The 72089-nt window shown below is 33.4% G+C and overlaps 1 protein-coding gene across 2 annotated transcripts; it reads right to left on the bottom strand.

Moving 5' to 3' along the window:
• Nucleotides 1-40681: 40681 nt before the first annotated feature.
• LOC149545192 (TMV resistance protein N-like) lies at nucleotides 40682-45631 on the bottom strand. Of its 2 annotated transcripts, XM_089790571.1 has the most exons (6): nucleotides 44607-45631; nucleotides 43331-44417; nucleotides 42887-43231; nucleotides 41966-42679; nucleotides 41462-41881; nucleotides 40682-41388 (listed from the first exon to the last, which is right to left on the bottom strand). In XM_089790571.1, exons 1-6 carry the CDS (start codon nucleotides 45362-45364, stop codon nucleotides 40807-40809), a joined length of 3906 nt encoding a protein of 1301 aa, XP_089646697.1. In that variant the 5' UTR covers nucleotides 45365-45631; the 3' UTR covers nucleotides 40682-40806. The 2 variants fall into 2 exon arrangements, with proteins under 2 accessions (XP_089646697.1, XP_089646696.1); XM_089790570.1 differs by having other exon boundaries at nucleotides 41462-42679.
• Nucleotides 45632-72089: the final 26458 nt, after the last annotated feature.

Below are 72089 nucleotides of genomic sequence, written 5' to 3'. Positions count from 1 at the left end.
TGAACCACGACTGCTAAAAAGAATGTGTATACAAGAAAAGAGAAAAATATTCAATTGAGTATCACATGTACCTTTTGAAATTACTAATTAAAATAATAAATAATGTCAATAGTCCTCAAGAAGAGCTTTTCTAATGCTTCTTTCAAATTAGAAAATGAAGCTAAAATGAGCAAGTTACACCCCTCGAAAGATAGAAAGAATCATTTGACTTTGAGAAAAAAGAATGTATTAAAATAGAAAAATATTCAAAAAATACCTTCACCATTATGTCCACCTTTGAATCATTTTTTTGGTGCTTCTTTTCAATCCAAAAAATGCCTCTGTATGCTCAAGATATCACCAAATAGGGCCTCCATAGCAAGAAAAATAATTTCAAACCTCACACAAATTGAAAAAGGGGCTACAAAAATAGCCCTTGACCCCACCATATGACTGCAGATTGGGTGGGGGAGGTGGAGGTGGTTTAACGATGGTGCATAGGCATAGAAGAAGCATTGGTGGTAGGTTGGACTATAGCAGAAAGTTTTAGCATTGGTGTTACATAGTTATGGTGACCGTGTGTAGTGAAGCTAACCACCAGTAGTTAGGATAACCATAGCAGTGTTTGTCACCATTTTCTAAATTTTAAAGCGCACATGTGTGCCTCAATATGTGTGCTAGAGGTCGTATGGCCCTAGTATGCAATTTTTTTTGCCTCTTCAGTCAACATTGTCCAAAATCAACAAATTTTAGATGAAAATGGGGGTTTTGACTTGTTACAGATCCAATTGTGAGGTCTATTTGGCCTCAAAGTACTCCAAATTTTAGAGACCCCCTTATTTTCACAAAAAAATACCTAAAAAAGGCCAGATCTATTATGTTAAATCATCATTCCTCTTTTTCTACAAATAAAAAAATTTATAGCAAGTCAAGCTCTGATACCATGAAGGATTTGAGCAATACAAATCCACAAAACTTAAAGAACACCTAAATGCAAGAACTTATCACAGAGAAGAAAAGACAAAGAAGAAACAAGGGTTTGGCTCTAAGAATATGAAAATTATATTATCAGGCTGAAAAGATAATTTATAATTGATCAATCCTTATAGAAGGAGATTGAAAAACCTAAAAAGGGAATCCCTAAGAGTAAATGACATTTAACAATTACTAATTAATTATTAAATGGAAATGCAAGTGCATAAAGGTAAATCTTAAGAAGGGAGTAAATGTAATTTAATAAATTAAATTAAATTAACCTTTTACTCTAATAGAAACTAGTTACAAATACAAGTCCTCAATCAATAAATGACCATCCATCATAGCCCAATATGCTTGTATTCCATAGTATAGAAACATTACAAATAAATTAATACTAGTAACAATTGAGCACAAGATGCAACCCAAGAGAAGTAACCAAATACATCATTCTAGGAAAGGGGGAAATAATCATGTCACTGAAAACCACACCAAGCCAAGCTAATAAAGGAGGCAAGCAATAGATGTCTTATAGCTTTAAATAATCAAATAAGGTTACTATAGCAATATTCCCATAACAAAATCAAACTTGAGGGCCCCAGGAGTTGAGAAAAAGAGCCACAACCCATCAAATAGCCGGTCATCATCGGGGAAGACAAAAATGAAAGGAGGAAAGAAAAGGTTCCAAAATCATGAGCAATTGCCACCCAATTGAATGTTATGACATGTTGTGAAAAATGTATGAGAAGCCTATAGAAAAAAAGTTAGTCCCAAAGTTTGCAACAAGATAAAACATAATTAGATATTAGTGGGTTTCCCACCATCCCAATAAAATGTGTCAATATAAAAAATCATGTATCATCCTACAAAAAAAATTATTAGCAAGAAAGAGGTGAGATGTAAGAAAAATAAATATATCTAAAGCCACACGAAGGAAATAATTATCACAAACTATTCACTGCTCATCAAACACACAAGAAACACCAAATGGCATAAGGACATAAAACTTTAATGATCAAGGACCAAGTATAGGAAACCCTATCAAGAAGAAGGTATGCAACACACCATCACTAGTAATTAGTACAAGGATAAACAAAAAATGAAAACTAATGCATAAAAAGCTATGTGATGAAAGATGCACATCTCAAAAGGGAGGAATATTGGAATAGGTGCAAGCCTTAACATTTATTAATCTAAATATTGTAGGATGAAAATTTGGGGAGACAAGATGAGAAGGGAAATTAATAAATTGATCCTCAAAATAAATATTAGCAAGAAAATATGTTAGGCAATTACCTTCTCTATAAACATGTGATAAACAACAATCAAAGAAAGAATCCAAAATGGACCAAATCTCGAAGAGAACACAATGGATATACCAATAATAAGAATGTCTATTAATATAGGTATTAATAATCATAGAAGAATTACCTTCCTCATGAAGGAATTTAATATTTAGATTTTTTGTAGTAGTAAGACCAAAAATCAAAGAGTATGCTTTTGCTAAATTATTAGTCCTAGGAGGGATAGGTTGAGCCACAAAAGAGAGACCAATCCATGGCAATCATGAAGAACAAAACCAACTCCCAATTTACCTAGGTTGCCTTGCAATCAACCATAAAAATTAAGTTTAATAAATCCATGTTGAGGGGGAGTCCATATGATGTTAGATCTAGATTTCTATTTATCCTTAGGGAAAAAAAGGGTAAAGGAGTGAAGGAAAAGTTAAGCCCTTCTGATTTTTTGAAACTAGATTATCCCAAGATGAAAAGACATAATTACCCCTAAACATTTGGGTACATGCATTAGAAACCTCAACAATAAACTTCTCTAATTTTCCCAGGGAAGAGATTATTAGAAATTTAGAGATTAACTAAGAAGGGATAGGCAAATAAGTTAGCACAAAAACAATTCCCTGTCCCTAGATGTCAATTCAATCATTCCACTAATCATGCAACATTTCCTAACTCGGTCAACACTATAATATTACTAGAACTCTATTAACAAATAAATCTTATGATTATTAATCTATTACAACCTTTAGTAACTTAGTTTCAAAAATATAAAGCATGATAAAATAACATGAACATAGGTGACACCAAGATATAACATGGAAACCCAATCTAGGAAAACCATCATGCAACTAGTTACCATATTTTTCCCTCTTATGAAGTGAGTCCTATTAGTAGTCAACCTTGTTAAAAGTTATAATACATACTATTAAGTATGACCATGTTAGAATATTTAAATCACCCTATCAAGAGTGGCCTAGTTAGAGGTCTTAAAATAATTCAATCTTGAAATGTCACCTTGTTAGAGGATTTACAATATGACTATTAAGTCAACTCTATTTAGAGATTTCTTTACTACTACAATGTTTAGAAGGTAACAACAATTTGACTTGATTTATAAAGAAACTATCTTTGCAAATTTAGATCTCTATTCTAGCTTGACTTCTCGATCCTTACTAATTAGATATTTTTTGCATCTTATCTTCCACACTTTCCTACTCTTCTTTTGTCTTTGCTTACAAATTCATCCTATTGCATATTCCACTTCTACATTTTATCCTCACAATTTAACCTTTCTTATGTATCATAAGATTAGACAAGTTAGCTTGAATACCCTTCCAAATAATTAATAAACATCCAAATAGTCATGCTCAATCAATTCAATATTAAAAAAAAGCATTTTGTTGTCACTCGGTCAATACTAGAATTGAATGCTCAATTATCATTGTGAGTCCTTTGATGCCTGACCACTTAGTTAATACTGCGAGCAAGATTCTATTCATTAACCAATTGTTCTATTAATACTAGAAGTTCTTCTTTACCCTAATTTCTCAATCAATACTGAGATATCCAAGGTTAATACTATAAACTCTTCATTGCTTAGTTAATATTGACATTTGTGTAACATCAATGACAACATAAAATTGAAGAATTATTTCCAAAAAAATCCCTTTTTGGTATTGATGGCAACACATCAAACAAAAGTATGAGAAATTGAATAATATCCTTAGTTTTATTCTAATTCTCATCCATACCAACTCCCTCTAAAATTTTGCTTGGACTTGTCTCTGTTGCTTCTCTATCAATACTATGATGTGAAATTCTTTCATTTTCTCCCTCTTTGTTGTGCATTATCTAAATATCTTCCTTCTAAGATACAAAATTCTCCCTGTTTCTCTTTCACACTAAAATTTCCCTCACTCTTTTTTCTTGACACTAAACTCTCCCTCTTTGACATCAAATACCAAAGGGTACAAACTTTGAAGTTACTATGCATCTTTGTACTAATTCATATGCAATATGCTTTGCATTTCACACTTGAAGTGTGATAATTTGCATCAACTTGACAGATCTTCAATAGAACTTGGTTGATGCCTTGCTATCTTTTTCTTTAGTGAGCATCAAATAGGGGAACAACTCCTATTTTACTTCTTAGATACATAAATGCTTCCTTAGGTAAAGACTTAGTAAATATATCTATTATCTTCTCCTTGGTGTTCAAATATTCCAATCTCACCTCTTTGTCTTGAAACAATTCTCTTAGGAAATGATATTTTATCTTGTTTTATCTTTATGTGCATCACTAGATACATTGATTGCACTTGTGTTATCAAAATAGATAACCACCAGTTCCTTGATTTCTTCCTTTAATCCCAACATTAATTGTTTGATCCATATTATGTTAGAAAAATAGACTACTAAAAAAACATACTCTTCCTTTGTTGTAGATTGAGAAATATAATTGTGCTTCTTTCTTTTCTAAGATACTAACCTTTTTCCAAGAAAGAATGCTTCTACACTAGTTCTTTTTTTATCATCAATGCTTCCTACCCAATCCACATTAGTAAAGGCTCTTAACTCAAGATTTCCTCCTTTCTTATACCATAAACCATATTCTTTAGTTCCTTTTAGATACCTAAGAGTTCTTTTTACTGCCATCATGTGATTTTCTTTTGGATTAGCAAAACGCCTTGCAACTATGCCAATTAATAATGGAATATCAAGTCTGGTGTGTACCACATACTGAAGTTTCCCAATAATTGATCTATAATTATTTTGATTTACCTCCTTTGAATCATCATTCTTTGAGAGCTTATTTACAATAGACATAGGTGTTCCAACTAGTTTAGAATCTTCCATTCCAAATACTTTTAATGTTTCCTTGATGTATTTTGATTGAGTGATGTATATGCCATCCCTTGTCTAATGAACTTGAAGACCCACAAAAAATTTAACCTCTCCAAACATAGATATTTTAAATTCTTTCCTCATTTCTTTCAAAAATGATTTGAATAACATCTCATGTCCTCCAAATGATATCATCTACAAATATTTATGCAAGAAATATCTTTTCTTGTGGTCCTTCCTTAATATACAAGTTACTATTATCATTTGTCTTTTCAAAAATAATTCTTAGCAGATATCCATGTGGCCTTTCATACCATGCACTAATAGCTTGCTTATATCCATATAAATATTTGTGAAGTTTACATATGATGTCTCTTTTTTTTGGGTCAATGAAACCTTTAGGTTGTTCAATATAGACTTCTTCTTCCAGGACTCCATTCAAGAAAGCTAATTTAACATAAATCTAATATACTTTGAATTCCTTTTTTCTTGCATATGCTAGAATTATTTTGACTCCTTCAATTCTTACAATAGGGGAAAATGTTTCCCCATAGTCAATACCTTATTCTTAAGAATAACCTTTGCATACTAGCCTTGCCTTGTTCCTTGTTCCTTCTCCTTTCTCATTATGAATATCCATTTTGTACCAATCACATTCTTTTCCTTAGGTAATAGGTATAGGAGACTAGGTTTTTTTCTTTTATATTTGCTCAATTTCTTCATTTATTGCCTCTACCCAACCTTCATTTTCTAATGCATCTTTCTAGATCTAGGCTCAAATTTACTAAACAAACATGTATCTTTTAATTTGTTCCTTGTCACTATGTCTTCTATCTCGCCTCCAATTATTTTTTTAGGTGTATGATGTCTTCTAACATATTTTGCAAGTCTTGGATCTTTCTTTCTTGATCCTGAACTTGGTTCACTTTATTCTCCATGATTTTCTGCCTTTTGATTGGGCTTCTTTGGCTAATCTAGTTGAAACTTGAGTTGAACTATCTATGGCTTGAGTGCCTTTATTTGTGACTCAAGTTGTACTACCAGTGATTTTCTAGGTTCACTTTTCTGCTGATTTGCTCTAATAGTTTGCAGTAAAGTCTCAGGTTCCTCCTCACATAGTAAACAAACTTTTTGTAGTCTTCAGGCTCCTAGCTATTCTATTCTTCACTTCATTATGCAAACTCATCAATCCTCACATGTGCACTTTCTATGACTTTGTGAGTAGCATGATTAAAAAATTTGCATGCCTTACTTTTATTGGAGTACCCTAGGAATATACCTTCATCACTTTTGCATCAAAATTTCCTTTCTGTACATCTTTTAGGATATAGCTTTTTCTTCTAAATACTCTGAGATAACAAACATTAGGCTTGTACCCATACTATAATTCATAAGGTGTTTTTTTTGTACCTTTCTTTAGTTAAACTTGGTTCATTGTATAAACTATTGTGCTGATTGTTTCTCTCTAGTATTTTGGTGCAACATTCTTCTCAGTCATTAGTGTTCTTGCACATTCCATGATGGATCTATCTCTTTTTCTCTGCTATTCCATTTTCTCTAGAGTTCTAGGTGTTGATGCCTATCTTTTGATTCCTCTTTCATTGCAAAACTCATTGAATTCATTTGAGATAAATTCTCCACCTCTATCTGATCTTAGGCATTTTAGATTCTTCCTTATTTCTTTCTCAATGATGTCCAAATACCATTTGAACTTTTGAAAAGCATCACATTTATCTTTCAAAAACATTACAGGCATCATCCTAGAATAATCATCAACAAATAAAATTAAGTATATGTCTCTACAGTAGCTTTAGATACCTATTAGCCTACAAATATTGGTATGAACTAGTTTCAGAACATATTCAAAATTGTGGGATTTACTTCTAAAACTTCTTTTATTTATTTTACCAGTTTGGCTCTATTAGCACATGCCCATCTTAGGTTTCTTCAAATAAGATATTCCTCTAATTCTTTTATTCTTGCTTGTGGTAACTAGGCTATCAAAGTTAACATGACACATTCTTTTATGCTATAGCCAACATTCCTCTATCTAAGCTTAATAACATGTACTTTCAATGAGATCTAGATAAAACAAATCTCCTTTTATGTGATTGCCATTTCCAACTAGGTTTCCTATTTCATCCAATAGTTTAGCTTTGTCATTCATGAACTCTACCTTGTATCCTATATTGCTCAACTAAGCTACACTATGACCTAGTAGGCATTTTCACATTTGATTCCTTTAGTTAATGCTATTATTCCTTTTCCTTTAACATAACATGGTTTATTACTTCCAAATCTAACACGTCCACCATCATAATGTTCTAAATGTTTAAACTTAGTTTTGTCACCAGTCATGTGATGGAAACAACCACTATCTTTGATCCATGTATCATTTTCCCTAACATGAGAGATAAGGTCATTTTTTCATTCTCCTAATTATTAGATTCATCCTTAACAATAATGTAAATCTACTTCTTCTTCATTATCATCACTATTAGAATCTTTAGAAATGTAACAAGATTTCTTACCTTTGATTTTCTAGTCCTTGTAGATTTTGAAGTCTTTCCTTCCTTTGAACTTGTTATTCCTTTTCTCATCTTTATCTTCTTTGCTTGGACATCTTGCAGCAATATGACTAACCTTTTCACATGAGAAACACATGAATCAGATTTTGCCTCTAGATTTTCCTTTCCCTTTTGATACTCTTTTTGCAAGTAAGGCTTCAATAACTTCAAGGTTTTCATTTGAATCATTTTCTTTATCATTTTCAACCTATTTTCTTTTTTTATTTTCCTCCTTTTCTACCAAGAGTTAGTTTGGATTTCAATGTAGATTCAAGATTGATAGAAGTAGGAGCATAGTTATCAAAGTTATCCAACTCAAAACCAATTAAACTTCCCACAAGTACATCCAAGGTTATATAATTTTTTAGATTGCATCTCATCTCTTGAATATTTGAAACTCTAATTACATAAATAGGAAGAAGTGTTCATAGTACCTTGTTGACCACTATCTCATCAGTTATATCTCATCTTGTAGCTCTGATTTCACTCACACTTTCTTTGATTCTTTTACTTTATTTGATAGTGTTCTCACCTTCTTTCATTTTCATTCAATCAAACTTGCCTCTCAAGCTCTATGCCTTGGCTCTTTGCACATTTTTATCACCCCCATATAATTTTTGTAGCTTTTCCCACATATATAATGTAGTAGGACAATCTTTAACATCATTACATTCAGAATAATTCAAAGAGGAAGCTATATCAATCATCATTATATTGTGATCCTTTTCCTCTTTTATCTACTCCATAGTCATAGGTTTAGGTGGTGGTACATATCCATTTTACAAGTAGAACAAACCAATATTACCAATGCTTGATAGGTGCAGCTTCATCAATTCTTGCTTGTTGAGAAGTTGTCTTTGTTAATATTAGGAATCTTATGTCTACAAGACATCTTGATCTTTATCTTAGGTCCTTAAAACCTTTCCTGCATGCACCAAATGCTCTAATACCAATTTTTGGAAATGTAGAGAGTAACTAAGAGGGGAAGGGTGAATTAGTTATCATAAAAAAATTCCTTGTCCCTAGATGTCAATTTAAAGTTTCCACCAATCATGCAATATTTCCCAACTCAGTTAACCCTGTAATATTAATAGCACTTAGTTATCAAAGAGATCTTATGATTATTAATCTGTTATAACCTTTAGTAACTTAGTTGTTGAAATTTAAAGCATAAGAAAATAACATGAACATAGATGATACAAAAATTTAACATGGAAACACAATTTGTGAAAACCACCATGCAACTAGTTACAATATTTTTCACTCTTTTGAAGTGAGCCTTGTTAGGAGCCAACCCTGTTAAAGTTTACAATACATACTATTAAGTATAACCTTGTTAGAGGATTTATATCACCTTGTTAGGAGTGACCTAGTTAGAGGTCTTCAAACACTTCAACTTTGAAATATCACCTTGTTAGAGGATTTACAATATGACTATTTAGCCAACTCTATTAAGAGATTTCTCTACTGGTACAATGGTTAGAAGGTAACAATAATTTGATTTGATTTATAAAGAATTTATCTTTGCAAATTTAAATCTCTATTCTGGCTTGACTTTTGGATCCTTATTGATCAAATGTTCTTTGTAGCTTATCTTCCACACTTTCTTACTCTATCTTTGCCTTTCCTCACATATTCATCTTATTTCATATTCCACTTCTAAATTTTATCCTCACAACTTCACCTTTCTTATATATCACAATATTGGACAAGCCGGCTTGAATAACCTTCTAAATAATTAATACACATCCAAATAGTCCACCTCAATCAATTAAATATTATAAAAATGCATTCTATTTTCACTCGATCAATACTAGGATTGAACGCTCATTTATCACTATGAGTCCTTTGATGCCTGACCACTTAGTTAATACTGCAAGCAGGATTCTCTTCATTTTCTAACTACTCAGTTAATACTGGAAGTTCTTCTTTACCTAGATTGCTCGGTGGATACTAAGATATCTAATGTTAATACTACAAACTCTTCATTGCTCAGTTAATACTAGCATCTGTGTAACATCAACAACAACATACAATTGAAGAATTATTTCAAGGATAGACTAGAGAAGGGGAGAAATTACAAAAAAGATGTTTATTCCTTTCCTACCAAATACACCACAAAACCATTAACAATACACTATTGATTTAGAAAATAAAGTGTTCCACGATTGGAATAAATCCCAAATAGTTTGAGGAAGAGGTACATAAAGATTTGAAACTTTTGCATGATAAAGGTCCAACAATTTTTTGCAAAGGGACAATTTAAAAATAAATGATCAACCGACTCCAATTCTTGATTAAAAAACACATGTTGAAATACATCCATAATATTTAGTCTAACCAACCTATCACTAGTAAGAACTTTTTTTCTTTAAAAAAGTTGAGAAAATAAACCATCTCTAGGTAAGATAGAGCTATGCCAACAAAAATATAAGCACACTTCTTAGATAAGTTATCATGTTGTGATTGAGCTACCTTATACTCAACCTTAACTTAAAATCACCCATCGAGAGATGGGGCCTAAAAGAATCAATCAGAGGCCTTAGAAAGAACAAAAATTTTGGAAGAGAGAAACTGATTTTCATAAACTAAAAATTGGGGATTAATAGGGAAATCATGAAAATCCTTCCAAAAAACAATACTCAAATGGATCTAAACTGCAGAGGCATAGTCAAAAAGCATATGTCCCCAATGTAGGACATCAATTTCCAAAATGTTACAAAAGAGATCTAGATTAGATAAGGGGGGTATCCCATTCCAATAATCTAACCAAATATCAACTAGCTCACCATTATGAATCTCCCAAGGCACAAGGGAAGTAACAATGTGACTACAATTAATCATGAAGTTCTAGATGGCTAAACTTGGAGGAGGATCAAGGACAATAATAATTCTAGATGGATCGAGGTTATCTAAATATTTTTCTTGCATCAACCTACACCATTTGATATTTGGATGAGATTAAATTCTCCAAATAAATTTACCACCAAAAGCCAAATTATGGTTTGTCAAATTATGATGGCCTACACCATCAGAATTTGGAGAAAGGGAGGTTTCAAAGAGAGAAATAAGAGGAATCCTTTTTTCTCCTATCATGTTAGCCATCCACAAAAATTCCTAAATTAATGTATCAATTTGATGTAAGAAAGATTTAGGATCTTGTAACATAGATGTAATAATTAGGAATAGCTAAAATGATTGATTTAATAAGAAGGATTCTGCCAGAAAGAGAAAGCCACCTAGTTTTCCAAGCCACCACTCTAGTCTTAATATGATCAACAACTAGCTTCCAATAAATAGACTTATTAGACCCCCAAAAAAGGAATCCTTAGATAAGAAGAGGGTAAAACATTGAAAGGGAAACCTAAGATGTTCACTATTCTATCACAGACTCTAGGGGTTGTATTGAAAACATAAATCTTTGATTTCTAAGCACTAATTTTCTGCACTAAAAGTGAGGTGTATAGATCCAAAACCTTTTTTTATTTTCTTGGCCTCTTGAATAGAAGCCTTACCAAGTAACAAGGTATCATAAGAAAACAAAGCATGAGTAACCAAAATGGATGTATCCTCAATATGGATTCCTACCTAAAGCCTTGAATTATGACAAGAAGTAATAAACCAACTCAATGCTTCAACCATGATGATATAGAGGAAAGGAGAAAGAGAGCCACCTTGCTTAACTCCCTAAGATGAAGGGAAGAAACCAATCAGGGCACTGTTAATAAGGATAGAAAAATGAGCATTAATTATATAGGATCTAATGTAATTCCTAGTTATTGTTACAATTGCTTTGTTTATGGACATAAATCTAGTGAACGCAAGAAGCCTAATCAGAGATCAAACATGAGGATGAATGAAAGGAATAACATGATAAATAGTAGACCTTTGGGAATAAACTACACTATTAACAATGGCGTGATCTCTTACAAATGTAACAACTTTGGACATATTGATAGAGATTGTAGATTACAGATCAATTAGTTTGGAATAAGGTATAAAAATGGAGGTTTATCATATCATTTTTCAATAACCTAGGACACACATCAGGATTCTATAGATTTAATGGGTTTAGCAACAATATGAGAACACCTATATGAGAAGGAATGTGAACAATAGAGGAAGAAATGAAAACATGAACATAATACAAGTTACAAGTATTGATAAGACATTTTTTAGGGAAGGAGCTTCAACGAACACAAAGGTATGGATGTAAAAGTCAAAGGAATCATTAGAAAATAAAATGGAAGCAATACCTAGTGCTAAACCTTCTATGTCTACATGAACAATCATTATTTAACCTTAATATGAGATACTTCATGAGAAAACTAATAGACTCTTCAATGATGGAATTAATTTCAATGCAATGAGATATAGCATGATTGGATATACAAAAAACTAAACCGAAGAGGGCATAACTTAACATGAAGGTACATAAGATTGTTGAAGGATTAAAGTGTTCTCAAATATTGATCAACTTTTTGTCATTTTTCTTGAATGCATTTAATGCAGATTCGATTTCATATGGATTTAAGGGTTGGAATGCAAGACATTACTCACCATTCAAGCATGGAGAAAGAATAAGGAGTTAGCATAGATACTTAGAGGTGAATTTAAATGTTTAAAGATCTATTTGTGGATGCCCTAAATGTGATCACTACGGTATTCATCAATATCACAAGGTTATAATTCTTTTTGAATTTGAGCTATATGAATATATTCGAGATCATGAAAACCCCTATTGTGTGTAATGTGATAGAGAGGCCAAAATATTAGTTTAAGGAGAATTCGTTTGTATAGATGGAAGATGATCTTGTGGGAGCATTCTCACAGGCCCCTGAAGGCATACTTCACATGGAGCCTATCAAGGTGTATATTCAATGTAAGTTTGAGTCTATTGGAGATAGTGACATAGTTACTAATTTGGACCAAGTTCACAATAATGACAATTCTTTCAAAGAAGGGTTTGAGCATCTAGGTCTATGTAATATTACATAATACATGTTTTATGAAGAATTTGATCACCCTAAGTGGACTAGGATAATTTTAAGTAGAATTCATGAAAACATGGTGTGTATGGGTGATCAAACTACTATGATCACTAATGACCTAATTCATAAGGTAACTATACTTATCAAAGAAGGGATTGTACCTATAGCATAAAAATAGGTCAAGAAAGAAGTTGAGAAGAGCACTACAACTATTTGGGATATGAGAGGAATGAAACTATATACCATCAAAAAAATAGATGTTAGATTAATTAGAGAAATCATGGGATAGAAGATGAACTATAGTTCTAGAACTAACTTGGTTTCAACAAATTTCATTCATGCAGCAATAAAAATTGGTATTCATGAAGAATAGATCAATGTATGTCAAATATGGTGACATTTTCTTGAAACATACATTTAGATTTAGATCCTTAGCCATATCTTTTCTTTGAAGCACTTCACAAATTTCCTAACATGTCACACATTGAATAGACTACTAGAAGATGTACAATGGACTTAATCATTTATCACTACAATAGACAACGTAAATCCACAATCCTAACAAACATATTTGGGATGATTAAAGCATTTTAGATGAAGATAAAACAAAGAGTAAAAATTTCAAGGTTTGTGGTAGAGAAGTATGAGGAAACAATATGTTTTGATGGTGAAAAAAAATTACACTACATGGAGCTACTGGAATCTATGGATATCTTTATCCATCTTATAAGATATGAAGTGGAGGAAGGAATGCTTGAAGGATAATCCAAGATGATGTTAGAATCTAAAAGAGACATTGTGATGTGGGAGCATCTTGGGTGTAAGAGCAATCTTGATCACCCAAAAAAATATTTTATTTTCAGTCTTTTCTATTTTAATAAGGACTAGTAGATAGGGTGGTTACTATTTATGAAAACTTGCTATTTTTAGTAAGTTTTTTATACAAGCTCGAAATGTTCTCATTTTCGACATGAAGGTTTATTTTAGAGTTATAAGTCTACCATGAAAATCTCATTACTCCAACTTAAGTATTAGAGAAGTTATTACGATTTCCTGTGGAAATATTTGTAAAAAAATCTTCAAGCTCACTATTGGAGGCCTTAGACTACCTAGATGAGGTATGAAAACTTGACGCAAGAGCACTTGCATAGTTACGAGTCTATAGATTAGTAGCTAGCATTTCCAAAAAGTGGTTCTAATAGCCAATCAGAGCAACAGTTCATGAGTTATGGCATTTCAAAGTTGGGCTATTAGAAATATGTAAAATAATTGTCAAAGATGTATTTGGCTAACTCTATATGTATTGTTAGGGTTTGTCAGCCCTAGGTATTAAGTTTCAATGTCTAGAATATTCTTGGGTGACATAAAATTGCCTATTTAAGAAAGGCCTGAACATTGTCTAGGACAGCCCTAGGTGGTTGTTCACAACTTAGTCTTGTAGATTACTGTAATCAAAGTGCCCATGTGAGTTAGCATTTTGCACTTGTGAATTCTATAATTCTGCATTTGCGGCACAAATAAGGAGTCCATATTTTTATCTCACATTTATTTTTGTTTCTTTGTTTATATTATGAGTTTATGATTTTAAGGGCAGCACCCTTAATCAAGTGGTATTAGAGCTAGATTTCTTGAGTGTCTAGATAGATCAATGACTGTGAAGCAGTTCACACTAGGACTTTGGTCTAGGCTGAGCGTGTAGAAAAATCATCGATTGTGTGGCAATTTTCACTATGGTTTTAGCGCATGCATGAAAATGTCTCCACCCAAAGAGAGAGCATGGAAAAAGAGTTATAGGTGTTACACCTAAGGGTTTCTTATCCCTCCAAAGACAAATGAAAGCACTGGAAGAACAAATGAATAGAGGAATAAATCTTCCCAAAAGAGATGAAAGCAAGATGAGGATGAAGTAGAAGAAAATGCCAAAGTAGAGGCATTTCTAAACCTAGAGGAAGAGAGGCTTTTAGGGCCATCAGTAAGAATGGAAAAAGACCTAAGTTTGAGGTTCTCACATTTTCAAGAAATCTTAACCTAGAGGAACTAATCAATTGGATCAATGAACTAAAGGAGTACTTTGAGTGTACAAATATTGAGGATCTTGATAGGGTCAAGTTTGCAAAGGCCAAACTGAAGGGACATTCAAAGATCTGGTAGTAGGAGGTTCAGTTGGAGCAAAATAGAAAGGGAAAGGAAAAAATCACTAGATGGGAATGGATGATAGCTAAACTGAAGTGACAATTCATTTTTGTGGATTACGAGCTTGATCTATTGAAGAAAATGCAAGGGTTGAAGCAAGAAAGAAAATCCATTCAAGAGTATACCCAAGAGTTCTATCGAGTTCTCATTAGAATTGACCATGCAGAAGTTGATAAGGAGAAAGTAGCCAATTATCTTTATGGGTTAAGGCCAACTGTTCAGGATGAGCTAAGTTTGATTTGAATGAACAGTATTAAGGAGGCATACCAGTTTGCCCTAAGAGTTGAAGAAAAAATGAGCAAGAAGTTTGACAACAAGAACAGCAAAAGAGGTCATGATGGAAGATCTAGTAGAAAATCTTATGGAGGCCATAAAGATGATCAAAAGAATAAGGATGAGGCTGTAAGTACTAGTTAGAACCAAAGTGTGGAAATTGCAATTATTTCCATGATTAGAACAATAGAGATTAGAGAGGAAGAGGCAGAGGAAAAGGATATGGATGAGGGGGCTTCTATGGGAAATGTGTTCACTCTAAAGAAGAAGGGCATAGAACATTTGAATGATCCCAATGCCAAGGAAGGATAGATCAAAGAATAGAAGCCTAAGCTAGAGTTACACATGTTGATGAAGATGCCAAATCCTCACATTCTGAAGATGTTAAAAGAGGACAAGTCCTATTTAACAGAAAAGTCCTACTAAGTGGTGAGAATGAACATGATCAAAGAAGGAGATTGTTTTGCACAAGGTATAGATGTGAAGATAAGTGTTGTGATGTGATCATAGATGGTGGAAGTACTAACAATCTAGTATCAAAAATGATGGTCACCAAGTTGAAGTTGAAGAGACAAGAACACCCACGTCCATACCGCATTGTTTGGGTGCAAGATGACCACAAGGTCATGGTCAATGAGAAGTGCTCCATGAAGTTCAAGATTGGAAGTTGCCAAGATGAGGTACTATGTGATATCATACCTATGACATATGTCATATGTTGTTGGGTAGGCTATGGTAGTTTGACAAGCATGTTGTACACAATGGGCGAGCAAATACCTACACTCTAAAGTGAAACACAAGTTGAAGTTGTTGAAGGAGAAAGAAGAAAATGTATGTAGCACTGCCAAAATATGTTTTTTTATGGAAAACAGCTTCTCAAAGGTATGAAGTGTGAGCATATGAATTTTTCTATAATTCCAAAAGATAGTAAAGAAGTAGTAGAGGAACTACCTACAAAAGTTATAGATATGTTGGTAAAGTTTTCTCATATTGTATCAGATAATGTACTTGATGGATTGCCCCCAATGAGGAAGATCAGTCACTAGATGAATTTGGTTCTAGGAGCTAGTTTTCCAAACAAGGCAGTGCACAGAATGAAAACAACAAAAAGTGAAAAGTTGAAAAGACAAGTTCATGGGTTGTTGCAGAAAGGGTTGATTTAAAAGAGTATGATTCCATGTGTTGTACCAACCATATTAGGACCAAAGAATAATTTAAAATGGAGGATGTGTATAGATTCTTGTGCTAACAACAAGATCACAATAAAGTATAGATTTCTATTGCCAAGGATGGATGATATTATGGACTATTTGAGTGGAGCTGAGTATTTCACAAAGATAGATCTAAAGAGTGGATATTATCAAATTCGTATCAGAGAAGGTGATGAGTGGAAAACTATTTTCAAGATAAAAGAGGGACTATACAAATGGTTAGTCATGCCTTTTAGGCTAACCAATGCACCAAGCACTTTTATGAGGCTCAAGAATGAGGTACTAAAGGAGTTTTTGGGTAAGTTTTTCATTGTTTACCTAGATGATATATTGATCTTTAGTAAGACATTGGAGCAACATTCAATTCATATTCACAAGGTATTTGATAAGTTGAGGGAAGAAAAGTTGTTGATAAACCTAAAGAAGTGCAGTTTTGTAAAGAAGGAGTTGGTGTACTTGGGATTTGTAGTCTCAGTAGAAGGTCTAAAAATGGACCCAGAGAAAGTGAAGGCTATCCTTGAATGGGCTTCTACAAGAAGTGTGACAAAGGTAAGATCTTTTAATGGAGTGGCTAGTTTTTATAGAAACTTCATAAGAGGTTTTAGCTATATTTGTGGACCCCTGACTTAAACAATGAGAGGCAATAGGAAAGAATTTAAATGGACTATAGGGGTAAATAAGAGTTTTAATCTATTAAAATAGAAAGTCACTAAGAAGCCCATTTTAACACTTCTTGATTTTAACAAGATGTTTCAAGTAGACTATGATGCTAGTGGTACTACAATAGGAGTTGTTATGAGCCAAGAAGGTAGACATGTTGCTTACTTCTGTGAGAAATTGAATGATGCCAAAAGAAAATATTATGTTTATGATCAAGAATTTTATGCTTTAGTTCAAGCATTGAAGAAGTGGAGACACTATCTTCTTCCTAAGGAGTTTTTTTTGTATATTGATCATCAAGCTTTACAATATTTAAATAGTCAAGGAGAATTCAACCAATGGCATTTGAAATCATTGAGCTTTTGCATAGTTATACATTTTTTTTGAAACATAGGAGTAGAAAGTCTAACAAAGTTGCAAATGCTCTTAGTAGAAGACAACTTTTACTGACAAAAATGCAGATAGAGGTGGTTCAATTCAAGGAACTTAGTATTTTGTATCTAGATGGTCCTAACTTTGGTGAAGTGTGGAAGGCTTGTATAGAACCTGTTACACTTGACATGACAAAGTGGTTGGATTTCATGATCCAGGATAGCATATTGTTCAAAGCAAGTGAATTGTACATTCCTAGAAGTTCAATGAGAGAGAATCTCATCAAGGAGAAACATAGTGGAGGATTGGCTAGAAATTTTGGCAGAGATAAAACTATTGCTTTGGTTGCTAAGAATTATTACTAGCCACAGTTGCAACAAGATGTGAAGAAGTTTGTACAAAGTTGCAGATTATGTCAAATGGAAAAAGGAGTGAAGTAGAATAAAGGGTTGTATCAGCCATTTTATGTACCAAAGAAGTCATGGGAGGATGTCAACATGGATTTCGTTCTTGGATTACTAAGGATGCAATGTGGGCATGATTCTATTTTTGTGGTGGTTATCAGGTTTTCAAAGATGATATATTTTATTCCTTGCAAGAAGACTAGTGATGTTGTTCATTTGGTAGAGTTAATTTTGAGAGAAGTGGTGAGACTTCATGGTCTTCCAAAGAGTATAGTTCTAGATCAAGATACCAAATTTGATGGGTATTTCTAGCATACATTGTGGAAGAAATTGAAGATAGAGTTGAAGTTTAGTTCATCACATCATGACAAATTGATGGACAGACAGAAGTTGTGAATTGTATTTTGGGAAATTTACTAAGATGTTTGGTTCTAGACAAGCCAAAAGGATGAGATCTAATTTTACCATAGGCAAAATTTGCGTATAATAATTCTATGAAAAAGAATAGTGGTAAATCACCATTCCAGAATGTATAGGGGAGTAATCCCGAAAAATGCTTCTAAATTGAAGCAATTGGGTAAAGAAGAGATAAGCAGTGCTAAAGTAGAAGAATTTGTTGAATATTTGAAGAACATCTATGATGAGGTGAGGAAATACATCATAAAGATGAATAAATGGTATAAAGCTAAGGCAAATGTGAAAAGGACGTATAAGGAATTTCAAATTGTAGATAAAGTCATGGTTTATTTGAGAAAAGAGTGTTTTGTAGTGGGTAAATATAATAAGTTAAAGATGAAGAAGTTTGGACCATGCAAGATAGTGAAAAGACATGATTCTAGAAATGATTATGAAGTGGAGTTCCCTGCTAAATTGAATATTTCAAATTTGATAGAGTATTATGAAGGAGGTGATGGAGATGACATTGCAGAAGCATAGTGGAGTATTCTAGCAGCTAGTTTGGCTGCAAAGGAGATTGAGGGGATACTGGATAGTTGTGTTGGCAAAAATACAAGGGACAAAACTTAGGATGAATACCTAGTCAAATGGAAAGGGAGGCCAATAGAGGATTCATCATGGCTAGCAAGGGTAGAGGTTCAATGTCTTAGTTGTCCTCTGAAAACCTGATATGTGACAGATTCAGTTCTCAAATTACCTTGGGTATTTGATGCAAGAGCATCCTAGGTGTAAGAGCAATCTTGCATCAACCAAAAAATATTTTCTTTTCAATCTTTTCTATTCTAATATGGACTAAAAGACAGGGTGGTTACAATTTATGGGAACTTGCTATTTTTATTAAGTTTTTCATACAAGCTCAGAATGTTCTCATTATCTACATGAAGGTTCATTTTAGAGTTATAAGCCTACAATAAAAATCTCATTAAGTATCGGAGAAGTTATTATGGATTTTTGGTGGAAATATTTGTAGAAAAATCTTCAGGCTCACCATTGGAGGCCTTAGAGTGTCTAGATGATTTCTAAAACCTTGACAAAATGGTGCTTGCATGATTATGAGCTTGTAGATCAAAAGCTAGCATTTTTGAAAAGTGGTTATAATAGCCAATCAGAGCAATGGTTTGTGAGTTATGGCCTTTCAAAGTTGGGCTACTTGAAATATCTAAAATAATTGTCAAAGATGTATTTAGCTGACTCTATATGTATTGTTAGGGTCCATCGGCCCTAGGGATTAAGTTTCAATGTCTATAACCTTCTCGGGTGAAATAAAATTTCCTATTTAAGAAAGGCCCAAACATTGTCTAAGACAGTTCTAGGTGGTATTTCACAACTTAGTCTTGTAGATTACTGTAATGAAAGCACCCATATGGGTTAGCATTTTGTACTTGAGAATTTTGTAATTCTACATTTGTATGACAAATAAGAAGTCCATATTTTGTTCTTACATTTGTTGTTGTTTTTTTGTTTTTGTTACGAGTTTATAGTTTTAAGGGGAGCAACCTTAATCATGTTGAATGTCCTAGATAGGGGGCATACAAGGAAAAGTATAGCAAAGTAAGAGAACAATTTTATAGCAAAGAAAGGAAGAAGAGAGTTACTAAAATGTTGGAGGAGATTTTAAAAGAACGAGGCATGACTAAAGATAAAAGGAAAGATGAAGAAGAAAGAAGAAGAAGAGGACAAAGGAACCACAAGAAGAGGTCACAAAACTACATGAAGAGAAACAAATTAAAAATTTGTCTACTATGGATATTGCAACTAAGAGGAAGGAATGGAAACCATACCTAAGAAAGATCATTAAAAGGATTAAACAAAAATATAATCTAGACCAGTTGCATAAGTATTATCTAAGATACAACAAGAACCAACAAAGGAAATTTGAGAATGTAGTTGTAAAATACTTATTGAAATACAAGAAGCTTGTAATTCAGTTGCAAGGAAGCACTCCTAAGCACCTTTTTGAGAAATTGGAAGGGAGAATATTAAGGGAAATAGAGGAAGACAAAAATATGAGAGAAGAAACAATAGGTAAATTATGCACTTTAATAAGTTATGAGTTTATAGAGGATGTACTTGAAAATGTAAAGACACTATTGAAAAGGAAGATGAGGACTATTGAGCTCATGGTGGGACAATATGATAAAGTTAAAGAAGAAACTAACAATGTTATCCCTGAAGTTTTAAAAGATCCTAGAGTAATAAAGAATATATCAGTTGAAATTGGTATCAAGAAACCCAAAATATTAGGAAGTGATGATATAAAAATTTGTTAGTACTATGAGACAACATGATTTTTACATTGGAGGAGTGTCAGTCACTCTTGACACAATCACAGAGGAAGAAGACCCATTTAAATATCATATCAATGATGATGTTAGAAGTTTGGGATATATTGGCAACATTGTGTCAAAAATAGTTTTAATGATAGAAGATATCAAGGATGAGAATAGTAATCAAAGTCATGAAGTAGAACAAGATCAAAACAAAGAAAAGGAAATAGTTAGTTAGCAAGTTGAGGTATAGGATAAAGAAAAATATGCTCAAGAAAAGCCATGAAAAAATAAGCAAGTAGTTAAAGGCTAAACTAAACCAATAGATCAGACATCAATGCAACAAGAAGATCAGAACATGCAAATGCAGCCAAAGACTAACTTTAAGAAAAGTGAGGACATACCAAAGAAGTTTATGCTAGGATAGAGGCTAAAGATAGCTCAGAAGGAAATGATAGAACAAGGGTTAGAAAAGGAACAAAGGAGAAAGAATGAGCAAAGGAAAGAGGTAACAGGGTCCAATATATTCAGACTACAACATTAGTACAAACATTTACAAGATCAATTGATAAAGGAAAACACATTGTTAGCATCCCATCACCTACATTGCAAAATTTACTAGCACGTCCTACCATAGAAGATGGTATTACTAAGTTAATGAAAGATGGCATGCATGTATAAAGAGCTTCATGTTGTTGTTAGCATTTTCATTCACCAATGCCATTGAAAAAATAGTGAAGAAGATAGTTAATACTCAGAAGGTATTGGAACTTGCACTAAAAATATTGCAAAAGGCATTGCCTTCCCCAGTTCAACTTGAAGGACAAAATGTAATCTAGTAATTATATATTTCCTAATTAACTCTAGTTTTCTCAAGCTAAACTTTAGGCATCTAATAATTAATTCTTTTATTCATTATTATGATGCAACCTAGGTTAGACCTTTTTTGGGTTTTGATCTCCTTTATAAGGATGATCTCACTTTGTAATTATTAACTAATTCACTTTTGATAATAGAAATTTCTCTTTTTTCTCATCAAAAATGTGTCATCTATGGATCTAGCAATTTTAGCCTCCATAGCTTTTGCTTCTCTCTTTCTGTGATAGGTGTTTACATGTAGGTGATCCTTGGGAGTTGTGGGGTTGTTTTTTCATCAACTTCCATATGGTATTATAGGTGTTTGTACTTCTTTTGCACTCTCGATATTCTTGGTTCTTCTTTCTATAGGAGATACTGCATTCAGTTTCAATGTTCATGTCTTACCTCTTAGCATTATAGGGCAGTTATGTTGGTTCTATTACTTTCTTGGTTTGATGGAGTGAGTTATGTATTCAGTATTTGATCCTATGTACTAGGCAATTGTAGTGTCTAGATACCTATGCATTTCAATGAGATGGATCATTTACCATATAGACATTCTTTCATTCCTATTCTTTTGGAGGCCACGAAGATACCTTCCATCTTTGATTTCTTTTGTTGTTTCTCATGCTTTCTTGGTTCGATTGATTAGCTCTTCAGGGTTTGGTGTTTCATGCCATTTGTATCTTTGAGTTTAGTTGTTTTCCTTTGTGTGCCTCCTAATTTGACAGACTTAGTCTTCTCTATGCGGTCCTTTTTCATGACTATTCAACAATTTGTAGGAGGATTAAGAGCAGTTGTTTGGAAGATGCAAGAAGGATGTTTTTTTAAGGATGACTTTTTTCACATGGTGGTATCAGTTTTTGGTTGGTTTTCAATTGTTGAAGAGTAATCATTTGTAGAAGAAAACTTGTAGAAGAGAAGCCTCTAAATGTTGTGGAAGGGTAAAATTGAGACTAGAGAGGAACATAGTGTGCCTTGAAGTTTCCACAACTAGTTCCACCATACAAACCCTTTTCACTGTCATAACTACTTCTACTCTAGCCATTGCTCTAGCAAAATAGAGATTGAATTAAAATGATTCACTCAAGCTTTATTATATGTTCTCAAAATTCTAAGCCCCTAGAAAGCAACACCATTTTCATATGCAACTTTCATCTTGTGGCCTATGTATGCTGCCTGTTTGGCATTTTTTCTCTTTACCATATGAATAGCCCCTCTCTTGGTTTCATGTAGCCACTGCCTTCATTTCCACCCTCATGAAAGCTCTCTTTTTTGACTTGACAAGTTGAGAGCCTTTGTTATTGGATGGTGAAACCTTTTATTTTTTGTGCCTTTTTTATTATAGTTTTCTCTTTCAAGCCGCTACGTGGCTTCTATTCTCATGGTCAACCATTTTGATTTGGGTTTACTAATGACCTTTTGGAAAATTGGAGTTTCTATGGTGATTTATGCTTTGATGCAAGGTTTGGGTATATTTCATTATTTGAAGGGTGGTCTTTGTGCAAGCACATTTTTTTTTTCCAAGTGGGACCTTCTACTTTCGTAGTGACTATGCCCCATTACATTTTAGATTGAAGGATATGGGAGTTTTCTTTGCCAATAAATAGTGGTATTTTCCTAAACACATGAACATGTTCTTTTAGCACATGTTTTTTGGCCATCGATTTTTTAATCTGGCACTAGCCCTTGGTCTTTTGACTTGTTTCTAGTGGCTAGATATTTTTTTTTGACAAGCGTCATTTGATGACATTTTTTTGCCTTGATGGCCATTTTCCCATCAAATTTGGGCTTGTCACATGCTGATGTCAGTGCCATGTCAGCATTGCATTAGTATTCTTGTCACGTCTTCAAGCTCTATTTGGACCTACCTTCACATTTTTGCCCATATCTCATGCATACAAACTCTATTTTTTGAAAATAAGATATCATTGGAAAACAGGTTCTGAGCCCATCATAGTTGTATAGGTTATTTTTAGTTTTGATGGCTTTTATGTTGTCAAAGTCAGGGGTAGATTTTTGCACTCCAAGGACATATCTTGAGCATTTGATCTTTGATTTGGGAATTCTTTATATTGTTGGTAAGGTCTTTCCAGGCTCTTTCTAGTGATGCTAGTTGTTGTTCTAGATTCTACTCTAGGCACATCTTTTTTAGCCTTTTTCTTCTTTGTATTCTAGTGGATATCTTGGTTGTTTCAAGTCTAGCGATCAATTTCATTGCTTTAAATTATTTATCATGACTTATACTATCGATTGTATTAGTCTTATGTCTCTTTTTTGGTCTATTTAGACATCTTTTTATGCATTCTTGCAAATACATTGAGATAAAGTGTCATACTGCATCTCTATTTTCATTTCAGTTGTTTTGCTTATTTTTCCTTTTGATTAAAGCAATGTCATTTGAGGGCATTCATGCAGATTATTCTATTCTTGGGATTCACCATATCTTGTGCCTTATTTTACATGCACTACTCATGATTAAATTGCCATGGGGAGTTGATGTTTTGCCTTTATTTTCCATCTCCCTTTGTCCAGTGAGTGTCCCTTCTGTGACATTAACCTCATGACATGTCTAAGTTTGATCACCTTGATACACACATATATATTCTTTTGTGCATCTTGATCATGGTTCCTTGACTTGTAGTTCTTTTGGCCCACTTTTCTAGTTGTCTGCCACCTCACCCTTGTTTGCATTAAGGGAGGCTCTTCTATTGTTTCTCATGCTTCCTTGGTTTGATTGATCAACTCTTTAGGCTTTAGTGTTTCATGCCATTTGTATCTTCAAGTTTAGTTGCTTTCCTTTGTGTGACTTCTGATATGGTCTAGATTACAATCTTCTCTACCTGGTTAGGTTCTATTTCAGTGGAGGTCCTTCAAATCAATAGTTACTTTTGATAGAGCTTTACAACTTCTACATACTTCAATCATGTTCTTCACAATATAAAACATGGAAAAGAATCTAGAGAAAATCATTGAGGAATTTTATGTTTATTTCTTAACACTTGAGAAATCAATGAAACTAAAAGTTCAATCAGATCATGAGGGAAATATATTTCATGAGGTATGCACTAACATTAGAAATGACATTAAATTTATTGATACACACATTAAAGATATTAGGCAATGCATAGATGAAAGGAAGAAAATCTATACATCATGTATAAGGGCACATTTGTTTACTAAAGATGTTAGTAAATCTATAAGGAAGAACAAAGAGAAGTTGATCAATATGAGTTGAGTATGATTAAGGTTGAAAAGAGAGTGAGGAGTATCTTTGATACACTAGATGTGCTTAAAAGAGACATAAACATAATAGTTGAAATATTCAATTTATTTAGAAATAATCAAACTCCAAAGATAGACTTACATTAGAAATAATTGAATGCATTATTGGATGTGAAGAAATATTATGAAAGTTGTGTACCTATAGACTTGAATGGAGTAGAGGTAGCATCTTAGGACATTTGTGTAGTCATAGGTATTGGGGATTCAGTCAAGGCTACATGGGATGTAGAATTTCAAACCTTAAAGAGAAACTTTACAAATTGTACACAACTTTTAGCAAGAAGCACACTTTGAGAACTAAATTTTGACTTCAAGTATACAAATATTTTTAACTTACATTTTTCATTGATGTCAAACGGAAAGTAAAAGTTTATGAAAATTGGTGTCTTGATGAAGTGAACAACAAACTACAAGGCAAGTATCAATTTTATGCTAAAGGGGAGTATATATACATAAAATATAATCAAATGGGAGCACAATATAAGCTATGATGATGCTATGTACATATAATTATGATATGATCCACATTTTTGTATTGGCCACTAATTTTGAAAACTTGAAGTTTTGAGATTTGGAATTTTGTAGAACTATACTTAGCCAATTTTTCAATATGTTGTCATCAATGCCAAAGGGGAGATTGTTGACAATTGGATAGGGAATGTCATTAATGAACACATTATAATGACACACTAAGATCACTGTGTTGTTATGTAGAGCCTAATCCAACTCCATGATTTTTTTGGTCACTTTATTCAACATGGTTTCTACCCAAATCTTTCTATTAGGGTTTTGGGGAAGTGCCCCCATGCTAGGGACCAAGGGACAATGCCCCTTGCTACTTCTTAGGGTAGCACCCTAGGTGGGGTCAAGGGGTTTCTACCCAAATCTTTCTATTAGGTTTCTATGACAACTACAAACTCCAACGTTCCCTCCTAGTGAGAGAGAAATATTTAGCTCAATAGTCACACAAGGTTGCAACCAAAATGTCAAAGATAAAATCTAATCACATAGATTCTATAAATTTCATGGAATCACTCAACATGAAAATCCTATAAGAAACACAAACAATTTTCATTATAGTTTTTCTCAATATGATATTGTCATGGAATCTCTCAACATGACATTAACAAAATATTTTACTCATTGTATAATAATCATGGAATAACTCAACATGATAAACATGGAATAATTACTCATAATCATGGAATCACTCAACATGATATACCTGCAAAAATCACAATCACCTTTCATCACAGACTCACTCAACATGATGTTGTCATGAAAGATGATAAGTTAGTGATGAAGGAGAATCTTGCATCAAAAAATAAAGGGGGACATCTTATTGTGAGAGAGAGAGAGAGAGAGAGAGAGAGAGAGAGAGAGAGAGAGAGAGTGTGTGTGTGTGTGTGTGTGTGTGTGTGTGTGTGTGTGTGTGTGTGTGAGAGAGAGAGAGAGAGAGAGAGAGATTTGGGTTGCTCAATTGGAAAAGTTTTACTTTGTAGCAATTGAGAAGTATTCGTGTTCTAGGGATAGGGTTTTTTGTTCTTTCATTTCTAAGAGTAAATAGTGATTTAGAAAATGTGAGATGAGAGATTTAGAGAAAATCTTCTTAGAAGATCAAAGTATGAGATGTTCATATTGGCAAAATTTAGAGTTTCAATAGTTCTTTTAGGAAACTATATGTTTTTGTTTGTTTGTCTGGAGAAATCTTCTTTTGTGAAGAATTTAGAACCTAGGTAAGGTTTTTGTGAAGTTGGATGATTTATAGTGAAAAGTATTTTATTTCTTAGAAATTAGCCCTTAAGAGCTTCATTTAAAGGAATCGTGGAGTTTGAACAATTCTTTTGAAGACAGTTATGGAAATTTTAGAATTTGAGAGATTTTTTTTTGGAAAACTTAAATCTTTGAGATCTTTGGCACTTTTCATACGTGGAAAAATATTTCTCTTGAATTTTTTTTTAATAGTTCATAAATTTGGTAGATTTTAGAGTTTTAACAATTGCAAGGGAGAAAAATTTTCTTGCAATGGTTTTATTGTGTGTTTTTTTTTTGAAAGGTGAGCCCCTTATTTAATGCTTTATGATGATACAATAAGGTTCCTAAGAAGAATTCATATACTTTCATGAACACTTTATATAATTCTATGCAAATCTATAAGTTAATATTGTAATAGATAGCCTTATGTCTCCATTCCCATTGTAGTATGTGTGTGATTGGCAACGACTTAACTAAAGAGTCTAATCTAATAAATTAACAAGGGAATTTTAATAATTTTTCTAATTAAAATACATCAAATTAACTTATTATGAATTTTAAATAAAAAATTGGCTAGTTGGTAAAACATTGCCTTTTGTTAAATGATTTCCTAGAAGTGCGTGGGTGATAAGCAATAGCTTTTTAGTTTTTGATGAATAGCGATAGTTTAGTTTTGGGTGTAATTCCTAATTAAGATTACTTATAATTAAGATATGACTACTTTGATGCCTTGGTACATAGTAAATTGATGATTAGTGATAATTTATTTTAGAGTCTAATTCCTAAGTGTTACATACATGCTTAAATGATATCCAGGTTAGAGAACACGTCTTTCAAGGCCAAGGTCTTTATAAAAAAAGGTGTTAAGAGTGCTCAGGCCTACATTATTACACCTCCAACATGTCAGGTGTTGCTAAACAAAATTGCAAATTTAAGATTTCATCAAAGAATTTTTTTTTTTTTTTTAAAGTATAGATTTGATAGAACAATCCATGTGTCATGTTTGTATTTTCTCATTAGGCATGCATGATTAAATTGATTGCAAGGAATCGATCACAAATGTTTTTGTTCTAATATGCACTCCATTAAATTGCATTTTTTTACTCCAAATTTCTCGACACCTACTAATTGGAGTTGTTGATGACTTACAAAGGCCTTTTGAGTTTTTAGCAAAAGAGAATGTGCACTTCATAAAATATATTGTAGAGTTTTGCAACGTATATTGCTAAAAATAATATAACTAGCAGTTGTGGGTTTATGTATGTGCAATGATTAGCCAATAGGAGTAATGTGTTTTGTACTATGAATAAGATAGCTCAAAAAAATATGGTATTAAATTTGACATAGGTAGCCTAAAAGATCATCCCAAATAACACATGTAACATGTAGTATCAATCTAAATTAAATTTGAACATTTTATTGATACATGAAATATAAGATACATGTTTGAATTAATTCTTCTAAATTTTTATTGTGCTTTTGAATATTTTTATTCAAATAACATTCAAATCACTTACCTTTTTTTTAGCACCTAGTTTGATCTTATCCAACATAATTGATTGAATTGTTCATATCATTGGGAGTCCAAACATCATGACACATAACATTGTCTTGCTTTAGAATAACAACTTTAGAAACATACCATAACTCATTGTTTAATCACATAATATCTAGTAATGTACTAAAAATACTAAGTCAATCAACTGACATCAATGACAATCTAAGAATTAATTCTCTCATCAAATTTGTACCAATCTTCATCAATGCAATCGCTTAGCATCATTGCACCAATTAAACATAATATAAAGTAGCTACTATGAATGTTATTTAATTAAATTAAAATTATAAATATAATCTTGATTTTGAATAAATTAGATAGTGTTCAAATAGTTTAAGTGCATCCTAATAGTAGAAGAAGTCAGCCTTCTTCGGAGATTCAATCTCATAGTTGAAGTCTCACAGCTTGGAGGTTCTTTCCATGTTTCACGAGGCTATCCTTAGGTAAGACTTCAGACAAGGGTGCAATCTTTTCTGACAAGATTTACCTATGGACAACCTTGTGAAACATGGAAACAACCTCCAAGCTATGGGACTTCAACTATGAGGTTGAGTCTCTGGAGAAGGTCGGCTTCTTTTGCTATCAAGATGCACTTAAATTATACTTGAAGAGAAAAGGGAGAAGGAATACATGAAAGTAACTACCTAATCTATTCTAAGGAGTTGATGCACCAAAATAGAGTGTTCAATCCTACCTCTACCCATATATGCGCATTCTCTGGTACTTTGTCCTCGAATGCAACACTATTTACCCATCACTATATTTTGATTGTTGTATACCCAAGAGGCATTCAACTAAACAATTATACTGCAATCTATATTTCCACATTCGATGTATCTATCTATGAGTAGTGCCTTCTGTATAAAGACATCAATATGGGACAAAAGATAAGTTGAATAATTTTAAGGGGCAATTTTTGTTGTACAACAAAGATGTTGACAACCATTACTCAAAAATGATCCACTCTGTGTTCAAACCAATTCGAAAGCTTTCCATTTACTTAAAAATCCTCTAAGATTGAGGCATTTGTTAGAAGGCATATTATTTGTCCTTCCAATTTCATTGGCAACTGATGATGGCATTTAGATTTAACATGCTCCTATTGACAACTCCATATTTCACAAAATATGCTTGTGCACGGGTGCAAGGAAGGTGCGAGATTTATGCATTTAGTTATTGTGTTGACCTACAATGCTTCCAACAGTTTGAATACATTAGTACAAGGGTGCTTGCAAGTACATAATCTGAGCAGAACCCACTTTTGATTATGCTTTGATGGATGTCCGTACGCAATTCTAGAGTGCTCATTTTTGCATAGGCTGGAAGGATGCTAGTGAAGGTTGTGCAATTTAGTTTCACACCTACTTATTGCATTTGTATGAAAGTCTCCAAGGAATTTTCAAAGACAAAGAACCAATGTTGCACATATTCTGCTATCATTGCATTCCACGAGACCACATCTCGTTGAGACATTTTTTGAAATAGTATGCATGCCTTGTGTTGATGCTTTGACATTTTACATACATGTCAACCAAAGCTCTAGCAACAAAAATGCATGACAAAAACCCACTTTCCATTACACTATGGTGGATGTCCATACCCACTTGCAAAGCTCCAAGTTTGGCATAGGCTGGAAGGATGCTAGATGTTGGAAATAATCAAGACTAGCTAGGTTACTGAGAGGTGAGAGGTGAATCAGTAACCTCAAAACTTTTAAATTAATTTAGGACTTAACCATATGAATCATTCACCATTCATTCTTCTAATCAATTGCATGCATGAGAAAAGATAAATAACACATGAACACAATATTTTGGTGACCCAGAAAGCTTCCAAATAGAAATTAAAATTGGGGTGGGGATGATACCCACAAAACTTCACTACTGCAATATAAAGTTGGCTTGTTAGGGCTTACATTGACCACTTCTGATGATCTGCCCTGTTAGGAGCAATTTGGACTGCTAAGTCCACCTCGTTAGAGGTTTTACAAACATACACTGAAGTATGCACTCTGCTAAGAGATTTATAAAAAGACTGTTAAGTCTACTCTGTTAAAGGATTTGGAAAACTGAATCACTTGTTAGGATGAAATAGTAGATCTGACTTACAACTTAATTGCTAAATAGATCTTGAAGTATAGATCACCTCTTGTGACTAATATGTCTTTGTTGCTCATTGTAGACCATGTTGAATACTTTGCTCTGTTGTTGATTTGCATTCACTCTTCTCAAAACATTACATGTCCATTCCTTAACATTCCATGATAATAGTATTGATACATTGCAAATGATACAATACGTTACATAGATACCATTCCAATAATTACAATTGCAAGGTCGACTAAAACACAAGTAAAAAAGATATTACTGAGTTGGCCAAACGATAGAAAACTTGGGCTCTTCAAGATGACTTGATGACCTTCTGATACTCAGCATCCATTGCATTACTTGGCATTGTCATGTACTTGGTAGAAGTAGAAGCATGGTCCATACTAATCACACAACATAACTTGGAACCCTGTAACCATTGGAGACTCGGTAGATATAGTGTCACTCGGTGAATACTGAAACCTTTGTTTACCTTGTTGTCACTCGGTAAACACTACACATCTATTGCTCGGTAGAAACTAGTTTCATATCATGCAAACTGATAACTCAGTAGATACTGTGAAGCTCGGTAATCATTATTTGTTTGGTGAACATTGTAAGCTCGATATATATTGTTGAACTGCCCATTCACACGGTAGCTTTAGAAATACTTGGTGTGAACTGCTTAACTGCTAAACTTACAAGGTAACCATTGAATGCACAGTATAAACTATAGACTAAGTGATGAGCTCGGTAAGCATTCAGAATTGAATATGTGTTGCCACTAATGATAAATACAACATAATGCCAAAAATCTCCCCCCTTGGCATTAGTGACAAAATTACTTATGAGCCAAAACTTATGTACATTGATATTCTAATTTTTTAAAATTCATCTTTGTAAAGTTGCTGTATATACATATCTTACATATCTCCCCCATACATATGGCATAATATATACATAGCTTTTATCTATACATATATCAATCTATTTTCTTCCCTATTTCTCCACAAATCTCTTTATTCCCATTGTTCTCTCCCCTTGTTCATCTCATACTCCCCCTTTTTGACAATAATGCCAAAGGGTATATACAATAAATTCAAATAGAGACACTAAAATGTGAGAGAAACTCGAAGTGTACATTGAGAATAAGAGCAAATGTCTTATATCAATTATCTTGCAAAATCTTGCAAGTGGAGAGTGCCACTTGAACTTCTGCAGAAAGTTCAATCATATGATCTGCTATTGAAAAATTGTTATCTTGGACCAGTGTTTTTGAATATGCAATATGTTTCTGTATTGGGTCCATAACTAGAAGGATCATATTCTAGATGTCAATCAGTGTAGACCTGATCCTAGCTTCCTCTCTAAGTAGCTCTGCCTGCATTTTTGACAAAAATTTCACCTTCATGCGATGTGATGAGCTTGAACTAGGGTCAAGTTGTAACTTTTGAACACTAGCCTTCATGTCCACATCAATCTTTTTTTTTTCCCTTAATATCCTTGGTATACTCGATAACATCACAAAGCTTGCCAAAAAGTAATGTTACATTTGTAAAGGATTGTTCAAGGTTGCTCAAAATTGTGGATAATTCTACCTGCTTTATTGAAATGTGTTGAGCAATGTGCTCAAGCACCTTATTGTCAATTTTCTTCTCTGCCTTCTCAATGAGCTTCTCTTGGCCAGAAGTGTCCTCATTAAACTTATTTACAACCTCTTCTAATTGTAACAAAATGTGTTGAGATGGATCAACATCAACACCTATGGCCTCAATAATTATATTTTTGTCATTTTCAATTATAGTGAATTCTATGTCTCTCTCTTCTCTTAGCTACTTCTGCCTTGCCTTTTGATCTAAAAGCTGATTGACCAATCTCATTTCATTGGCTATGGCAGTGTCCAAGTCTATCTTAGGAATAATAATTTCTTTATCCAAGTCTATATCTTCATCAATTGCTTTACCAGCAAGTAGAAGTTTTAAAAGAGTCTTTGGTTTTACTTCAGTGCTTACTTCCTTGAATTTAGAAATAGAAATAATAGTTGATGTAGATGGACTAGCAGAAAAGACTTGAATTAGTCCAACTAGAGGAAAACTGAGAGAAGTGTCGATTGTATCCAAAATTGATATGCCTCTCAAAAATGGTGTACCAATAGGTAATGTACAAGCTAGAATACTTACACTTGAAGAACTAACTAGAACAAAAATTGGTGCAATTAAAGATGTGGTAAACAAAATTGTAGAATAAACTGGTAGACTTACTATACATGGTGCAGAAAAAGTTGATACAATTGTGGAACTAGCAACTATGCACACTAGTGAGGGGGATTGCTTGAGTGCTAATGAAGAAGGTTGCAGCTTGATAGATCAAGTAACCGATACTTCCATTGAAGATACCTGGAGCTGTGAGGTGGTAGGAGAAGATGATATTTCTGATGTAGTTGCAATTAATCCTGCTAAAGTTGATTCCAACCCTAATGACGTTGCTGGCTTAGGTGGAGAGTGAGGAAGGGAAGCAATGACTTCTGCTACAATCTTCACTAGATTATCTTCTTCATCCACTTCCTCCTTGCCTTCCTCTTCAACTTCTTCCTCTTTCTCTTCATCATCAACCCTTAGTGCATGATAGTCTTCAACATCAATAGTAGCACATGGAGTGTTGTCATCTTCTTCATCATCACTATCACCATCATCATCATTGATCTCAACTAGATCATCACTAGGCTTATGCAGATGATAGATATTCTTCCACATGTTTGTTGCATCTCTTACAACATGTTCAATATCCTTAATTAAAATCAAACATGTGTGGAATCTGATCATCATTTTACCTTCATTATTCTTCATGGCTACCTTTACTTTTGCATCAGTAAGATTTGGCAATAATTTCTTCAAGGATTGTTCATAGATATCCTTGGATGTTTATGCAGCTGACTCCCACCTTGGTTGCAATCTTACTAACAGTTCTTTTGAGATCTCAGGAGCAATTTGGTCAGGGGAATACTTCCACTTTCCTATTTAGGTGAGTACCAGCTCCTCACTCTGCATCTTCTTGGCGTTAGTTCTTGTTTCAAACTTTAAAGCCTTGAAGTTAGTGATGACAGCTCCCTCTTCCATCTGTTTCAGCCTTTCTTGGAAGGTAAGTTGGGGCTTGCTAAATATTACTTCACCGTTGCCTTTTCCTTTGCCTCTCTTGGTGAAAACAGTTGTGGAGGCCTTTGGAGGTTTAGTAATGATAACCCTCCCTTTCTTCTTAGTTGGCTCTACCTCCTTTTCTAATTCTTACTCTTCTTCTTCTTTTTCTTCGTCCTCTTCTTCATCCTCTCATTTTCCCTCGATAAGCATTAAGGGACCAATGGAAGTTTTCATCTTAGCAATTTTCCTCTTGCCTTTGATCATTGCTTGAGGTAGTTTGATTTCTAGTTCTATTCTAGCTTTTACCTCATTGTACATACCAAAGACTAGTTGCTTGGGATCTACAAGCTCATTTACCAGTGCTTCAATGATGTCCCTGGTTTCATCAATATGGACCTCATAGGGGAGAGGTTTCACCCATGCAAGTCGGGGCCTGACCGCTTGAATGTATACTCTATCACAGTCAACCATGAAACATACATCATCTTTATAATCCTCAACAAGTTTAGGAGGAATCTTGAACCTGTTGTTCATTCTTTCTTTGAAATCTTTAAAATAATTGTCTATTATGTTGTCAAAATTTATACCCATTTCTGCAATAAACTCATTTATCTGATACAAAATGGGAACATCCTTTCTCCACATGACAGAACCTTTGGATGGAAAGAATTTTTGCACATAGAAGAAAATGCATGTCAACAAAGAACCAAATTTGTAGGGATTGTTCTTTGATGTCTAGATGTTGTCCATATTCTTGTTTAGTTGCTTTAGTAGTAGCTCTGACAGGTCAAATTCCATGCTTTTCTTCATGACTTTGAATACTAAGTCCACTGCCTCACACGGCACACTGTTCAATTGACTAGAGAGATAAATTTTGTGGAAAATTACATGAATTCTAAACCTCAATTCCACATCAGTAATGGTGTTAATTTTCAAACCTCTATCGTCCCACTCGGCTAGGGTTTTCTTTTGGAGTTCATCCTGACCTAGGGTTTTGGTAGATTTTTCTTTGCTCAGAATGGGAAGGCCAGTAATCTTGTGAATCATCTTTTTGGTTATCAATATGGGTTGTTCCAACCATAACTAACCATTGTGTACACGACTAAGAATATACCTAATCCATTTTATCTGAAAGCTTCTTGGCAGGTGTGATATGTGTGTCAACCCTTTTGTTTCAAGATGCTTATGCTCAAGTTTGAATGAGCCATCAAAACGCATTTCCTCTAAAGCACTATCCATTTCTAGGATTCCTATCCCTTGAATTGAACACTTAAAATGAGTGTGGATATCATTAATCAAAAGTACCTTTGGTGGAATTTGTGATTGTACACGATTAGGGTTGAGCGCCTCTGCCATTGTTGGAACTAGCTTGAGATTTGGTGCATTCCACTCTACACCCTTGACCAACATCTCTAAACCCCTTTTCACCTTACTATTGTTGGTGCTTCCGGATGCCATTGTTGCTCGGTAAGTGAAAGAAAATTTCAAACAAATTTCTTAGCTGCAAATTCGCTCAAAATCCCTTGGAATCGCTTGAGTGCACTTGGAAATCTCTTTGCTTTGAGAATACTAAAGACGTGATGAAAAATGGAGTTGAATTCTACCCTTTTTGATGAAAATTTTCCATTAATGTTAAGTACCATACTGATGTAGTGCATGATAGACTATCATCCACTTACTAGCTTGGTAAAAAATTGTGACTCGACGATCAAACAAAACTGTCATTGCTCCTGACCTAGCTCAGTTGAGTCAGTGACCAACCTTACTTAGTATGAACTAAACTCATGTGATCCTTTTGTATCTAAAATACTGATTTGGATCTTCTACTTTCTTCCATTTGGAACTATTCAAGATATAGATTGAAGATGTAGTTCATATCCCTTCTTTGAAGAATCTAATTCGAAATGGTGGAGTCACCCACTTCTTGAGTGATATTGCCATCATTTGGACTGATCTACTTGGTAGATTTAGGAATCCACTATTGTCTCATCTACTTCATGATGTTATCATCTTTAGCTTTCTTTTCTTCTTCAACTCTTCCTATGTTCATGTAGTTTTTAGCTATGCGACCAATTTCAGTGCATGTGTAACATCTTACTGTTGAATCTCTTTTTCTTAAGTGATGCCTCGTGCAATCTATGCCAATGTGTCCATATTTTCCACAATAGTGACATCTACACCAAGTGTTTTAATCCCAACCAAATATTGCTTTGACAATTTTTTTAGCTAGATTGAATGGTTTTGATCTGCATTCAGATGCCTTATGGCCTTGTTTCTTGCATTTGTGACATTTACCTTCAAATTTTGGTTTCTCCTTGCATTCATTAGCTTGTGACCATGTTGACTGCAATTGTAGCATTTTCCATTGAATTTTTCCTTTCTATTGCTCCAACATTTGTTTGATGTATGACCTAACTTACCGCAGTGATTGCAAGTAGGGCTTTGATTCCTTTGAGTACCTTGCTTGGAGGATTCACCTTCTTCTTTGTAACCAAGTCCTGCTTTACCTTTTTGCCTATAGAGATTCTACTCACTTTATTGATTCAATTGATCCATGTCTACTTGGGATTTCATCATCCTTTCATTGAGTTGCTTTTCAGAGATTAGATCAGCTTTTAATCTTTCATTGATCTATCTTTTAGTAATTAGATCATTCCTTAAGTTTTCATTTTTAGATCTCATATTCATGATTTCCTCATTTGCATTGGAGAGATGATAGATAAGACTTTCTTGCTAAAGGGATTGATTTTGATTTGCATTGTTCCTTACCTCCAAGTCTTCACTTACCTTATTCCTTTGTTCCAAGATTTCACACATTCTTATTGACTAAACTTCTTGTTCTCTTTTCAATTTTCTTACCTCTCCTTGCAAAGAGCCATTCTTTGCTAGGAGTTCTTTGATTGCCTTATTATCTTCATCTGAATTACTTGATGGGAAAATGTCTTCAATCTTTTCTTCAATATTCTGATGGTCATTCATTTGTCTTGCAAGTTCCTTCTTTTTAGGGATTGGGAAAGATGCTCCTTTGTTTCCTTGAGTTGAGCTATGGCCATTTCCAGATCTAGCTTCTCATTCTCAATAGCTTTGTCAAGTTTGAATATCTCCATTGTCCTTGATCTTTGCTCAAGCTATCAAACTTTATCCTGAGAACCACAATGCTCTGACACCAATTGTTGGAAATAATCAAGACTAGCTAGGTTACTGAGAGAGGAGGGGTGAATTAGTAACCTCAAAACTTTTAAATTAGTTTAGCACTTAAAACATATGAATCATTCACCATTCATTCTTCTAATCTACTGCATGCATGAGAAAAGATAAACATATATAACACATGAACGCATTATTTTGGTGATCCAGAAACCTTCCAAATAGAAAGTAAAACTGGGGTGGGGATGATACCCACAAAACTTCATTATTGTAGTATAAAGTTGGCCTGTTAGGGCTTACATTGACCACTTCTAATGATCTACCCTATTAGGAGCAATTTGGACTGCTAAGTCCACCTTGTTAGAGGTATTACAAACATACAATGAAGTATGTGCTCTGTTAGGAGATTTATACAAAGACTGTTAAGTCTACCTTGTTAAAGGATTTGGAAAACTGAATCACCTGTCAGGATGAAATAGTAGATCTGACTTACAACTTAATTGTTGAATAGATCTTGAAGTACAGATCACCTCTTGTGACTAATATGTCTTTGCTACTCCTTGTAGACCTTGTTGAATACTTTGCTCTACTATTGATTCACATTCACTCTTCTCAAAACATTACATATCCATTCCTTAACATTCCATGATAATAGTATGGATACATTACAAATGATACAATACATTACATATATACCATTCCAATAATTACAATTGCAAGGTTGGTTAAAACATAAGTAAACAAAATATTACTGAGTCGACCAAATAGTAGAAAACTCGGTGTGAACTGCTTAACTACTGAACTTACAAGGTAACCACTGAATGCTCGGTATAAACTATAGACTGAGTGATGAGCTCAATAAGCATTTAGAATTGAATAAGTGTTATCACTAATGAAAAATACAACATAATGCCAATAGCTGGCATGGGTGAATGGATCAGGTTGGAGACCTAATTGTTGCATTTGGTGGGATAGAGCCAAAGCTTCATGAGGACAGTCATGCTTTCTGTACACCACAACCATTACATTCCATGAAACAACATCTCATTCTCTCATGTCATCGAAAACCTTGTGAGCATCCACCAAATAGTTACACTTGACATACATGTTGATAATCTTATTTTTAAAAAAGAAGAGTTTGTGGCAAATGGAAATCCCCTGTCGGTAATGAAAGAGTGAATTTTCCTACCTTTTGAGGACCCATTGTTGGCAATGCAGCTACCTACTAATTGAAGATATGCATTGGCATTTGCAAGGGGGCTCAAATGGGTATTGGATGGTGTTTTTTGCTTGTAATGTGTGTTACCACACTTGATCATAATTGCCGATTTCCTCCTCAAACAAGGTACAATAACCATTTATTTGTCTCTGATACATGGCTTGCCAGATTCAAAATGTTTGCTACTTTGGTGAAGTATTTAAGTTTTCTAATACTAAGATTCAAGATAATTTCAAAGTGCAAATATTTAATGGCTTATAATTTGTGGATCTCTCGTCTAGGGTTTTTGTCCATTTTTCTGGTCATTTAAGAGTTTGGAAGTTTTTGGGATTGAATTTCCCTCTCGAACTTGGCTTTGTGATTTTTTATTGTTTCAATGTTTACATTGGATCCACAAATTGCTTGTTATATATATGACTAGGTATTTTTCTACAACACATTCTTCTCAACAATTTTGCTAATCATAGACGAGTCCAAGTTTGGGATGTTGTGACTGAATTTCTCCCTCAAATTTGGTTATTTGGTCTACATAGATGTATAGTAGCAGTTGCTTGCAACCAGGAGTCAATAGGATAATTTGTTCTTAAAAATTGTTGAGAATGTCTAGAACTTGAGTATCAAAAAAAAAAATTTAAAAATTGAGGATAGAGATAGGAATTGAGAATAGGAATGCTATTGTCAAACTTGGAAGCCTTTTCTTTGACTTTGTATTATACCCATTCTCTCTACCTTTCATTTTCTTTACTTTTATCAACTAAAAGGTTAATAACCGTCTCAAAAATATGTGTTTTGAGCCTCTAATCTTAACCTTTTTGGACAAGAGGTTAAGGTTAATGGTTAAGAATACGTGTTTCAAAATTTATCTTAACCTCTTTTTGATGAAGAGATTAAGATTTTAAAGTAAAACACGTGTTTTGGACTCTAAACCTTAACCTTTTTAAAGGTTAATGGTTTGGAATACGTGTTTTGACCCCCAAACCTTAACCTTTTAAAATGTTAATAGTTAATGATTTGGTTGAAAATACGTATTTTGGTGTCTTTCATTAACTGTTGATAATTTGAGACTCAAGAAACAGAATTCAAAAATTCGAAGTGTACGGTAGAGCTAGTGATTAGCCGGAGGATTTGAAATCATGGGACTAACAAGAATTAGATAAGTCTTCAAACACTTTAAAGACTGAATTTTTATGTCCTCTTGCACATTTTGATTGAAAATTTTGAAATTTGGGTATGATAAATACCAGGACAATGGTAAGAAAGGTATGTTTATGGATTATATTTATTTAATATATTTATGACTTTATTTATTAATGAATCCATTGAAGAGAAATGTAGTACACGTGTTAAGATAGTCTCGTAGGTCTTTGAAGGATAATGACTAATTAATCAAGGATCATTCTAAGAAATCTAGAGGGTCTTCCTAGAAGATTATGAAGCCCGACTTGAAAGGTAGTTATAGGAAAGAAGGTCAAATAATCATATGTAGGTCGCTCCTCATGAACATAGGGGATCCTCCTAGAGGGTTAGGAAGCCAGATTAAGGGATCCTCAAATATGTGTAGAAATAGTAATATTCCTAGATATCAATCATTAGAATTGAATATAATTGTCTATATTTCTCATAATTTCTATAAGTAAATTTTTCTGTAATAATACATTAATCTATTAGGAGAATTATAAGACTCGAAGCATGGGGGTAGCAAGGCAAATTAACACCTTGAACCCACCACCATGGCCGAGAATTCTCTTTGTTGCTAGAATATTATAATGTTGTCAAACATATGCATATGTCGTTGGCCTTGGATAGAGGATGCTTCCAAGAAGAATCTTAAGGGGTGCGCTCCCGAAATGACGATGAAGTAGCTATGAGCTATGAAGCCCGATTTGGAGATGTCCTTAAGATTGGGATTAACTTAGAGGGTACAATAATATAGTTAATTTTATTATTCTTGTGATTCTAACGTTTATTCTTGCAGGTATTACTTGTCCTTAACTAACCTTGTTAGTGGGGACATTACAAAGATCTATATGTTTTCAAAGGTTTTGACAATCCTTGCACATCAAAAGACAAATATTTGCTAAGAGTATGCAACGATTATTGAAATTTAAGGGAGTTTTATGGTATCCAAGTAAAGGCAAATGAACATAATTAAAAATGATAAGTAACTATTGTATAGAAACAAAAACATAAAATAGCAACAAGATCAATACAATTCCATGCAAATAATAACATTCCTACGGGATCCTCTGGAATGTAGCATCAACAAGACTTTTATGGTGAGCATGTTGATCAATTAGAGAGGGAAACAAAATCAATACAAGAAATTAGTCCATAGAGGAAATAATGCACCATTTAATCAATCCCGATACCCATTTAATCAAATTCCAATTCCCATTATCAATTTCTCTAGACACCAAAAAATATCAATAAGGATTGAGAAAACTAAGAGGACAATGAATGAAAAACTAAGATGAAATAGAACTTAAAAACTAAAATCCATGAAACCCAATAACCACCACCAATTTCTCTAACAAGTGAAATCTTCAGAGAAGTCAGATCAAAGAGGGCATAGAAAACTTGGGAGCCTTGATAGCTCATCAACAACAAAAAAAATAGAGTGCAACAAGTTTTTAAAATTAAAGAGATTCAATCTTCATTTTATTTAACATCACCTGAGCTCTCAGGCCAAGCTGTCTAAATATGTTTCAACAAAACCCCTAATAGAAAACAACAAAAAAAGAGAATATAACATACGTCCAAATTTACAACCTCTGAAATAATTTCCACCAACACCCACGGATGGTGAAATATTAAGGGTAACTATTTGTATTTATAATAATATATGCATATAAATTTTGAAGGGAGAGAAAATGGAGGCAAATGTATAAATAGAGGAAAGAAAAATTATGAAGACAACTGGTCTTTTTCTTAGTCTGCAGTCACAGCATATTTCAGCCCTTCCTTTTTTTAATAGTCTAATTTTGATTGTTAAATAGTAGCTGCTCTATGAAAATAGAAGATTCTGATTTATCTTTTTGTACTAGTTAAAAAATTACATGGAGACATTCTTATGCTTATTTTTAAAAACAAAAGAGAAATAAGCAGCTGCATGAAAATATGAGGTAAAATGTGCTAAGCATTTAGAGTTGACTTACACTCTATGTCTGTAGTTATTTATCCCTCATAATTCATGTGTTTGTGTTTACAATTGAATCCTTCAACCCCGTCAAAATAATTTTGTTTTAATTCATATAATATAATATGAATAACGCAATATCAATTTGATAGATGCTGCCATAAACAGATGAAAGCCTCCCTAAGTCTCTTCATCTCTCCCTTGACAACCGATTTTCTTTCCATTTCATATGAAGGGGTCGCACTAATTCTAACCTCTGAAGTTTCCCAATCTGAAGGGATTCTGATTTCTCTCGTGTCCCAAGCTAAAGATAATTGTAATTCCACTATACCTGATCTCACGGGCTGTGCTCCGCTTACTGTCATCAGCCTTCCTGTCCTTGTTGCCAACTCCTCTTGTGACGAGAATGCTGAAGGAAGTGCATCCATATCGTATTTCTCTGTTCTGTACCACTTGGAAGCTTGTGAGAATAGAGCTATCAATAACCATTTACCCTTCTCCACCTCCATGGAAGATATAATTTCTTTATCACCCACTAACGCCAGATGCATATTTGGAGATTTACATTTTACGATAAAGCATACCAGAATTCCATGGGCGTTGGAATTGATACTCTGGCTACCATCCCAGTCAGAGTCGGAGAGATTGGTAAAGGCACGGTTTGCAAGTGAGCGCACAGCAGGGACTGCCCGCGTACATAAAACAATCTCATCTGGCCATTTCTGAAAATTCCATACACAACATTCAGTCACTTGAAAATAATTAGAATTCTAAATGCCTATAAACTATTATTACCTTCATGTTCTGAATGCAACCTTCAACCCCTAATCTACTGATTGTTGCGAGTTTCTCAATCCTCAATCTTTCCATGAGCTCCAAACTTTCTATGCCCACTTCTTCCCACCTCGTTGCTGCTGTCAGCTCCTCCAACGTTCTGCAATGTTCCAAACCATGTATTTTCTTAATTCTGTAGCAACCCTTGAGCCCAAATACACGGAGAGAAGATAACTGCGCAAAACTGGGAAGCGCATCCAACTCAGTACACCCAGTTATGATCAGCCACTGAAGGCTTAGCAGACCACCCAAACCACTTATACTCCTCACCATTGTACACTCCGACAATCTTATGTTCTTCACTGTAATTGGTAGAACTTGTATCTCCGTTAGATGTTTATTGTAGTCAATGAAGATAGTCTCAAGGCCTGGACAACAGTCCTGAGGGATGGAAATCTCGGCCACTTCTGTTTTAAACAAATTTAAGAACTTGAGGTTGCAGAGAGAAGAAGCAAATGATCCGACCTGGAGATCCAGTTGACGGATTGGGCATCCATGAATATAGAGTGTTTGAAGATTATTCAGTTGCCTAACTGATTCTGGTAAAGATTGCACTCCTGAATTCAATATCTGTAAAGACTTTAAGAGACTGAGATGCCCCAGAGAGTCTGGTATACATTGCAGCATGGGACATTTGTTAATCAGAAGAGAAGTCAGGGATGACAAATCTCCCAAAGATGTCGGCAAACATGTGAGCAACTCACTTCCAATCCCCATGGCTCGCAGCTTGCTCGGCTGATTGATGTGATGGTCGGGAATCTCCTCCAATCGCTTACAGTCGGAAATGTTCAAGTACTCGAGCTTTGTCATGTTTTGTAGAATGTGCCAATCTAAGGTGAGATTCGAACATCCCTGTAATTCAAGGTATTGCAAGAGAGTGAGATCCTTAAAAGAGACTGGCAACCTCTTCAAGATCTCGCAATTGGACAAGTCGAGATGCCTCAGGTTTCTCAAGAGGCCAAAATCTCTGGGTAGCAATGATAGCTGTGGACAACTGGACAACTCCAGGTGCTCTAACGATTGGAGAAGGCAAAATTCTTTTGGCAGACTTCCAATCCGGTTCCAAAATGTGTTTCTCAGGACTATCTTTCTTAAATCCCTGAGACATCCTATTGATTTTGGAAATCTCTGAAAATTATTAAATCCAAAAATAACCAACTCTCTTAACTGCATAGGAGCCTGCAACAGAGTGTGTCACTCTCTCAGATGAGAAGAAAATCCTTCATGTGGGCAGTGACTTTTTATCAGATTTTCTGATTGATTGAGATATTAAGTGAATAGAATTAACTTAAAGAAATTGAAATATCAAATTTTGATAAAACATTATATTTAGAACATAGATATTTAAATAAAACTTTTGAATAGTTGAAAAAAAAAAATACTTACATCCTTGTCAGTCACCCACAGTTCTTCTAACAGGTGATTTGAAAACTGGTTTTCATAGAGTTCTAACACCCTCAAATTTTTCAATGAGCCCAGTGAACCTAGGTTGTTCCCCTCAATCTCAAACCAGCGAAGCCATACCAGATCTCTTGATATTTCAGCAATGATTTGATTATAATTATTTCCTCTGACATGGAAAATTTTAATTCCAAGTGAATAGGCCGGGAGGCTATAATATCCTCTATTTGTGTCAATTGTGATCTTCCTGCCCTGGGAATATAGAGGAAAGCCCTCCCCTTCCCTTGTGGATCCAGCAGTTGTGGCTATTATTCCTCGAATTCCAATTCTCTGTTAAGAGAAAAATGAATCAATCCTATTCTGAAATAAATTTATCAGAAACGAGAATCAAACAAATACAAGCAGACAAAGAAGGTTATTATTTTTTACCTTTGCTTCATTTTCAACATTAATAATCTGCTGGGTAGACCAGATTCGGTAAGGTGACTGATGATTTGCCATGTCTCTTCCTAAATCTCTTAAATGATCGTGCATGCAGATGCAGTCACTATCATCAAGTTCAATAAGACACTTACTAGAAAGCCTTTCACAATTATGCAAACCATTCCACCCTGATCCATCCCAAGTAGCAATGGCTGAATTTCTGGTCTCCCCAATGAAAAAACATGCAGTATCTAAAAATATCTCCTTCTCTTCATCATCTAGAGCATCATAACTTATTTTAAGTCTATCTTTGATATCTTTGGGCAGTATTTTGGAGATCTTACACAATTCATTTTTCCAATAATCTTTGTTAGATTTACCATATAATTGTGCTCCAAATATCTTTAAAGACAAGGGTAATCCATTGCAAGCATTTATAAAACTCTGAACCAAATCTTCAAACTGTTGGGGTGGAGAAGGCTTCAAGAAAGCATGCCAACAAAATAGTTGTTTGGCATCAGGTGGATCTAACAATTTCATTCTATAAATAGATGAAATTCCCCAATGTCGAAGGACATTATGTTCTCTGGTAGTAACTAGAATCAAACTACCCCATCCAAGACTGTCCTTATTGGGGATTAAAGCATCTAGTTGATCTTCATTATCCACATCATCTAGAACGATGAGCACCCGCAGAAATCTCAAACGGTTAGCAATAATTCCCTTTCCTTCTTCTACATTATCAATTGATAGACCTTGGAGACCGAGGTCCTCTAGGAGTTTTTTCTGTTTATTGTGCAACGCACCTTTTGAAGCAGCATCTCTAACATCTAAGAGAAAACTAGACTTTTCCATACTTGCGTATTTATTGTTATACAATTGTTTGGCCAGAGTGGTTTTGCCAGAACCACCCATACCCCAAATTCCCACAATTTGCACAGTGGGAGAGCTTTCTGCAGAGTGAAGCATTGTCCTGTCAAAATCCAATACTGTTTCTTCTAGACCAACCGGATGTTTGGAAACAACAAACGGTACCTTTTTTATTAATTTCAAAACACGATTGACAATATTCTTGAGCAGGCTCCCCTCATCACTGACCATATAAAACAAAATCAAAACGAGACAGAACTCATCACTTAACATATAGAACAACAGAACGAAATAAAACAACCATTGCTTTAATTTGACATGTCTAGTGAAAGTTAAGAATAGTGAAAATGCACAAAATCTAGAAGATCATAAGAAAATGTTTTAGTGCAAGAGATAAGAATTTGGTACTCACTCTTCATTATGAATGATGCCACCAACATTATATGAAACATGGTTGAGCGCTTTCTTCCACTCCTGAAGCTTTTCTGGGGTATACCTGCCTTTCTTTTCGTACTCTGAAAACGCCTCAGCATAGACTCCTTTCGCATATCGAATATCAGCGGTCTCAATATGATAGAAAATGGGAACAGTTTGAGTGCCCATCTTGAGCATAAAGGAAAGCTCCGCCAGACACCACGGGGATTGTGCATAATTCTTGGAAAATATTGCTATATGAAGCGCAGCGCTACGCATTGCCTCTTGTATTTCTGTAGGCAAGGAATCCCCCAAATTAAGCTCTTCTTTATCAAGAAAAACCCTCAAACCCATGCCAATTAGGGTTTTATAGATATCAGTAGCGAGTCCCTCCTTGACATCAGGGCCACGATGATTTATAAATACATCGTAGGGCAGCTTTCTTTCCATCATTGTGGAAGTGGGAGGAGGTGGTGTAACTTGTTCAAAGGCATGTGTACAAAAGGTAGACGTAAAAGCCACAGAATGGGATTTAGTTGAACAGAGAGAGAGTAAGAAAGAACACCAGCTAAAACAGGATGAAAACAGGGTTCCCGCGGACGGTGTAGCAGAAGTAGATGAAGAGGAAACAATTTCTCCAGATCCGTCTGTATGCGCATTCTCTGGTTCACTTTCAGTATTAAAACTAGAAGTAGAAGTCGATGCCATGGAGATGGATTCGATCTGAACTCTGACAGGAAGAAACAATGACAACATAAATTTGATTGAAAGAAAATGTGTTGTTGAGAAGGTGTAGTGCTAACTATTTGTAAGAAGCGGGAGTACTGATAAAGATAAGAAATGACCAAAGCGGTTGATGGAGCCGCTAAAAGCAGAGGAGGGCCAGGCATCCTCAATAGCCATTTACAGCACAGTATGCAATGCTTAAACTCAGTAGACGTGGCTTGCCAGGGAAGAGCGCGGGAGGAATCATTTGCGAGCATCACAATCATGGACACACCATTACACCAGTATTCATTGCTTGAAATGAAAGAAAACCGACATGGAATGTTTAAGGGTTGGGCTTTAACTTTATCCAGTTCACACTGGTCGAAATAGGGGAGAGGACCCAATAGTTAAGTGGGGTCCAATAGTCGATCATCCTATTGTGAACATAGAGTCCAATTTTCTAACATATTTTTACTATATATTGTAATTAATTGATCTATTTGTAAATATAAAAAATTCTAAATGTTGATAAAAAATATACCAATATTTGAACACATGAAAATTTATAAATGTTATAGAAAAAATAAATAAATGAATTCATTAATGAGTGAAATAAATAACTTTTTGTTTCAAACAAAATATCATAGCTATCTAATATGTGTGTGTCACTTAAAACGTAATATGCTCACTTAAATAAACATTGATATCTCAGTATAGACATACTATTCTTATGTGTACAACTATTGGGGTAGCAATGTATATGCATAAAGTAAACCATATCAATAATATGTATCATCACAAATATAAAAGGTGAATACCAATAAATGCCTTGTATTTTCTTATGAAATGTGTGAGATTGTGAGAAAAAAATAGTATTCAACTAATGGTCCCTTTGTGTTGGATATATGTTGTATTTTATATAATAATGTGTTATTTTTATAACAACAAATAATTTTTTTGTGTTAAAGTGTGTGTCTTTTTGTGTTATTTATAAAAGTTATATATAACAAATATTTATGATTAATAATAACTATTTGGTCCATTTAAGTTGCATATATGTTACATTTCATATAGTTATACAATATTCTATTAACAACAAGTGATAATTTTAAATTCAATTAGTAGAAATTTTTAAATTAAGCTTTGGTCGAATGTTAAAAAAGTCATTTTTTAGACACATTTCACTAGGTGCACTATTTTAACGAGTTGTGTGATGAGTCACACCTTCAAACCTTAGTTGTAGATAGTTCAATGTCCATTTTACATTTCAAAAAAAAGACGAAGGTCTTACGACATCCCATGTAGCGGCTACATGTTGACGAAGTTAGCTATCACGACTATTGGTTCCTCTCCTCTACTCGTTGACACATGTATGAATGTCGAGACTATGGAGACGCCTTTTGGCCCACTTAGGAATCCTTGGTGACCATCATGATCATGGTGTTAATTCCCCTCGAATAATTCAAATAATTAAAGATAACCCAAGAGTCATATTTCTCAGATTTCGTAGGGAGACATCTTTGCTTAGAGTATTAGTTATGGTTTACATTTCAATTATTGTATGTTGGATTTTCTAAATTTAAAATCTATTAGAAAATCATAAATTTATCTATGTGTTGATAGTTATCTTTTCTTTAATAAAAGAATAAATGAATTGTTCAAGCTTAATGTTACCAAAGGGTATACAATAATTGATACAATTGTATAAAAATAGTAGATCAATTGTAGTCGTCAAAGCAAGCGGATAAAAGGACAATAAAAAATATGTTTGAGACAACACTTTGAAATTATCATTTTTTATCCTTCCACACATAATGATATCCATAGTATTTGTCTTTACTATTGATAACCCATAACAATAGGCATAAGTAAACAGTTAAGTGACATTTGAAGATCGAGATCTATAGGTGCAAGAAGTTAGTTAGCTAGAATAGCTACGAGGATTCAAGCACACTATATATCACTTTATGTTTCCTTTAAAGCTTTAAATATTTGTGGATTAAACCATCTTAATAATTTTTATTTATTGAATGTTCTCATTACATTTTATGATATTGAAAATAGATTGTTTGTTCTAGTTACTTTCTTGATTCTGAGGCTGTGTGCTCTCTTCATGTAAGTTCTATTGTAACTTTTAAATATTTATGAAATTATAATATTTGTGGAATGTTGTCAAACACATTTGACTATATTGAAAATTTGTTGTATGTCCTAATTACTTTCTTTGTTCTCGAGTCACCTAGTCTCTTCATGTAAGGTCTATCGTAGCTTTGAATATTTTTGAATTAGAATATGTGAGTAATTCTTCTTTAGACAATATTTTCAACCACAATTATGATATTGAAAATAGATTGTCTATCCTAAGTACTTTTCTAGGTTCTCAAATCACATCATGTCTTCATTTATTTAACTAAGTAATATCTAATATTGGATGACATGGAGTGTAAAATAATATGAAGAAAAATTGCTCACATAATTTTATCCAAAAAGATTTAAAACCATCACTATCAATTATTAAAATTTCATAGCTTTAATCATTTTAATATTAAGTTTGTAAATCAAATTGTTTGCCATTAGTGGATGGAATATTATTTATTTAACTATATACAAATAGAGAGTGGACTTTTATTTCATTTAAACACCTTATTTTTATTACTATTTATTTGTTTAAATTAATTTCATTTTTATTTTAATAGAATTACTTACTATCTATAATTTTTTTTCAAATATTACTAATCAAAATATATGAATCTTAATCTAATAGAAACGTAGAAACTAAAATTGAAAAGGAAAATTAAGATTTCAACAAAAAAATATAAGATCAATGGGAAACCAAATTAAAGCAATTTATGTAATTTTAATACATGTCATTTGTGCATTAGAGGTTGAGGGTAGCAATAAGTATAATAGATAGTAATATTCTCATATTGAAAGTATTTTCAAATGCGTCATGTCATAATATACCTATGTAGAATTCAATAAGAGAATAGGTAAGTGTCATCGATGCATGGGACGCTCCTAACATATCCAAAATGCATGCTCTTTTACCCTATATTAGGATTAGTCCACACAAGATTCATTTATGGCATAACAAATAAAATTACATAGAAATTGCAAGAGTGGAAATAAATAATTTTCTATTAGTTCAATATAAAGTGTTTGAGTAAAAGGTTAATTTAATTTAATTTATTAAATTACTTTTACTCTCATCTTAAGATTTCACTTTATGCACCTTACATTTCCATTTAATAATTAATTAGTAATTATTAAATGTCATTTACCTTTTAGGGTTTCCCTTTTAAGTTTTCGATCTCCTTCTACAAGCATTGATCTTTTGTAATTATCTCTTATCTTTTCAGTCTGATAATATAGTTCTTATATTTTCAGAGCAAAACTCTTGCCTCTTCTTTGCTTTTTCTATTCCGTGGCAGGTTCTTACATCTAGGTATTCTTCGAGTTTTGTGGATTTGTATTGCATATTTCTCAAATCCTTCATGGTATTAGAGTTGAATATGTTGTAGCTTGTTCATTATTTGGAAAAAAAGAAGAATGAAGGTTTCACAAAACAAATCTAACATTTTTTGGGTATTTTCTATGAAAATAGGGGGTCTCTAATTTTAGAAGCACTTTGAGGTAAAACAGACCTCATAGTTGGATTCATAAGGCATCAAAACCCCCATTTTCATATAAAATTTGTCCAATTTAGACATTGTTGGAATCTGAGGCAAAATAATATTGCTTCTAGATTGGGCACATTTCTCAAGGAGGCATTTTTTTAATTTTCAGCACACAAATCAAGATTTTCTGGTTCAAATATCAAGATATTTTGGTATGTTTCCTGAGGCAGTAATTTTCTAATTTTCAATGCAGAGATCAAGATTTTTTGGTTAAGCCTAATCATGATGAGTCACATTGTTATGAGAAGAAGTTAGATGGCTATGTCAAACATGTTTCAAATTTGACTACTATCCTTTAGAAGAGAAACATGGATATTCCTTCTACTTCTCACAAATCATCTTCATCATCATCATTTTAGTCAAACGGTAAAGATAGAGGAAAGGGTCATGCACTATGTGCAAATGCTACTCCACATTCTTCTAGATGGTTACTGGATTCAGGTGCTTCACACAGATGGCATTTTCTAAGGATTTATTCTCTTCTTTTGAGGCTTCTCCTACTCCACACATTTTGATGGGGAACAACGTTGTTATGATTGTATGTGGGAAAGGTTCTATTGGCGTTGATGGTGGTACATTTCATGATGTAATTTGTGTTCCATCTTTGTCCTCCAACCTTCTGTCTATTTATCAGATTACACACAGTGGGACAAGGAAGATAGTTAAGTTTGCACAAGATTTAGTGCACATCAGAGATAGTGAAATAGGCAATATTGTTGCTACAAGGACTATTAATCATGCTTCCCACTTATATTCCTTCTCACATTTTGGTCCACCATCTCCACTATCGAAGATTCACTCTCCTCCTTCACAAGAGACTACTAAGTGAAGTCAGGTCGCTTGAACTTATGTGTTATTCCTGAGACCAGTGTTGTGACTTCCACACCTCCACCTCATGTTTAGATTCCATCTCTTGTCCCTTTCAAATATCTCATAATCCTTTTGACATCCATTAAGTGATTCTACTTAGGATTTGTAGCGAGCCTTGGAACAATCCCATCAGCTAGAGCAATATTAGATTTTCTATGAACTACATAATGCAATTTACCAATCAAAGACCTATATAATGTTTGATTTACCTCAAAAGAATCATTAGTCCTGGATAATCTGTGTCATGTCACCATAGGAGTGCTAACTGGTTTTGAATCTTCCATACCAAAGGTTTTCAAGATTTCCTTTACATACTTGGACTGAGTAATGTAAATACCATACTTCATCCAATATACTTGTAAACCAACAAATAAATTTATCTCACCAAACATAGACATCTCAAATTCTTTCATTATTTCATTTTCAAATGTCTTGCACAAAGAATTTTGGCCTCCAAATATGATATCATTAACAAATGTTTCAACTAGTAAAATTCCTTTACTTCCTTTTTTCTTCAAATATAAGTTGTTGTTATCATCTAGATCTTCTCAAAACCAATCTTCACGAGATAATTGTGTAGTCTTCCATACCATGTTCTAGGAACTTTCTTTAAACCATGTATAAAGCCTTTTGTAATCTACACACCATGTTCTTCTTGTTTGGATCAACAAATCCTTCAATTTTCTCAATGTAAACCTCCTCTTCTATTATATCATTCAAAAATGCAGACTTTACATCCATTTGATAAACTTTGAATCCTTTGTAAGAAGAGTAAGCAAGCAGAGTTCTTACTCCTTCCAATCTTGCAATTGGGGCAAGTGTCTTTCCATAGTCGATTCCCTCTTCTTGTGCATATCCTTTACAAACTAATCTTGTCTTATTTGTTATTACTTCACCATTCTCATTTAACTTGTTTTTGTACATCGATTTGGTTCCAATAACATTCTCTTCATATGATCTGGATACAAGTGTTCAGGTCTTGTTCTTCTCAATCTGATTAATTTATTCATTTGTGTCTTGAATCTAGTCTTCATTAAATTCTAATGCATCTTTCATTGTTCTGGGTTCATGCACACTTATCTCATATCTCAATCTATTCCTTGTCATTAGTCCATCTTATTTTCCACCAATGATTTTTTTTGCAGGGTGATGTCTTCTGACATATTTTGATAGCCTTGGTTCTATTCTTCTTTCTTCAGCAATGGGTCTTTCATGAAGTTGAATTTTAAGGTCACTGTGTACTTCTCTGTCAGGTGGTTTAGCATTCATTTCTTGCATACTTATCTTAGCATCAGAATGTAGCTTGGCTTCTGATTGCAACATAGCTCCTAAATGCAACTTGGCATCCATTGTATGTGACTCGACAGTCACAAATTCTTGTTGATTAACAACCTAGTTCTCAGTTCCATCAGTCATGCCTTCATAATAATACATAAAGGCTTTGTGGTTCTCAGATTCCTCCTTTGGTTCATCTTCATGTACCTATGTATATTCATTAATCTTTGCATTTGCACTTTCGCCAACTTTGTTAGTGTTAGCATTCAAACACTTATAAGCTTTACTTTTTGTAGAATATCCTAGGAATATACCTTCATCACTTTTAGCATCAAATTTACCTTTTCTGTTGTCTTTCAAAATGCTATTGTCTTTCAGAATGTAGCACTTTCTTCCAAATCACTTAAAATATTTAACATTGAGTGAGTATCCATACCATAACTCAAAAGATGTAAGAATTGTACCTTTCTTGACTTGTACTATGTTCAAGGTGTAGACAACTATACTAATAGCTTCTCTCTAGTATTTCAAAGCAACATTCTTCTCCATCATCAGTGTCCTAACATAATCCATCACGGAAGAGTTTCTCCTTTCAGCAATCCCATTTTTTGGAGGGGTCCTAGGTGCAGAAGTTTGTCTTTTGATTCCTCTATCATTGAAAAATTTATTGAATTCATTTGATGTAGACTCTCCACCTCTATTAGATCTTAGACATCTCAAGCTTTTACCTGTTTCCTTTTCAACTCTTGCCAAGTACCACTTAAACATTTGAAAAGCATCAAATTTCTCTCTTAAAAACATCATTGTCATCATCCTAGAATAATCATCAATAAGTAGCATGAAATACTTATCACCTTTGTAGCTTTGCACATCAATTGGTTCACATAGATCGGTATGAACTAACTCAAGAATCTCATTCAAGAAGTATGAGTCTTACTCTTAAAACTAGAATTAGTCATCTTTCCTAACTAACATTATTTGCAAATCACATTATCAGCTTTCTTTAGTTTTGGAAAACCTCTGACTCTCTTCATCTTACTGATACTAACCAAATTGTCAATCTTACATGATATAACCTTTTGTACCATAGCCACACATCATCAAATTATGCAACTAAACAAGTAGCTACACTCATGTCAAGATAAAATAGATTATCTCTAGTCTGATCACCATTTCTAATGAGTTCACCATAAGCATCATAGATCTTGGCCTTCTTATGTTCAAATTCAAATTTACATCCTGAACTATTCAATTCTGACACACTCAACAAATTATAGTTAAGTCCTTCCACATAGTAAGCATTGTCACATATGATCTTGTCTATCAATTTTATTGGTCATATACCTTTTATCAAATAGGGTGCATCATTCCCAAATCTAACACTATTTCCATTATAATGTTTAAGGATTTGGAACTTACTTTTGTCTCCAATCATGTGATGCGAACATCCACTATCAATGATCCATCTATCTCCTTTACTCACATAGGATACCAGTGTAGTTGCCTCATCTTCATTAGAATCATCTTTCATAGAAACATATACAACTTCGTCATCATGATCATTTGATTCCTGGTTAGATTCCTCTTCAGCAATTGAGCGGGCTTTCTTTCCTTTTTCTTTATAGTCCCTATTGCTCTCATCTTTTCTACTTCTGTACTTATCTCCATTTTTGTTGTTTCTCTTCTCTAGACATCTAGTAACAATATGACCAAATTCATTATAGTTAAAGCATATGATAGGTAACTTACCTTTGTATTTCCTTTGCCTCTATGGAATCTCTTAGCTAGCAGTGCTTCAAGTTCTTCTAGCTCTTCATCATCTGTATCACTATCACTAACAACATGTTTGACCTTTTTCTTTTTCTTATCTTTATGTCCATCAAGTGTTAGTTTAGCTTTGAAAGAAGATTTAACATTTTCATATTTGAAATTATCAATATTTGAAAGTTCTATTAGAGTAAAGCATTGTTTAATTTCATTTATTAAATGTGCTTTAATCCCTTCTTAAGATCTCATTTTATGCACCTTTTGCATTCTCATTTAATAATTAATTAGTAATTATTAAATAACATTTACCTTTAAGGTTACCCTTTTACTTTTTAGGTTACCTTTTTTGGGTTTTGATCTCCTTTTATAAGGATAGATCGTTTGTAATTATTTTACATCTTTTTCATTTTTGAGAATATAATTTTCATATTTTCAAAGAAAAACCCTTTCCTCCTCTTGTCTTTTTCTTATCTATGATAGGTTTTTACATGCAAGTATTCTTTAAGATTTCTAGATTTTTCTTGCTCAAATCCTTCATGGTATTAGAACTAGATCTATTGTATCTTGTTTGGTATTCAGAGAAAAAAGAGAATAAGGGTTTGATAGAATAGATCTAGAGTTTTTTAGGTATTTTTTGTGAAATCAGGGGGGTCTCTATTTTTTAAAGCACTTTGAGGCCAAACAAACCTCACAAGTAGATTTAGAAGGTGTCAAAACCCCCATTTTTATATAAAGTTTATCAATTTTGGACAACGTTGATCCAAGAGGCAAAAAAGTTTGCCTAGTAGGGTCGTACTGCCTCTTCACACATTACGATGTGATATTTTTCTTTAAAAAAATTTAAAAAATCAAAAAATTTGGCCTGCAAGCCCTTTTCCAACCCGTAGGCCCTTTCCTAGTGATAAAAACCTCTTTGTCAGCACCACTACCCACACCGACCACCGAGTTTTAAAAAAACTAGAGTTGTCACTGATTTTTTGTGTGCCACTCATGAAATCTATCCACCACCACTAGAAAATCCTCACCACTTCCAGAAGACTTTCGCAACTGTGGCTACCACCTTTGCCCCACTACTAGCAGCTCTGCTAATTTCCCCACCTAGTTGCCTCTCTGCCTTCGCTCTAGCGGTATCTTTTTTTAATAAATCTTTTTTCAAGTCATTTTGAGGGCCTTGTTGGTTTGTTTGTGATATCTTGAGCATATGAGGGTATTTTTTCAATCCAAAAGAAGCGTTGGGAAGATGGTTCTGAGATAGAGACAATGGATAAATTATTTTTGGGATTGCTTTCCAATTTGGTAACTATTATTGAGCTTGAAGTTTATTGATGACTTCTATGTCTCGAGGGGCATAACTTCTTCATTATAGCTCCATTTTCTAATCTGAAGAAAGCATCAAAAATATCTCCTTGAGAACTTTCTAGATTCTCTATCATTTCACTGGTATTGTGTACCAAGTGTTTGTGATTCATTTCTAAGTCATTTTTTCACTTCACTCATTTACACATTCTTTCTGTAAGTTGGGGTTTAGTTATTTGCATTGTGGGGGGTGTTTTTATATTACTTTATGTTATTATATCAACCCATCAGGAAGCTTCAAAAACCCCTTCTAAAATAATGTCCAAGACCTCTTCTTGTTTAGAACTTCTGACCCCTCACAACTATCACACTTGGAAGACCTCAATGATTCGACTTCTTTGGTCAAAAGCATTGTGGTCATGTTTAGATGTTGTACAACCTATTTTTTAGGAGCCTTATTTTTGTGATGTGGAGCCTAATCAAACTCAAAGGTTTATTTGGTGTGGATTTCTCCCCACATTATTTCTACAAAGGTTTGGGGGTAGTGCCCCCAAGACGGAGCAGGGTCCTAGGGCAGTGCCCCAAGTATGCTCCCTATCATAATATGGGGTGGGGTTGAGGGACAATGCCTTCGCAAGGGTTTTTAGGGGTAGCGCCCCTGAAGCCAAAAATACCCTTATATTGTAAAAGGTGTCGGCTATTATTTTTCTATTATTCTAACCCTAATTTTGTAAGTGGCAAAAGCTTTTATAAAAAGGCTTAGGGTTAGGGATTTCGTAATGTAATGTGTGATGCAAAAGTTGATTCTTGTGATGGTATTGAGTTGTAAGGGATTACAGATTGAAATCAAGTTGTAATCACTGGATCATCATAATATTGGACTTGTTGTTAGTGGATGTAGCCTAGGGATTGGGTGAACCACATTAATCTTGGTGTCTTGTGTTCTCTTTTATGCGACCTATTATTTTTTTTTATTGATTATATTTGCATGTAACTCTTATTTTTGTCTGAAGTTTAATTCTAACACTTATGAGATCATCCAACACCGAAACAAGATGGATGAGGCAATCAAATTGATTGCATCATAGGTATCATATAGTCTATAGTTTCATCTAGATAGGTGCAATACTCCTCTAGCTATGTGGACCAAGCTTCATGGCTTGTTTGGTACTTTGAATGAGTTTAGGGCACTTCAAATAGAGGTAGAGCTTACCTCTCTTTTACTGGATTCCTTTCTGATTATTGATGACTTCTTGACAAATTTTAATAAAAAGAGATCCATGTTGCAAGGTTGTGGAAAGACAAAGACTAATAATGAGTGCATCTATCTGATTCTCTCTAAGTTTTGAGGGAATTTTCAGATTTTTTCTTTTACCTTCTATTCCACCAAAGATGCTTTGGGGAATAGATTTGTTATGCCTAGTTTTGAGGTCTTTTGTGATCACTTGACTAGAGAGATCTCGAAGCTTACATAGTTGGATACTATGACTAGTTCTAAGACAAAGACATTCGTAGCTTAGACATCTACAGGAAAGACAAAGTAGAAATTGAAGCATAAGTCAAATTCAATAGGTAGTGAGAGTTTTTTCCAAGCCTACTCCCAAATCAAATGCTCGAAAGCCCTCTTAGAAGGATAATTCTTCTTGTTAGATTGTGGTGACTGATCAGGAAAGTACTGCACATACTTCATAAATAGTGGCCGACATGTTATAACCCTAAAGTGGTTTAATACGTGTATAACAGGGCTTAGGGTTGGGTATTTTTCATTATGTTGTGATACAAAATTGGTTCTTGCGGTGGTATTGAGCTGTAAGGGATTACGGATTGTAATCAGGTTGTAATCACTGGATTGTAATAAGATCGGACTTGCTGTTTAGTGGACGTAGCCCAGGGATTGGGTGAACCACGTTAAATCTTGGTGCCTTGTGTTCATTTCTGTGTGATCTATTATTTTTCTGTTATTGGTTATATTTGCATGTAGTTTTTATTTTCTGTCCATAGTTTATCCTAACACTTCTAAGTCTAGTGAGTCTTCCTGCAAGACTAAGAAGTACATAGGTGATCCTTGTAATTATTGTAGTAAGGAAGGACATTCAGTTTCTAGGTTTTGGAAACATCTTGAGGCATTGGAGGAGGCCATGTAGCATTCCAATATTACTTCTTTGAAGCCTCCACCTCCTCCTAAAAGGAAAGGACATGCTCTTTCTGCACGAGCATTGTCTTCTACAACTTCCTAAATTCTTGATTTTGGAGCTTCCTATCATATGACACACTCACCTAATTTGGTTACCTCACTTTCTCAAAGTGTTACTACATACATTGCAGTCGGTGATTCTTCTCAACTTTCAATCATGCATTTAGGACTATCTCTTTAGAAGGTGGTTCACTACAGAATGTTTTCTTGGCTCTAGCCATTTCTACAAACCTCCCGTCTATCTTTCAAATTTTTCATTCAGGCTTTGGAAAGATAGTTGAGTTCTCACCACTTTATATAGTTATTTGAGACCTCCATGATCCTAACTTGGCTATTTCTACATAGAGTGTTGATCTTCAGTCTCACTTATATTAGTTTGATGGCTTTGAGATCTTTGATTCTACAAATGTTTCTCTCATTTCTCATGAAAACATAGTGAGAAAGCATTGGCATGAGTGTTTTGTCAATTTCAACTATAAATATCTATAGCAAATGAGTATAGAGGAGCTAGTGATTGGGTTTCCTCAAATCTCTTGTATTGATGGTGTGTGTCAAGGTTGTGCACTTGGCAAACATCACAGAGATCCTTTTCTGATAGGTAGATCCATATGTGTTAAGGCACCATTAGAGTTGATACATAATGATGTTATGTCATTTCCCACCCCATCTTTTTTAGGTGCTTGATATATGCTCACCTTCATAGATGACTTCTCTAGACACACATAGGTGTACTTTATAAAGTACAAGTCTAATTTCTTTGATTCCTTTCGAATATGTAAGACATGTGGAAAGTAATCTAGTCTTTCTATTGGGTTTATATTCACTAACAATGGGGAGGAATATGTGAATCAATCTTTCAAATATTTTTGTACTAAGAATGGTTTATAGCATCAGTTATTTGTTCCCTATACATCTCAATAGAATGGGGTTGCAGAGAGACAGAACAAGACATTATAGGAGATGGCCAATTATATGATTCAATCTAGATCTATGAGTTCTTCATTATGGGTTGAAGCTATCAATTGTGCCAACTATATTCAAAATTGGATGCCTCACAAGTTATTGTGATAGATGACTCCTAAGGAGGCTTGGACTCATGTCAAGCCCAATGTTTCTACTTTCCACATTTTTGGTAGTGAGCACTAGTAAACTTGGACCTATTTTTAAATGCTCATCTGTGCTCCTTGATCTTGGGTGAATTTTTCTCTAAGAAAAATTGTTAGAGTTTTGAGAAGTATATTGTTGAATCATTATAACCAAATAACATACATTAACATGAAATACAATTAATTAATACATATAAACATTCATCAATAAATTGTGAACACATCAATCATTACATTCACATAACATTCATTAACATGACATATAATTCATTAATACCTATAAATATTCATCAATAATTCATGAACATGTCAATCATTATAATCACATAAAAATATTCAATAACATGACATAAAATTCATCAACATTCATCATCAATAAGAAATAGTGATAAATATCCATAAATACATTCATCATCAAACAAGGTTTTTAACATTCATTTCTTCTTCTTCTTCTTTTCTTTTTTTGAAGATAAAGGCTAATAGGCACATCCTAACTATCTTTGGCATCATGTGGCTCTTATGGTTCTAATCTTACAACATGAGGCTTCATCTTCTTTCATTGAGGACAAGGTTGATGCGCCCCTACAATAAGAAATAAATGGGTTTAATTCTAAACTTTTTTTTTAATGTTATAAGTATTTCATTAATATAAAGAACATAACAGGGATTTTTCTTTACCTAATAGTGTCACATCATCTACTTTCACATTTTGTTCAGCCCCAACCTCAACATGCTCAACACTAGCATCACGCTTTGCATACTCAAAAATTATCACATAAAGGTTACACCAATTGCAATTTAAGATGTTAAATTTTATTAACAATTACATGATTAACTTTCAATAGAAATTGAATATGTACATGTATCATTGTGATGCACACTAAGGTCTTCATCATGTGTAGGATCCATGCCTTCATCATCATGAGTAAGATCTATGCTGGGAGTAGTAGTTGCAGTGAAATGTCATGCGCACATTGTTATCATTGTTCAAAATTAATATCAAATAGATTATTTGTCATGAAGTTCTCGATTACTTTTATTATTCATTTGGCCTATTTTCCTGTGTGTCAACCACTGCACCTGAATCTTCTACACCTATTTTGCCACTAGAATCTATGCAATGGCAGGCAACCACTACTTTATAGCCTTGATTGAAGCCAATTAGTTTGTCCTCTTTTGTGGGTGCTAGATTAAATTCAATGCCCTAAATTTTTTGAATAATAAAATCAATAATTAATGTATTTCTTATTTATAATTTTATATTTAAAAATTAATATGACATTTCATTTACTACTACTTACAAGGCATGAGTGAATTTTCATATATCCACCAGAGCCAAGATGGTGTTACCCAATTTTCTCTTTCCTAGCTTGTGTTGCCTTCAATATGTCCTGTAACCTATATATGTAAAATTTAAAATATGTGAGATTATATAAATCCACAAATGAATTAAACACGTAAATTGTTAAAAAAAAGAGTAATGGCTCAATTGTCCTCTCTTAATATGAAATCATCATGATATTATTCCATGCCTTAATGATTGGCTATGATACATGATCTTCCTCTCCTATCTTATATTCTAGCACTTCTATTAAACTTCAGCGATTGTTCACTTTTCTCAATGAATCTATTTCTTTTTCCTTCACTCCATACCTTTGACTACTGCAACCTTCCTCAAACATGCTTATGGGTCATGTCAAAAGGCATAAAAAATGATCAAGAACCTCCTTGAGATGTTGGAGAAGTTCTAGGACAGACACTTCTTTCACTACAATATTTTCTAACACCAAATGTCTCCAAATCCTTGTGTTTTCATATGTTCGTCATGGAACTTATTTTAGGATAATGCACTAACCTTCTTATGAATACAATGTAATGGAAAAAGGCCTCACTACTCACTATTAGACAGTAAATACTATGCAAATTTAGAATGAAGAATACATTGATTGTACGATTCTCACTATATGGAGATTAGGGAAGGTGTTAATTGTTTATGGGTTGTCTTGATAGTTAACTTATGGGTTTGAATCACAACCATTGCTCCTTGTGAAGAGTTCACCATGAATCAACATGTTAACTATTGTTGCAAGTAAAAATAGTGAATCAACATTCTTGGAAAAAATTTGAAAGAGGCCTGGTTATGGTGTCTATGTGTGTTTGAAGGTTGGTATGCATTCATGAGATGTTGAATATTCTCTTGGAAGGATGGAATAGATGAGAGACTAAAGTTTATGAGACAAATACCTATTTTTGTCAAGTGGTGGGTTAATTCCTTTATCCCACAGTCTCTTCCCTTTTGCATCTTCAATGATTTCATTCCACTCCAGCTGTGGCACCATATGAGGAGGCTTGTACTTTAGGTTGAGCTTTAGAGCCATTCTATATTGGTCTCACATAGCCTTTAAATGTTTGTAAGCTTTTTTAAGAAGTTGGGCTTTGTTTAAAATATTTTGACCATAGAACTCCTCCATAGTTTTTATGATATGATCTTTTAATTCAGGGCCTTGGTCAGTCTAGCTTTCACTAAAAATAAAATTGTTAGATAAAAATTTTAGTTCAAGGATGAACGGAAAAAAGTAGCTACCAATTATATCAAGCTACGTACCTTTTACATAATGTGGACCCAAATATCTTTAATGTTAAATCATAAAAAGTTTCATAAAAAAAGATTATTTTCTGCAAGATCATCACCACATCATTAGTCAAAAAAGAGGTACGAATAAGTAAACTACAATTACACTCTAAATAATTACAATTTTAAAGTACCTAGAATCTTAGGCAATTTTAAGGGAATCATATCTTTCTTGGCAATCAACAATGATGCCTCCAACTATCCAATACAAGTAACATGGGTTGCTTTAGGAAAGGCTCGTAAATTATTAGCAATATTGGTATCAGTTCTATCATCACCATGCAAAGGTGTACATGTCACATAACAAAGTTAATCAATGTCATAATATACTTAAAAGAACAAAAAAGTACAAATATTATCATATTTAACACATAACAAAATGTCACAAAATAAGGATTTACCATGAGCTCTAGTTGCAATAGGTGTGGATGTTTGCATGCTCCTTGTTGTTGATCCTACAGTCAGCAATCTTAGAGTGTTGGCCAGCATCATGGAAGTAGGCATAAGGAAATCATCAGCACCTAAAAAATAACCATATGTGTGTGTGTGTGTGTGTGTGTGTCTCCCTTATTTTCCTCTAATAAAATTACATAATAAATAATAAATAAAAATGGCATCACTACTAGGAGAAACTCTCCACCCATGAGTCATTCCAAATAAATACTATCAAGTAGAGGGTAAGCATTATACCACTATAAGCAGAACCAATCCTATAGAAATATATTAGAAGTAGTAGATCATCATATCAAAATAAGAAATATTTGAAAGATAATTGCATATGTTTAAGGATCAAAATCAGACACACAATAGCATCATTGAGAACACTTGCAAGTTTTCATCAATATATGAAGAATATAAAATGCATTACTATGAGAAATAGTAATTATAGTGAGAGTAGAAATAGATTGTATCTTACTTATATTGCCATAACAAACACATCTACCAATCTCATTAGTTGCATAATTCAAATTAAAGATCATCCTTGAATAATTGTTATCAGTCATATCAAAAACAAAATAGATAATCTTAACATTGTGTAGATATATAGACCAAAATTATCTTACATATACTTAATTGTTGTATCTGAGATAGCAATGGCATTGTTCTCATATATCATATCAATTCTATAACATAAGAACAAACATTTAAAAGGGGTACCATAGACTATTTTTCTTACATTAATCATTATCAGTTTTAAGTGTTATTTGAGACTTTAAGGAAAGAAGTCTCTTGCAATTGAGTTTTGTAAGTTATTTGTACCTATTTCCCATGTTTTAATAAAAGGATACATTACATCAAGGGCATTATCAATGCAGAGCAACACAGATATCATAGGCATATATAGAATGTTTCAAAGCCATATTTTATAAAAAGGACAAAAGAATCATATCAGAGGCAATGATAAAAAGTTGTAGGCTAACTATTATGTACAACACATATATCAAAATCATATCATCACAAGCTCATGGACATAGAATTGGTCAAGAGGATATACATTTAAGAATATATTATCATAAAGGTTCAACAATTATAATTAGAATAGATATATGATTTTTCCACATACAGCTAAGATAACATATTAGGAATGAGTATCAATTATAGAGTATGGATAATGGATTGTATCAATCTTAAGTATTAAAGAATGAATACAAGTGGTTAAGTAAAGGAGAAGAGTGAACATGACATCAGTAATATAAAACTATCAATAATAATCATGAAGAAAATAATGTCATTTCTGATGATTGAGAATTGAAATCATGCACCTCTAGGACATACACTAGTACCCTCATCAAGTAGAAGAACTTGGTGTGGTCTCAAAAGATCTTGTAACAAAACATACATATTGTGGTTCATGATCTATAAATTAGTATTAAACATAAAGCTTTATTGAACTATTGTCCTAGTAAAAGACTCATTGTTTCTTACTTCTAGATAACATGTTGTATGACACAATTCATTTCTTGTGGCCTCTTTTTCTTTTGTGTTATGTGGATCCATCACAAGCTCAAAAATTTGTAGATTGACATTCTTCAGGGTCTTTTTACATAGGCTAAAAGATTCTCTACTATATGTGAAGTCATCTTCGCATAATATAGTGGCTGCCATATCAGAAAGTAATTGTTGTTGTGCAATTTGTTCCTTTCCCTTTCCCTATGAATCAAATTGTGACAAAAAATAGTAGTAAAACAATCAAAACAAGTCCAAAACCTTCACAAAAGTAACATAATAATATGACATTTTGTAAAACTAAAATTGCATTAATTTTTATATGGAAGGTTTACCTACATTGGAGAAGACGTGGGAGCAACATCCTTGCCCCTATCATTTGATGGCTTGGCCATGTCACCCTTTGACAAAGAATATATATATAAATGTTAGCCTAATCAAAGGAATAGTCCACTTAGCAAAAAAACTTATTATTAAAATGGTATATTGTATATTAGAGTTCTAATTGGAAGTAATTATTTTAAATTTTACATATATAGTACTTACAAGTCCCGTGATAGTAACTTTCTTTGTATCTATGTGATTTAAATTGTAATCTATTAGAAACTCTTCACCTAAACTAATTGATTTTATCACACATACAAAAACATGATTTCCTTCACACGCCTCGAAAATGCAATTGGGTTGTTTATTAGTTGACCTAAGATGTGTACTATTTATAAAAATTGCATATTCCCTATTGCTTTTGGCCCTCCATCACTGTACACAACAAGTCTTTTACTTTGATTATTTTCTTTCCATTATAGATAATTTGCTAGTAGCGCATACTTATGCATACTTTTTTTATATTGAACAATCTACATCCAGCTTTTGTAATTTTAACAAGGTCCTGTATATTCTATCAATTCAAAAACCTTATTATAACTAACCTTTATACCATCCATGAAAAATAGGCCCAAACCATGTAATGATGATGGAGCTATGCAATATATCCTCTCATTAACACAAAAATTAGTATTAATTGGAGGCAATTCCTTTGGTACCCATTCTTTCTCAAGATGTGTGTACCTTAAGGGAATGTTGATGTTTCCCTTTGTCTCATCATCATAAGAACATGACCCCCCTTGAGCAAGGAAAAATTGCATGCATTTATTGAATTTTCTTCTAATCTTTTTCCCTCTAGTTTGTCTCTCTTTCATAGACCTACTACATGTCTCACTGTCCTCTTCTATTCCCACATTTCCCTCACTCGAGGAAGACAAATATAATAGATACCTATTTGGTGGTACCTAGAGCCCATCAAATGAGAGATATATTTGAAGAAGTGAAATATCATGATATAAAATGAGGCTAATATTAATGAAGTTTTCCTAAAGTTAATGTCAAAGGTAAAGAGAAAGCAAGCATGTAATAAACTTATACCTCCCAATCTGTGTCACTTTGTACGATCCTCATTAAAGGGGTATAGTTTCCTACATGTGTAAATTAATTGTCTTAAGTTAGTTACAAATTACATGATACTTATTCTACAAATTATGCATAGAACATAACATGAACAATATGGATATATCTCAAAAAACATAACATTGTATATTTTTCAATTGGTTACCTCTAAAAAAAACATATTATAAGTAATCAACACCTAATACATTTTCATTGGTCATATCATTGATCATATTCTTCATCCATCTCATCATCATGAACATCATCAATATCATCATCATCATCCAAATTGTTAGAATGACCATTGTCAACATCATGATCATCACTATGACCATCATCTTAATCATTGTCATCATCATCGTCATCATCATCACCATCACCATCACCACTATAATCATCTTCACCACCATATTTATCATCATCATCATCATCAATGTCATCACCATCATCATGAACATCTTTTCCATCATCATCATCGCCATCTCCTTCTTCATCTTCATCATCGTCAGCATCATCATCTCCTCCTTGATCTTTGCCATCATCATCATCATCTCCTTCATCTTCTTCTTTAATCACATTATAATTTATTGGTCTTCCACTTGGATCATGTCTAATGACAAAGAACCAACCTGGTTTATGTGGAATGCCAAAGTAAAGCACTTGCTTACATTAGCTTAGAAAAACACAGGGATCATTTCCAATTGGCTCAAATGACTTTGTATTAATCATTGTAAATCCATTATCATATTCAATAATAGTTCTATCAAGATCATTTTGATTCAGTCATAGCATGTACCATTTGACATCGAATAGAACTTGTTTGAAGGAATTAAATTTGCACTCAATTATATCGTCCAAAATACCATAGTATTTATTTTCATATTGTTGAGGATGCATGTCATTTCTAGATGAAATATTGGTGACCTCAAACATTGCAGTTATCCTAGAATCACAAGTTCTCTTAGTCTCATCCACCTTTTTAATGAGAAATTTATGGCCATTATAGTACATAGCTTTGTGGTTCTTGACTTGTTATTTTTCAAACATGTTAAAATTATATAGGTTAACTTATACATATCTTTCCACATCTTAAACCATTTTCTAGATCAATTACTATTAGTGTAACATTGGGATCTCCATTGTGATGAGCTTCTTTAACTAATGAAGCAACACCTTCCCATGTTAATGGGCGACCATTTTATTGAGATTGTTTAATCCATACCATCATTCAACCAAGATTATTTGAAATATACAAATGAAGTGCATCCCACTCATGATAAACTATATAAAATAAATAAACTGGTTAGAAACAACTTATATTTATGATGGATAATAATTAATTAACTACAATAACATCTTATAATTACCTCTTACTTTCTTTAATCTACCTTTCCACATTAGTTCTCCCCTTCAAATTTGTTCATGGAGTTAGGATCCCAAATGTGGTCAACATGGTGTTGGAAATATATATGATAGGCTAAGTTACTAAGAGGGGAGGGGTGAATCAATACTATATAAAACTTAATACTTTATTATCAATTAATTCTTCATTTGTATTTTGATCTAATTGCATGCATGAATAACTGAAAGCATTAAAAAATTCATGACACTTTTACACACAATATGGTGACCTAGAAACCTTCCAAATAGAAAGTAAAATTGGGGTGGGGATAATGCCCATAAGCTTTAGTACTACAATATAAAGTTGGCCTATTAAGGCTTACAATGATCACTTCTAATGATTTTCCCTGTTAGAAGCAATAAGGATTGCTAGGTCCACCTTGCAAAAGGATTTACAAGCATACAATGAAGTATGCACTCAGGAAAGAGAATTACAAAAGATTGTTAAGACTAACTTGTGAAAGGATTTAACTGATCCACCTATTAGGATGAAACAATGGCTGATCTCTAATCTGCAACTTGGTTTGCTGAGTGAGATTCCTTTGAGTGTAATGATCACCTTCTTGTGATAGATAAATCTTTGTTACTCCTGATACTATTGTAGGCTTTGTACTTCACACTTTTGTTCTTCTTTACTTGTTACATTACATTCCTACTTGTTTCTTATTGGATGTGATGCAATACATTACATATATACCAATCCAATTTACAAATCAACAAAATCAACTACAATACAAGTTTACACAAAATACACAAAGTTGGCTTAATTGTAGGAACTCGGGTTCTGAAGACTAGCTTAGTGAGGTTCTAATACTTGGCATCTACTGTCAATGCTTGACATCATCATGCATTCAGTAGTCATAGAAGCTTAGTTCATACTGATCACTTCCAAGTAGTTTGAACTCGGTCTGTACTGGTGACTCAATGAATACTATGAAACTCAGCATATAAACTAAATCACTTGATTCACACTGCATAGCTCAGTCAATGCTATCACAATGAGCTCAATATAAACTGAATCACTTGGTTGACACTAAGTGGCTTGGTCAACAATGCATTCACATCACTGTAATTGTGAACTTGGTAAGCACTGCACCACTCAGTTTGCACTAAGGAACTCAGTAAATCGTATAAAGCTTGGTTTACACTGCTGATCACCATAATGGTAGAAACTGCTCAGCACAAATTGAATATTATTCCTTGAAATTGGTAGCAATTGTAGAACTCGATAGAGTTTGGAATGCTTGGTTAACTTTGTTAACTATACAATATGCTTGGTAGATACTTACAATCTGAATAAGTGTGTGTCACTAATAACAAACCTGACTGTAATGTCAACACATGGATCTTTGATGCAAACTTGGGAAGATATTCACTACTGTAAACCATAGTCTGGTAGACCATATATCCCTCAACCATGGAACCCTCAAGATGTGCTCTCTGTCAAACCAAGCCCTTCAAAAAAATTTAAGTGCCTCTAACCCATCCATGTTGACCTAGTTAGTACAGGTCCACACAATTAGATCTCATCAACTAGATGTATGAGGTAGTGTTCTTATGCATTGAAATTTTTTGAAGGTAAACACTTTTGCATCTCATACAAAAGCTGAGGAATTTTTCTCTTCCATTGCTTTATGTTTTTTTTAAATCAATTTCTTTAGATGACAACCACCTAGAAGATATTCATCACTCAAATATATATTAATGAGACTAATAACACTTCTATACAACAAATCTAACAAATAACACTTCTAATCTCATGTATTTCCCAAGATCGTATATAACGTATTTGACACTCATGTTGTCAAAGTTGTGTGGGAGATATAGAGGTAGGACGTGTTGTAGTAATAATAAAATGATATTTTCAATATATTATAAAATAAAACAATCAAAAGTACATGATGCATTACAAATTTATTGTAAATAGAGAAGAACATGACTTAGCTTGATGAGGGTATGCCAATCATGCATTTTCAACCCTGACCCAAAATCACCTTTCTTTGATATGAGATTACGTATGTTTGTAGAAAATCCTATGGGAATTTTATGGCTTCATATATGGCATTAGTTTGTTGTTGCATTAGTAACCAAGGAATGGCACTCGTATTAATCTAATTTCCATTTCTATTTGATTCAATGAAAAACTTGAATGCATGATTGGATTCATCAATATCATTGCAAATTTTGACCAATTTTTCTTTTTCATGCGTTCCATCCAATATTTTCCATAGTGTCTCTATTACATTCTTTCCAATATGCATAGCATCAAACAAATGTATGATTGGGAGGTGCTCATAGTATGAAAACTTACTAAATTGTCTAGGATAGCTTTTAAGTCCTTTTGGAAGTTTCTCATTGATGCCTTGTCGATCTTCATGAACATCAATTATACTATTAGTAAAAAAAGAGAGTATCCAAATTTAGATTTCATACATAAACCTACATTAGATGGAATGACATTACCTCGATGATTCATTCTATTGTATTCCAACTTTCGCATGTGAGGTGTCATTCTTCATAGCTTTGATGTTGTCTCATCTTTCCCATTGAAAATAATATTTTTTAACAATTCAATACTTGTGATTTTTGTCAAGAAAGTGTCTATGCTTATCAAGTACCTACATTTCTAAAATTTTTGAATGGCAAGATTTCATCTTTGGACCACAAATTGGAAATGAGAATTTTCCCTTTGCCCGAAGACCTACAAGATCTTGTATAATCGGATGACATGTGTAGTATAAGATTCATATTTACAATTATCACACACAACTGAAACATACAACAGAAAAATGTGTTAGTTCAAGGGCATCATGTATAGTCCATACAAGCATTACATTGAATTGAAATTGCCTTTCACCAATTGTTCTAGAGATGTCGTACATAGTGACCCCATTTCATAAATCTAACAAAATCATCAACCAAGGGCTCAATATATACATTCATATCTTTCACTTGGTACTTGCCTAGTTGAATAAGCATAAACAAAATATAATTATATGGCCATTTTGATACTATGTTTATAAGTTAACTTAGATGACTATAAATGGTAAAATACTTGGTATAATCATTACCAACATTATGTACTCCCTCTTTATAGACATCCAAGGAGGAATGTTATTGTTAATAACAAAAATAGGCCAGACCGAGTAAACAAATCTCATCTCTCCAATTGGATTAACACCATCTACTACCAATGAAAGCTTCAGATTATGAGGATCTTGTTTAAATACTGGCCACCTATCTTCTATGTCCTTAAATGCATAACCATCTATAGGCATTTGCATAATTTCATCTTGACTTCTATTGTGTGCATGGTAATCCATAAATTGTGCCAAGCTAGTACACATGAATAATTGTTACAAACATGGAATAATAGGAATGTACCGAAGAACCTTGTGAGGCACCTTTTTCATTATTTGATTTGATTGATATCTACTAATGTGAAAAGCAATGCATTCTATTGTAAATTCATGTTTTGTATGATATATAATATGATCATTGGGACATGCATGTATTGTTTGATGCTCCATTCCAATAACTTTCATAATGGTCGACAATTCTTGGTAAGAGCAAGGTAGAATGTTTGATGGTGGTAGAAAACACTCACCAATCAACCTATGGAAAAACATTGATATTAATATAAAGAAAATTAGTGGTACACTAACATAGAAGATGACAGAAATGACACTATACCTTAGCATATGTGAGATTACTACATTGGATATACCATTCATAACCTTGAAGTTTACTAGCAATAACACAATGGAGAGAAATGTTGTTTTGGGGCCTTGGTACAAGGGCTCATATGCCTTTTCAATTACAGGTATATCAAGGTTGTCTTTATCATCATCATTAGATGCACAACTATCACCATCTTCATCAACTTCATCAGTTGTGCCAATAAAATCTTCCTCAATCCTATTCTTTGGCACATTATCAGTTGCACCAATACCAACATCTTCAATTGTGTTCTCTAACTTAGGATCATCTTCTTCCGTGGGAGTATTACCTTCTTCTTAGATATTCACACCTCCATGTTCCACTAGTTCGAATCCACATTCAACAAAGGATAAAAATCATTTCCCCCTTCAATGTGATCATGTTGCCTATAATGTCTCTGAGTTGATGTGATTAAAATTCTTTGATTCTTTAAACCCTTGCATTTTTGCAAGGATAATAACATTTTCCATCATCATTTCTTTTGAATTGAGACCACAATCTAGCAATTGTCACCTTATTTTGTTTTGGGTTCATATTGTTAGGTGTGGACTTTCAAGCAAATATTTAGACTATAAAATTATAACAAATATAAACATGCAATCATTAGTAGTATCTTGTATTGATAATAATTAAATAATTAAATATTACTATCTCTTCAGTATAGATGGAAACTAAACAAATCAAATGAATTATGCAATATAAATATTGGAATTGATTTTAAACAATATAGCATTAGCATTGATTCTAGACTTCATTCAACTTGGTAAAAAGCTTTTGAACTATTACATCCATGGGGTAAGGCCAGAAAAAGTGCATAGCATTGTGACAATCTATGCTACCTAACTATGTCCAAGGCTGCCTAAACATGTCCAAGGTGTCTATTCACTAGAGGCATACTCCACCTACCAGGCTACCTACATACCCATATACATGGGATCAAGACCCTTGAAGTACTCACTCTAATGAATATGTAGTTCTGGTTTCTAATTGTTTTGGTGTAGTTGTATTCCTATAACCATTGGTGAGCTTTACTCACCTAATACAGATCTTCACCATCATACACCCACTCAGGCTGAATTAGGTCATTTTCTATAATTACAATCCTGTAATACCCTAGTGTAACCTTTGTGTTGTAATTTATAGTTAATGTAAGGTTAACTTATATACATCCTAACTCACTCCTTATATAGTTATGTTTAAAATCTTGTGGAAACAATCAATGGGTCTAAATAGACCAGTCAAGTTAATGTTGTGTAAGCTAAAAATGGAACTCAAGACTCACACTTCAACATAGTCTTCATTTGTTAAATGCATCCAAGAATGAACATTAATTGTTCATCTCAAATGATTAACAAGGTGACTTGTTTCCTTCTATCTAAGTGAGGTTTTATGCTCTTAGATTGAGTTTAGTAACCATGACCATTGCTAAAATGAAGGATTTCTTTAGTATGTATGCAAGATTCAACTAAAATTAAGCTAAATGTATGTAATATTGAACTAAGAACAAGTAAAGATTAAGCCAAATGTATGCAAAATAAAGCTAGAATTCATATAAGCCAGAATGATAGATTATGCAAGTTAAATATCAAGAATGCTAGAAATGCTAGAAGACATAAGACTGATAGAATTATGATGCATGAGAATTTTATCTTTAGCTCTTAGAATGCCTTGTATTTATAGATTTTTCCAAGGGCTTGGGGAGAATTGAAAATTTACCATGGTGAAGGTAAAAATGAATTAAAAATCATTTTAAGGGAATTCATTTTTTATTTAAAAATTCATAAATGAAGGTCCCATTTTGATTAAAATATTGAGCATTTTTAATATATTAATGATTTATGAATCCATTATGAATAAAATATGATTATCCACCCATTATGAATAAAATATTAATTTCCATCAATTATGAATAAAATATTAATTTCCATCCATAATGAATAAAACATTAATTTCCATCCATTATGAATAAAATATTAATTTTTATCCATAATGAATAAAAAAATGAATTTCCATCCATTATGAATAAAATATTAATTTCCATCCATAATGAATAAAAATATGAATTTCCATCCATTATGAATAAAGTATTAATTTCCATCCATAATGAATAAAATATTCATTTTTGGAGATAAATGTCAATTTTTTATTTATTTGAAATGAATATTCATGTGTATTTTTCAAATGGGTTGTAATAGTTGATTTGAATTAATTCATTTTATTCTTTGATTCAATTAATTCAATTTGAACCTTCACCATGAGATATAATTCTACGTTTAAAGGATTGACCAAATTTGGGTGATTAATTTCGCCCCTCTTTGAATTGATGTGCAAGTAGTGCATTGATTCAAAGAATAATCTGAATTGAAACATAGAATAAGAATGGAGATTGGTTCCAATTTTGATAAGCAGAATGATTGATAAGATTTGTAGGACTATCTCCATAACAAAGCTTAGTCTTCCAGAGTCAGGGTTAGAATGCCCCAATACTAGTCCAAGAAAAGATGTAGATTTTTAGAATTGTCCCTAGAACAAGGCTCAATCCTCAGGAGTTAGGGTTAGAATGCCCCAATACCTATCTAAGAGATTGTCATGATCCATAGAATTGTCCCCATAATGAGGCTTAATCCTTAGGATTTAGGGTTAGAATGGCCCAATACTTGTCTATGATAATACTAATCACGATTCATAGGATTGTCCCTAGAATGAGACTCAATCCTCAGGAGTCAAGGTTAGAATGCCCCAATGCCTGTCCACGAAAAGGTGATTGAAAAGAGTTTTGGGACTATATCTAGAATAAATCTTAATCCTCTAGAGTTAGGGTTAGAATTTTGTGATACTAGTCTATAAATGGATGACAAGACTTATCATGAGTCATAGGATTATCCTTCGAATAAGACTTAATCCTCAAGAGTCAGGGTTAGAATGCCCCAATACCTATCCATTGAGCTATGATTTGAGTTGTCATAAGTTTGACTGAGATAATTGATAGAAAGTCAAACACTTGATCGATTAGTAGTAGATGATGTGAGATTTGACTAATGATTCAAGATTTGATTGAAGAAGTAAGATTTGATTGATAGAAATGTAATGATGTAAAAAGCCTACCCCCTTGGGAACAAAACTAGAAGATGATATGTTAGCAATATTGATGTAGAGCAATAGATTGTGATTTTGATCCTGAAAATAGACTCAAGATTATCGAATTTAGAAGAGGTGATGAAATGTAAGTCATGGTGAATAGTCTACCCCTTGTTTTGGAAAAGGAAAGTCAAAGAGCTATGGGATCTATGTGGAGTGCAAAGCTAAGAGAAAATGCAAACCTAAAGTGAACGCAATCCTAAGACTTTGGTCACTAGACTCGTAAGTCCGTCATAGACCAATATGATATAGTATAATTACTATTGGTTTAACCATGGAAATATGAATACTTTATCATTCCCAGTCA

Source organism: Cupressus sempervirens, chromosome 7 (genome assembly GCF_028749045.1).
Source record: "Cupressus sempervirens isolate cs-2001-9-10 chromosome 7, ASM2874904v1, whole genome shotgun sequence".
Classification (NCBI taxonomy): Eukaryota; Viridiplantae; Streptophyta; class Pinopsida; order Cupressales; family Cupressaceae; genus Cupressus; species Cupressus sempervirens.
This window is presented reverse-complemented; position numbering and strand designations above follow the sequence as displayed.

What these genes read in the sequence shown, in the direction of transcription:
- LOC149545192 (XM_089790570.1), bottom strand. Translation starts at nt 45,364, where the DNA reads ATGTTGTCATTGTTTCTTCCTGTCAGAGTTCAGATCGAATCCATCTCC. An exon ending in GGCATCATTCATAATGAAGA is followed by an intron (nt 44,418 to 44,606) that starts GTGAGTACCAAA and finishes TTATATGGTCAG; the next exon opens with TGATGAGGGGAGCCTGCTCA. An exon ending in GTTGCATTCAGAACATGAAG is followed by an intron (nt 41,389 to 41,461) that starts GTAATAATAGTT and finishes TGGAATTTTCAG; the next exon opens with AAATGGCCAGATGAGATTGT.